Here is a 72,089-nt window from a genome sequence, read left to right on the forward strand (position 1 = left end):
TATATGTATATCCTCTATTGAGATATGGCAGCAGTTGCTAACATATGCATGGAATCCAATTTTGTTAAATCATTTATCCACATTTATATAAAATCATGAGAATACAATGAGGTGGGAGTAGTTATAAAAGCAAGGGAAAGACAATATATACATTTTATATATATATATATATATATTTCCAGTATCGGACATATCTAGGACCCTTGAATATATACTTAAATGATTTATTTATTTATTTATTTGAAGGGCAGAGTTACAGAGAAAGTGAGAGGGTGAGAGACAGGTCAAGAGAGAGAGGTGGGCAGTAGAGAGAGAGAGAGAAAGAAAAAGAGATCGTCCATCTGCTTGCTCACTCCCTAAATGTCCACAAAGACTGGGCTGGGTGTGGCTGAAACCTGGAGCCAGGATCTCCATGCTTCTCTCTCATTTTGGCAGAGGCCCAAGCACTTGGACGGTCATCCATTCCCTTCCCAGACACACTAGCAGTCACTGAATTGGAAACAGAGCAGCCAGGAGTGGACCCAGACCCCCTATATTGGATGCCAAGTGGCAGCTTAACTCACTGTGCCACAACTACAGCCCCTTAAAGGAAGGAAATTATGAATCAATTATTCACTGCTTTTATGAAGCATTGTGATGAGCTCATGTGCTTTCTCAGGCTCAGCAATCACTAACGAGGGACAGCTACATAAAAGCTCTCTCTCTTCTCAAATAAATAAATAAAATCTTTTTAAAAATGGTTTTAATTACTTGAGAGACAGAAAGATACACAGACAGTAGCTCCCATCCACTGGCTGGATCTCCAAATTTCCACAAAAGCTGGGCCAGTGCCAGGGTCTGAAGCTGAGCGCTAGAAAGTCAATCTAGGTCTCCCATGTGGGTGGCAGGAATCCAAATGCTTGCACACCCTAAGAAGTAGCTCATTAGCAGGAAGCTGAAACTGAGAGGAAGCTGGGAATTGAACCCAAGTGCTCTGATAAGGGATTCAGGAGTCCTAACTGCTAAGTTAAATTCCTGCTCCCAGAAGCCCTTTTGTTAAAGTATTGAGTCTTATAAACTCCATTACATGTTCATGTCCATAGAGGAGGTAATAGGAAAGAAGCAAAGATGGTAAAACCACCAGAAGCTGTGTCCTAATAAGGAAAATTATGAGAGAAAGAAATGACTTAGCCTAGAAAATGATAATTGATTTTCTAATCATAACACCTGAAAGGTTTTGTCTATTTGCAAAACCCAATTGCATGCTCAGATGAGTCTAACTGAAGAAACAACGTTAAGTATGAATTAGAACAAGCAAACATATTAAATACCTTGAAACTTTAATGTTTTACCAAAGAAAATTGAGAAGGGCTGTTTTCCAGAAGAGGGGAAGGTGTTAAAAAACAGTCGGCCAATTATTGAACAGTATAAGAGAACTTCAAAAAATTCATGGAGGGGTTGGCATCACAGAGCAGCAAGTAAAGCCACCACCTGCCCCATTAGCATCCCATATATGCAAAACTGCTTGTGCCCCTGCCACCCATGTGGGAGAGCCAGACAGAGTTCTGACCTTGGCTGGCCTAGCATCAGCCATTGCGGCCATCTGGGGAAGTGAACCAGCAGATGGAAAATCTCTCTCTCTCCCTCTCTCTCTCTTTGCCTTTCAAATAAATAAAATAAAAACAAATTTATGGAAAAAGAAAATGCAACATAAGCACTTATTTGGCTGCCAAAAAACTTTAAAAATCTATTCTGATTTTCTCATAATATGCGTTTTCATGTATGATGGAAAAAAGTTCCTTTTGCTCTCAAATTCATACCTTTATGAATTTGGAATTTCATTTCCACGAACTTTTTGAAGTCCATTGTCCAGGCTGTTCTGCTCCTACCTGCATACACCTGCACTCCTGGGAGTGATCAGGTAAGCAAGCTTTTTAGTTGGTTATTATTTTTCTATTAATCTGCCAGTTTGGAAGATTATGAGAAATTGCATATGGATAAGAATTCCAAACGATAAGACTAAGAAATGGATGCTGCGAATGTTTTAGAGGGACGGAGTATGAATACCTGCAGATCTTAATTTTTCAAGCCTGCAAAACAGCCTCAGGAACCAAGTTTGAGCTCACTCAGTTTTATTTTCTTCCTTCCTTTTTTATTTTTATTTTTTACTACCTGTTCTCCATTTACACAAAAATGTTTTCAATCACTGCAGATTACCAAATCAAGCAAGATTTATACTTACAACTTCAGAGGTGAACATGACTGTTTCACAGAGTGGGTCAAACCAAGCATTTTTTAGAGTCGTCCAGGCTACTTAATTCGAAAAGTAGTTGACAATGGCATGTTTTTGTGTAAGTTAATGATGTGAGAAATATGCACTGCCTTCTGAGCTATTTCCACATTCAGAGTGGTTCTCTACTAACAGAATTTCTCATACATTTCTTTAGCCCTTCCAGAACACATTAATTTAGTTCTACCAATAATTCAAGTTCAATTACATGCTGGTCAGTTGCCTGGGTTCTTCAAATAAGACTTTCTTAAAGTGTTTCTTCACCACTAGGGATAGTCCAGCAAATGGAGGAAAACCATGCCAGTAGAGGAATAAATTTGTTCTTTACTTAGTCCCTGTACAAAAGGAAAGGAAAATGTCCTCTGGGTAATGTTCTCCAAATTATGACGTGCCAGGGACCTCAATGTTCAAGTTTATTTTGTCCTTTTCTTTCCTTTATTCCCTCCTCAACTGCTTGCTGGGTCAATAATTCCAAAATCCTGGCAGAGCAGCCAATTCCTGGGAGCCTGTTGCCATGAGTACATTTGTGTTTTGCGAGCTGCTCTTTGTGATAGGTAAGGAAAGGAGGAAGGATTTAAAAAGCAGTGGAAAAGGGAGAAGAGGTTGCCACTAATGTCTGTTTCTCTCAGTGTCTTCCTATGCAGAGTTTATCATAAAGCAGATCAGTGACTGTCCACATGTTTACAGAAGGGGTAGATTGCTAAGTCCGCTGCTTCGGGCACTCACGGAACTGGGTTCTCATCTCCATGTGGCTGTGCAATGCTATCTTGGGTTCTGACCTCAGCAGGGCTACGCAATGCCATTTTCTCAGATTGTGGTGCATCTGGCTTCCTCGTCTATAAATTAGAGGCTACTGCCTAATCTCTTAAGATCTCTTCCTATTTTACAAATCTTTGTTGACTGCAGTGTCTCAAAGCCAGAATCCCATGATCCCCCAGTTCTCTGGTTTGATGCCTTCTAGTGAATGCTTATTCCACGTATCTCCTTAATGATTTGAAAACCTAGATCTACTCTAGTGGCCCTGGTTTTTGCCTGACAACTCTGAATGAATGTTGGCAGATAACACAAGGATTTGGAGAGGAACACGGAGAAAAGCTGCCTCTGCCTGCCGTGGCTTTTTTCACAGACAAGAAGATTTGAGAAATGTAGCGGATAAGGAGTCAAAGTGGAGTGGAAATAAGAATATCTACTGATCATCAATACAATTGTGACACTAAAGCCTCTTCATATGAAAATTATCAAAGAACAGGATGCCTATATCTTTGCATAAGATCAGCTAGTGGAGCAAACCTCTGTGTGTGTGTGTGTATGTGTGTGTTTTCCAACACAAATGCTTAACATAGGCACTGGATCATTAGTAGAGGAAACAAATTATTTTCTTGAGGACCTTTTATTTTTTATTTCAGAAATTTCATTAACCTTTATGTCCTGGTCACTAAATCATCATCCAGGCAGGCAGATACGCAGGTGTAAGAGGAGGTGCCCCACAATTCGATCAGGCATTGTGTGCATGATTCATTTATAGTTTCATCTCATGTTGACAACCATTTAACAATGTCAGTTGAGTAAAAATGAATGCTCAGAAAGATCAGTTAAGCTGTTAGAGATCACACAGGGACTTAAGTACTGGATTCTGGATGGGAACATGGGTCTTCTTTATTCTTACATGGTTTTCCCTATGCTGTGCAGTCTCCATCAGCAGAACAGGGGCATTACATTAATATCTGCTAATTCTACATCCTGAAGTCTCTGCAATTTGATTTTACTCTATTGCAAGCTAAGTTAGCCCGTTACTATATCATGGATATTTGCAGGGACATAAAACTCCTGGACTGGATCAGAGACAAAGGAATTTGATACCCAGAGCCTAGGAAGAAAAATGAGCCTCAGTAGACCTGCTATGGTTTCTCTATTAATTTTGTTTTACTGAAGTAGTAAATTGCCACAAACATGGCAACTTAAAACAGTGTTCATGTATTGTCTAGCAGTCCCACAGATCATAAGTCGAACAGGTGTTTGCTTAAAATCTTTTTTTTTTTTTTTTTTTGACAGGCAGAGTTAGACAGTGAGAGAGAGAGAGAAACAGAGAGAAAGGTCTTCCTTCCGTTGGTTCACCCCAAATGGCCGCTATGGCCGGCGCACTGCACCAATTCGAAGCCAGGAGCCAGGAGCTTCCTCCCGGTCTCCCATGTGGGTGCAGGGACCCAAGCACTTGGGCCATCCTCCACTGCCCTCCCAGGCCACAGCAGAGAGCTGGACTGGAAGAGGAGCAACCGGGACAGAATCCGGTGCTGCAGGTGGAGGATTAGCCTAGTGAGCTGTGGCGCCAGCCTGCTTAAAATCTTAAAATATCAAAACAAGGGTATTGGGGCCGGCGCTGTGGTGTAGTGGGTAAAGCCACCACCTGCAGTGCCGGCATCCCATATGGGTGCCGGTTCGAGTCCCGGCTGTTCCACTTCTGATCCAGCTCTCTGCTATAGCCTGAGAAAGAGGTAGAAGATGGCCCAAGTCCTTGGGTACCTGCACCCATGTGGGAAACCCAGAAGAAACTCCTGGATCCTGGCTTTGGATCAGCACAGGTCCAGCCATTGAGGCCAATTGGAGAGCGAACCAGTGGATGGAAGACCTTTCTCTCTCTCTCTCTCTCTCTCTCTCTGATTTTCAAATAAATAAATAAATCTTTGGGGGAAAAAAAGGGTATCAGTGAGCCTGGACTTTTTCCAGAAGTTATGGAGAAGAATCCAATTCCAAGTACATTTAGAATTCTATTGGAGGAATTACATTAAAATCCACGTAGCTGTAGAACTGAGGTCCTTGTTTCTTTGCTGGTCGTTACTGGATTCTTGAGATGACTTGTATTCATTGTCTTGTCTATGCAAAGCCAGAAGTGGCCCATGTGATACCACTCTTCTGGATCCCTCTGACTTCCTCTTCTGCCTCTGTTTGTAAGGGTTGACACAAATATATTTGGCTTACATTGAATTTAGTAGACTCTACTTTTTACAGTCAGCCCGAGTAATCCTAATTGCCTCCGCAAATGCCACTTGTCACCCAAGGCAATATATTCACAGGCATGGTATGTCATCATAGTCATTGTCCCAGCAATCTGGGATGAAATCTTCTCAAAGTCACAATTCCACCTGCCACAGGTGTCCTTTCCTACAGAGCCCATGGGAGAAAAAAACATGGTCCAGACACATGCTCACATGTGGAGATTTTGCATCTCAACTGAGAAATTCTCTTCTTGGGGAATCCATCACTTTTATAGCAAGCAGTAAGCAACCCTGCTCTTTGCTTAGTAGAAGGACATTACTTCATCTTCCAAGGTCACAAAGAATATAAGCACAGCCTTGAGGGATTTCTAGTGTAATGAACATGTGAGAGGAAGGAAACCTATGGAGGGCTGCCTCTCCCAATGGACTCCTCAGAAGACAATTCCACCTTCAATCCCTGAATGCACGGGTCATTCTCAATCAAGTAGAGAGGTCACTTTTCAATCAGGCTTTGATTTATAGTGGAAAGTGCGTTTCCTGAATTTCAGTGAGCTTCAAATTCTATGCAATATTGAGTCAGTCATAGTCTCCACCATTTAGATAAGAAACAGCAGCAGACAAGGGTCAAGTTAAACCTGTGGTAAAGTTTAGACTGGCAGAGAAAAATATACATAATGAAGATAGTAGGATATATTACTGCAGGGCCAGGGAGTTACAGCTTCCCTCTATTGATCTGACTGGAAGAGAGCTAATTAATTCCTCTACTCTTTCACAGTCTGTTGCATAAAAATAAGCCCTAACACAGTTTTATTAGAATTCATTGAGGGGGCCGGTGTTGTGGCATAGCAGGTTAAGCTGCTGCCTTGTGACTCCAGAAGCCCATATGGGCACTGGTTCAAGTCCTGCCTGCTACACTTCCAATCTAGCTCTCTGATAATGAGCCTGGGAAAGCAGTGGAAGATGGCCCAAGTGCCTGGACTCCTGCCACCCAGGAAACCCAGATGGAGCTCCTAAATTTGGTCTTGCCCAGGCCCTGCTGTTGTGGCCATTTGGGAAGTGAACCAGTGGCATATCTCTCTCTCTGTAACTCTGCCTTTCAAACAAGTAAATAAATCTTTTTTTTTTTTTAAGAATTCATTGAAACAATTCCTGTAAAGCAAATAGCTGTGCATTTGCTGTATAAAAGTGTGCCAGAAATGTTTCTTCACCATTTCCTGTTCTGCCCAACTCAAATTGCAAGGATATTTCAAAAAGGTTTTGGAGAAATTGAATTAAAATGTATGTTTATTTAATGCAAAATATTTTTGAAATCCATGCACAACTTTTTCATAATGTGCATTCTCTGAACTTTTTTAAGACCCCTGAAATGCACAGATTCAATTTTTGTACCAAAATAAACATCTTCTAATTAAATTTTCCATAAACTTTTTTGGAGTACCATCATATACCCAAATAGGAGGTATCTTGGCAAAGATCTGACCTTGGATGTGAAAGAAAACAACGGCCTTCTACTTCACTCTCCCAAATACACACAAAATAGCGGTAAGGACTACTTCCAACAAGCTTCATCCCAAAGTCAGCTTCAAAATTAGCATTGGGGCCGGCACTGTGGCACAGTAGATTAATTCTCTGCCTGTGGTGCCAGCATCCCACATGAGTGCTGATTTGAGTCCCGGCTGGTCCTCTTCCGATCCAGCTCTCTGCTAAGGCCTGGGAAAGTAGTGGAAGATGGTTCACGTGCTTGGGCCCCTGCACCTGCATGGGAGTCCTGGAAGAAGCTCCTGGCTTCAGGTTGACCCATTTCTGACTGTTGTGGCCATCTGGGGAGTGAACCATCGAATGGAAGACCTCTCTCTCTCTCTCTCTCTCTCTCTGCCTCTTTTTAACTCTGCCTTTCAAATAAATAAATCTTAAGAGAGAGAGAGAGAGACTTTGAGTATCACATGCTCAGAGTTAATTCACCGGAATGTGTATATTGAGAATTCAGAAAAAAAAAAAAAAAAGCCTGAGACTTTGGAAAATGGGAGGTTTTTTCTGAGATGAGTATTCACCTGCAGGAGTCCCTGGGAGATTCCGCCAGCTTCCCTGTTCTGGGATGGTCTCCCCGACCACTCGGGCAGGGCATGAGGCCCTGAGGACCACCTACCCAGTGTGTTCCCTTCTCTGCTATCACAAGGCCTTCAGGACCATTTAGTGGTGTTAGGGCTTGGCCCCAAGATCATTATTGTGGTTAAATGTTTTTTAAAGTTCGCTTTCATGCTTCCCGGTGCCGGCTTCGCTCAGCAGTGGAAAATACATTTATAAAAATATGCTGTTGCGTGTGTATAACCTGTGTTTTGGGCTGGCCCCCAGACCACTTGGAAACCTACCTGGGTCCCCGTTATCCAAATGCCACATCGTGAAAGCCCGCGGGATGCTTCATTAGGTTACTACCCGCACTGCTTTGAGAATCCCAAATCAGTATCAGAAGTTGCTTTTTGATTGCCACTACTGTGTCTTTCACTTCTCCTTTTACTTGGAGTAACGTGTACCTTTTGTCCATGAATTGCCATGGTTGATAGTTGAAGTATGTGGCATTAAAAAAAAAAAAAAACAGTAAAAATCTCTTTCACTTTAGGCAGAGGTGAATTAAAAATGGACTGCAGCATTCTGAGAAAGCTGCCGTCTGTTTTGCTAACCCGGACACTGGAGCTGCAAAGTACAGGCCACACCCTGGAGCCTACCTCAGGTTTATAGATGGCCCAGTGTGTGGTCAGGACCTGGACACTCAGTGCAAAGTTCATTCTGGGGATGGGCTCAGTGACTCCTGTGGCTTTTTTTAATGAAGGTGAAACTCTCCTCCAGCTAATGTCCCCAGCCATCACTCTCGGGTGCCCGTGCATCCAGGGCAGGGGCCTTGGCACTCCACCACTGCTTCCAATGCTTGGGGATCCTGCTTTTTAAATAAATATGCATGCTGCAATTTCTCTGTGATGGGAAGAGCAGAGACAGGGCTTAGGAACTTCGCCCACAAATTTCATGGTTACAGAGAGCGAACTACCTGACCAGCAGACGGAGAGGGCCAAAGGCACAGCAAACCACACAGCCCAAGCTCCATCGCCAAGACTGTGGCCGAGTTGAAGTGGATTTGGCCCTAAATATATTAATTCCAGACAGCCGGTGGTCTGAGGCAGAAAAGGCAAAAGTAAGCAAACTAATTGGTAAAAGGATAAGCATTTTTTCCCTTTCCCATCCCTTTTTGGTGAGAATCTCTCCCTTCCGTTTGCCTCTCACTTTCTCATGTAGCAGTGGAAAAAAGGGAAGAGGAGCAGGTGAGCGCGCTCATCTGAGGTTCTGCTGCTGGGGCCTGATGCAGGTTTTCTCTGGTGAAATCAAACCCCAGGTGTCGCCAGCCAATGGGAGAACCCTTGTTGCCCTTTTTATAAAGTGAGTCTCAATAGCAGGTCTCTGAGCTCTCATAAATGGACTCGCAACTGCCAGAGGTAAATCTGAGGCACTGGCTGTATCTCAACTTGGCTCTTGCCCTCCGTAATTGTTGAGCTTGACTAAGGTTTGCGTTTTAATCGCTTTACCCAAAGGAAAAACAAACACAGGAAGAGAAACTTCAAATCAAAGTTCAGGTGTCCAGGGTGTCTCCGTATAGTTGCCTTTAATTTAAAAAAATAAATAAATAAAGTTTTATTTTGTTAAGAATGGATTTTCTCTTTTAGAGAATTGCTTCTAAGAAAAAAGGGCTCCCTCTAGCGGGCAACTGAAATAATACACATCCTGTTAACCGAAAAAATGTTTCTTAAATTTGGGTGTTTACGTTCGTGTATTAATAAAACTGTATTCTCAGTATGAGCGATAAAAGTTCAGTAGGGTTATAAAAATTTCAATTGATTGGACTGATTTTTTTTGCCTTTCATAGTGTTTTCAAAACTTACTTCTTTCTAAAAAATTATTGATTTTTTTTTTTTTTTTTTGAGAGGCAGCAAGATAAATCTCCCATCCTCTAGTTCACTCCAGAAATACAACATTTGGGGCTGGACTAAGCTGAAGACGGCAGTGGCAAACTAAATCCTGGTCCTCCACATGAGTGTCAGAGCCTCGAGTACTTGGAGCCAGCATCATCTGTTGCTTCCCAGAGAGTGCATTAGCAGAAGCTATAATTGGGAGCAGAACTGAGACCTGAACCCAAGGCCACTTCAATATGGGATGCAGGAACTCCAGGGGACACCTTAACTGCTGTGCCAAATGAAGATAGTTCTGAAAATGACATAGTGAGGGGGGTGGACGGGAATTATTATTTTCTTTTCTTCCGTTTTTTAAAATATTTATTTGAAAGGAAGAGAGAAAGTGCTCCTTCAGCCTGGCTTACTCCCCAAATGGCTGCAATGGCCGGGATTGGGCCATGCTGAATCCAGGAGCCTGAAACTCCATCTGGGTTTCCCACCTGGTCTTTGTGCCCTCATCTGCTGCCTCCCAGGCTCATAGGCAGGGAGCAGGATCAGAAGCAGAGCAGCCAGGAATCTAACCAGTGCTCTGATACCAACTGTATGTGATGCTGGCTTTGCAGGTGGTGGCTTAACCCAGTACACCACAACACCAGCCCCGGAATTATCTTTCAAAGCAGGAAACTGGAGATGTCTTAGATAATTTAAAGTGAAGTACCTCTTTATAAATATTGGGAGGACAGCCAAGATCCAGGAATAGTTGCACTTTGATCTCAAATCATGTCAAAACGAAGCAGAAATCCTGCCGTAGAATGTGAAGTATTTTGTGTGAGTTTATATGAAAAGGCAAAGTTAGAAAATATTTATACATCATGTTTCTATTTTGGTCAGCCTTGTTTTGCTGTGTTTTCATGAGACATACTTCATTTCCTTATAAAGTTTGTGTGTTTATACAATTTGTATGTCCATCTCCATGTGTGCAAAAAAACTTAAGCGTTTAAACAACCCAGGTATAACGAATTTCAAAATATGCTTCAACTCTGACTAACCAGCGGGTTTTCAAAACTCCCTGACTCGGGATAGGTCCTCTGGGAAGGGCTCCTGCCCACACCTACTGCCATATTCTTCACAGCCCGTAATGCACGTGTCTCCTTGTTGCAGAATGAACAAGCTAATGTGCTGCTGGCACATCCCAGTCATGCTCTGTGACAACAAGGCAGCAAAAAAAGCTGGCATTGGCCAGTAAGCAGGAGAAATGACTCAAATCTCCCTCCTTGATCAGGAGCTTGGGGCAAAGCTTTGTGGATTAGGGGGGAGGGAGCTGGTATGCAGAAACAGTGGTGAGGCGAGTACTGATTGGAGGGGCTTGGAGTCATTCAGGCTGTCCCAGTGCTGCTGTGTTTAGCAACTTTCCTCAGAATACAGAGACTTAAAGGGCACCAGTCCCATCCCCTCTGCAGGGCCTCCACCAGGTGGTCTTCTAAGAAATGGGCAAGGAAAGCAAGACTAAACCAAAAAACTTGACGGGCATGGTATATGGGATAAATGAAAATTGTGATAGAATGTGATAAGCCATTAGAGTGAAGAGAAGAAACTATCTTGAAACATTTGTTGCAACAATTACAGCATCTGATAGCAACTAGAACCCTGATAGTAAACACAGGTGTGTATATTTCTGAAGCTTCCTGTTGTCACACAGCACTCAGCGAATCAGGGTTCTCAGATGTGTTGGAAGCACCTTGAACTTGGCACGTATTCAACTAGAGCTCTCTAGTGCTTCACTGTCCTGTGTGCACATCCGTTGCATGTGCGAGCAATGATGGCAGTCTCGGAAGCAGTGGGTTTGAGATGATCCACATCTCCTGCATCACCTCGCTGAGCAGAAGTGGATATTTACAACCCCACCACCAACAACCAATGGGACTGCATGTTCTCATACAACTAGTTGTGTGTAGTTTCGTTGGAAAGGGTTTCAAGCCATTCTTCACAGCTTTATCTGGTAACGAATATGTATTGCAACCATGTAGCAAACAGTTCAGAGGTTATTTACACTCTCATTAACTATTTAAAAAAATATATTTATTTATTTATTTAAAAGTCAGAGTTACAGACAGGGAGAGAGAGAGAGAGAGAGAGAGAGAGAGAGAGAGAGATCTTCCATCTGCTGGTTTATTCCCCAGATCGCTGCAATGGCCAGGGCTGAGCCAGGCAGAAGCCAGGAGTCAGGAGCTTCCTCCAGGTCTCCCATGTGAGTTCAGGGGCCCAAGCACTTGGGATATCTTTAGCTGTTTTGCCCAGCCATTAGCAGAGAGCTGGATTGGAAGTGAAACAGCCAGGACATGAACTGGTGCCCATATAGGATGCCAGCACTGCAGGTGGTAGCTTCCACCACCACCCCACAACACTGGACCCCTCATTAGCTTTTTAGGTGAAAAGCAAAAATACCACTGCTTCCCTGCTATTGTATCCCGTATTTGAGGAATGTCCAAAAGCCTGTGGACAGTGGGTTTGTTTCATTGCAAATCATTTTGAAGTCCACGCATAACTGTGTTGGATGTCAACCTCATACACTGACCAGCGTGTGTTGTATATTATTATCTGTAGATTCTAGTTCTGTTTCCACTGCCAGATATAAAAAATAGGAAACCAGTTAACTAAAATGTCAAAGGATTTTTAAATTTATTTTTGTCTTTTTTCCTAAGAAAAAATATTTCTCCTTAAAAAAAATGTTGAGTTAGGCATTTTGCCTCACAGTTAAGACCCTGTGTCTCATCTCACAGTACCTGGGTTCTGTTCCCACCAGTGATTCCTGATCCCAACTTCCTGCCAGTGCTCACCCTGGCAGGCGAAGGGGTGGCTCAAGTAATTGATTTCCTGCCACCCATGTGGGAGACCTGGATTTGAGCACCCAATGCTGGCCCCAGTTCATCTGCTTCTAAAATAATATTAAATTTTTTTAAATGCCATAGCAGTGCCATGGTGGAGGGTGAGTTTGAGTTCTCGTCCATGAAAATATATTTCCAGTTGGTTTACTACCTTGAGTCTCCACCCTGCGCTTACCTCTTTGCTGGGATTGCCTTCATCAGCAGTTCCTATGCTGGTGAACAATTTTAAATTTAGCTGCAAGGGAAGTGGCTTCTGCCATTTTAGTTTCTAGCTGCAACTTGAAACATTTTATAATAATTTTCTTTTTCATTTTTGTAGTAGAACTTGTAGTCTTGCCCTGACATGATTACTTTCTATTGGATATATTTGTCATGGAGATATGTATACAGTGTTTATTCAACTAATAGATACTAAGTACCTGCTGGGTATTGGCAGTGTCTTTCCTGGTGGAGTTTCCATTCTACAGTTTGAGAGGATGAACACTACAGAATTAATTACTGTGTTTCAGTGGTGAGAGAGTCCAGTAGTAAAAGGTCCATAGAACGCTTGGAAAGACAGGAAACAGAGACTTGGTCAATCAGGGGTCTTAGGGAAGGGCTTCCAGAGAAAGCGACCTTTGTGTGCAAAGTTCTTGCCAATTGTTAAATTGGATTTATTTATTAGAAAGAGAGAACAAGAGAGAGAGAGAGAGAGAGAGAGCGAGCTCCTGTCTGCTGGTTCATTCCCCAAATAGCTGTAATACTCAGAGCTGAGCCACGTGGAAGCCAGGAGCACAGAACTCAGTCTGGGTCTCCTACATGGGTGGCAGGGACACAAGTACTTGAGCCACCATCTACCGTCTCCCAATGGGTCTTCATCACTGCTGCAAATGTCACCCCTCCGGGCCAATTTCTGACCAATCACTCAAATATTTGTTACACATGACTTGTCCTACCCTGGTGAATGTTGGTAGGGATGTTATTTTTTTTTATTTTTTGGTCACCAACAGTAGATGCATGAAAGAACATAAATTTTTCTGTTTCATTGTGAAAAAGACAACCTATTCGTGCTTATTTTTAGCCATCTGACAAACAGGATAATTCTCACACTTCTCAATACACAGACCCTGGGGGCTGAAACTGACTCAGAACTCGAGGGTCCTGCTTCTTGTCTACAGGCAGAATAATTGTTCATAAACCACTACCATGTTCAAGTTTTCAAGCTGCCATTTTCTACCAGAGTTTTGGAGAAGAAAAACTAGGATTCTTAATCTTTTGGAGTAACCCCGTGGGGATTCCAAGAAACAGCACATTCCTGACTCAAAAAGATTTACAATAGCAAACCAAACCCAAGCTCACAGGGCTCACTTTGAAAGGGAACAGCATGTTTACATCAAGAAATGCCAGAATTCTTTCAGACTCCTCTAGTTATTCTCAAATTGGCGAGGACATCACTTTTCATTTGCTAATTTTGTATTGTCCACTTTTCCAAATAAACATCTTATATTCTAATTTGGTATTGAAGGCACTTTAAAATCATATTATATTTGATTCCCTTCTTCTCATTCAGCCAATTCTCACATAATAACTTCATGCAGATAGTACAGCAAAATTCAAATGGATGGAGGTTTTGACTTTGGATTTAGTATTAAACAAGCAAATGTAGTTTGAACTTACAGGCTAAAGAAACCTGAATATCAGCTGTGTATTTGGGAGTTGGAAAAAAGTTAAATAAATGTTAAAATACTGCTCTGTAGCAACGGAAACTAGTTTTAGATCATTGGAAAATCACTTCTTTCCCCATTTCCAATTGAATTTATTTTATCCCTTGGTGATCAATAGCAGTTGTAATAAAAGGAACATTTTATTCCTATGATTTAGAGATTATTTTAACCTATGTCTCTTGGTCATTTTAAAATGCAACCTTAATCAAATTTTACCATGGCTTGACTATAAAACGTCATCAAATTAAGCAGCATTATGCATTTTTCATAGATGTTTTCAGGAATGTTTACAAATTCTACTCAAAGCTAGCTTTCTGGTCACGGTGTTATCATCACTGTCACCACCATTATTCAGCAACAGGCTTTGCCCTGGTGGGAAATTGGCCAAGCGTGGTATTTCTCATCTCAATCACAGGTACCCTAAAGTTAAAAAAAAAAGCCATTCAGTTTCCTTTCACGTGTGGAGGAGGGAGCCCAGGAATACTATAATTGTCTACATGTGGGTGTGTGGGGTTGGTCCTGGGTAAAACCTCTATAGAGCAAGTCAAGAAGATGGCAGGTCCATATGTTTCTTTTCCTATTTAGGACAGGAAGTGTCTGAATGAAGATGAGAAACGTATATATGGTGCCGGACCCACAGAGACCTGTGTGAGTGTGTCCCTGGAGACAGAAATCCAGAACAGAAGACACATGTATGAGCAGTGCAACTCCTGGCACATTTAACAGGATTGAGCTTAGCAATTATTTTAAAACTTTAAGCTTTTTTCTGGCATGGTCATTGGCACAGTGGCCAGGATACTGTGAGGGATGCCCACATCCCATATCAGAGCGCCTGGGTTCAAGCCGTGCCTTGGCTTAATCCAACTTCCTGCTAATGTACATGCTGAAAGGGGCCGGGGTTTGGCTTAATTATTTGCATCCCTGCTGCCCAAGTGAGAGAGTTGCTGGCTCCTGGCATGGGCCTAGTGGAGCTCTAGCCCCTGCAGACCTTTAGGGAGTGAACCGGTGGATGGGATTGCTCTCTCTCTCTCTCTCTCTGTCTCTCTCTCTCTCTCTCTCTCTCTCTGACTCTACCCCTCCCACTCTGTCTCATTGTCTATTTCTGTGGTGTAAATACTCCTCCCAAGGACAATTTCAAGCTGCTAACCTGACCTCACTGAACCCAAGCTACAGAGAGAAGCATAAAAGCACCCCATTATGGTAAGGTATGCCCCTCATACAGAGACACATAAATAACCACAAGGGCATAGATAATGGTAACAGGTAGTAAAAGAATTCGGAAACAGAGATTGGCAGGTAGACCCTTCTGGTCAGTGTTATTCAGGCAGCTGTAAGTTTGTAATTTGATTTTTAAGAATAGCTATGTTTAATAATTAATGTGTAAGTTCCTGAAAATTGGTAATGAGCTCTTGCGAGCCAGTGTGTGCCAGTTCCAGCATGCTACTGGGTTTCAGATTTTTTTTCAAGAAATAAATCATCACCTTGCACGTAGAACATTCGATCATTTCAGTGTATGAAAATTAAACCTCAAAAATAAATGTTAATAAAAATGGAACTTCTTGATAACAAATTGCTTAAAATGGTTATGGATCAGCAGTCTTGAAGTTGATTATTGTGTATTGTAGGTTGAAAAATATGTAAATATATCGAAGATAATTGGAGGAAGTCTTCTCACTGTGGAGGAAGGAAACTTTAAATATCAAAATGATGACACCAGAATGTACCCTGTCTTGTTGGATTGGAGTTGAAGGTATATAGTTAGATACACACACATACACATATGAGAAAGTATGTATATAGGTGTACATTTTATATGCATAAATACATGTGCAGAAATACATGTAGATAAATATGCATATGTCTATGATATATATATATGTGTGTGTGTATACGTATGCGTATGTGTGCTTGTATTTCTCCATCCAGATGCAGCCTGGACTCAGGGCTGCACCAGTGAATTGGAGGATATCGATTTTTTTATGCATGTTTCTAAATACCATTCATTTCTAAAAGGAATGAGGGTTTCTTGGGGAACTATCTGATGCCAGGGCAGGGAAAGAGAAAGTGCAAGATGAGCCTGGGGATATTTTTGCACCATAAGTTAAAAACAAGTTCAGAGAATGAAGTGGTCATATTAGAAAGACACAGACATTAAATGATAGTGATGGATTATAAGTAGCTGTATAATACTAGAATCCAGTAATGCATTCTGGCAAAAATAAATGAATAAGGCAAAGTTTTCCTTACTCTAAGATATAGAAAGAAAAATAGGCTTAGGAATTTAAAAATGAATTTTAAAACTAGTCAGTTAGGGACTGGCGCTGTGGCACAGAGGGCTAACTCCCAGGCCTGAAGTGCCGGCATCCCATATGGACGCTGGTTCGAGACCCGGCTGCACCACTTCCGATCCAGCTCTCTGCTATGGCCTGGGAAAGCAGTAGAGGATGACCGAAGTCCTTGGGCCCTGCACTCATGTGGGAGACCCAGAGGAGGCTCCTGGCACTTGGCTTTGGATCAGTGCAGCTCCGGTCATTGCAGCCAGTTGGAGAGTGAACCAATGGATGGAAGACTCTCTCTCTCTCTCTCTCTCTCTCTCTCTCTCTCTGCTTCTCCTCTCTCTGTGTAACTCTGGCTTTCAAATAAATAAATAAATCTTAAAAAAACCTAGTGAGCTAAAATTTGAGGGCAATATTTATGTATTCTCAAGTTTTATTATGGGAACATCTTATCAGTTAATAGTTAAAAGTGGTAACATTATAATGGAGAAATGTGATAGGCAATGCTTTAACCAAATAACTAATGTAAACTTCACCAAATCAGAAAGAAAGTAATTTCATGAGCATACTAATTTGATGAACCTAGACGCAATAATAGCTAATCAATGATATTTCTGCTCCACTTCTGGTCTGGTTCCCTGCTAATGTGCCTGGGAAAGCAATGGATGATGGCTCAAATGTTTGGTCCACTGCCACCTGTGTGGGAGACCCAGATAGGATCCCAGACTCATGGCTTGGCCTGGCCCAGCCCTGGCTGCTGAGGCACTCTGAGGAGTGATCCAACCCAAAGAAGTTCTCTATCTCTTTCTGTCTCTTCCCCTTTCTTTCTTATTCTGCCTTTTACAAATCTTTTGAAAAAAGAATTCCTGGGGCCAGCACTGTGGGACAGCTGGTTAAAGCCCTGGCCCACAGCTCCAGCATCCTATATGGGTAGCTGCTGTGTCCAAGCTACTCCACTTCTGATCTAGCTCCCTGCTAAAGCACCTGGGAAGGTAGCAGAGAATGGCCCAAGACCTTGGGAGACCTGGAAGAAAATCTAGGCTCCTGGCTTTCCATTGGCCCAGCTCCAACTGCCACAGCCATTTGGGAAGTGAACCAGCGGATGAAAGACCTTTCTCTATGTCTCCCTCTCTCTGTAACCCTGTCTTCCAAATAAAATAAAATCTTAAAAATTTGCTGAATAAATGTATCAAGTCTAGTTATAGAATTATAACACTCCAAAGTCAGTGTTAGATTTTTATGTCAAATAAAAGTTTAAAATTAAGGCAATGTAAAATTGCATTAACAAATATTGTCTAATGTTTACTAATACATCTTGGGAAATATGTGTAAGATTTCCATACTGTAAGCTGAAAAATATCAAGAGAACCAAAGGATACAAGCATAAGTGGAAAGAAGGAGCCTAATTATGAACTGAAATACTCAGTGTTGAAAGGATGTTCACAGATTTATCTGAAATTTGCCCATAAATTCATAGATAGCCCGAAGAATTTCTGTAAGATTTTTTTTTTGGAGGTGAGAAAATGATAGTAAAAAATGTATATAGGAATTTAAAAGAAAAACTAGGCCATCTAAAACAACCTCACACCACAAATAATTGAAAAACTTTACATTAACATCATTTATAAATTGATATTAATTAAGCACTATGGAATTGGAAAAGAATATACAAAGAGAGGATTAGTCCAGAAGCCACATACTGAATCACCTATGTACACTTAAATTTTGGAAAATAGACAATTAATTGTAATATAGTCACATACTGGAAGACTATAAAACAATGAGAGTGAATAATCTACAAGGACGAGGAAACTATGCTGAAATTTACAAATGTAATGAAGGACAATTTACCTGCAAAAGATACTGCCATATAATTCCATCTGTATGAAATTTAAAAATTATAAAAGAGAATTCATCTTTCCTGTTAGTACTGTAGAGAGTGGATTCTCTTGAGTGATGTGTTGGGGCTAGAACAGAGCACAGAAGGGCTTTGGGTGGCTTGACAATGTTTGTAAACTAAGGTGCTGGTTGTATGGGTATATATAGTTTATTTCAATGTGTACAGACAAGCATGTGTGATAAGCACACTTACCTGTAAGTCTGTGACAGTTCAACACATTTTACATTAAAGCAAACATTGAAAAAATTTGACAGAATGAATAAGGTTCTCATTCTTCCCCAGACTAAGTTTAGAAGAAGATATAATTGGTGGAGGAAAGAGACAGGAAACATATAATCTTGTAGAATTTTTTAAAAAACCTAGTTCATGGTTAAATAGCACGATGTTTAGTAGTATTTGAATTCCTTAGACTAAAATGAAAAAGTGTCTAACACAGCACAGATGGTTTCGAGGGAAGCCTCTGACATCCTCTGTCGCGACGTACTGCGTGGATCTTGGTGAAGTCCTTGGGAGGCTCAGAGCTGGACTCGCTGCTGGAACACTTAACTCCCATGACCTTCCCGGAGGGCTTGCCAAGAACTCCGCAGAGCCGGTGGTTTCCTGAAAGAAACTGTCACATGGGATTAGAAATTCAGGCCGAAATTTTACTTTGATCTATAGGTTCCAGTGTAACTTAATTAAATTAAAGAATCTATTTCAATGGAAAAAAAATTCTTTTTTCCAGAAGAAAAAAACTAAGAGTAAAAATATGTGGAAGTCTGCCTAATTATGCCTTTTTGACTCCAAAGAGGTTACGTTATAGAAAATTCTAGATGTTAGTTGTCCATTTAACCTCCTATTTATGACTGATGTAACCTTTCAGTATATCAAGCTATTACCATCAAACATTTCTAGGGTTTTCTTTACTGAACATTTTTATAATATCACACTCAATTTTCAAGTTAAAATTATTAGTATTAGCAAAATATTAATAAACTGAGCTATTTTAAAAGCCCTCCCATATCAAGAGATGATAGTTCTTTAGACTTAATCTAAAGCACAATCCTTTTAAGGCCAAATCCATGTCAACAGGAGAATTCAAGCTCACATCTATTGAACTGTGATGTCAACTGTGCAGGAAACAGCAATCGTGTCAAGCCAGCAGGTATTTATTTGCTGTTTGGTGTATGCCAGGCACTCATTGAAGCCCTTCACAGAGTTCATCTGCTCATTATGCAAAGAGCCCAGTGCTAACTGAAGCTTATGCCATTGGTAGAAATGGACATGGAAAGAGCAAGTCAGCTTAAATCCAGAGCCCTTGTTTCTAGCAGCAAATCATAATTGGGTATTGCAAATATAAATGATATACTCAATATAGATGTAAATTGTGACATACTATAAATGCAAATATATACTATATATTAATACTATATTACTGTAAATATATGTAGAATATTTAACGTATAGAGTCCATGCCTGTATATGCATAGACATAGGTAATATATATTTATGTTCTCAATATTGCAGTGTTTACTTTGTTTCCAGTCTTGTGGAATTTTTAAAGAAATCGATCATATGTTAGGCTATGGCTAACACATCAAGACACACAGATTTCTAAAGTCCTCTCTGATCAGACATTGAATAAACTAAAAACAAAACTGAGTAACAAGTAAAAGCTTCTCAGTTACTTGAAAATGTTAGAAAAAGTTACTGTCCTTCATAATTTTTGGAACAAATAAGAGTGGATTAGGGCACTTTCATGAATTCCCAGCATCTAGAACACACCATAGAGGAACTACCAGAAGATTCTTCTTCAAATAAGAAAAAAAAAGTAAAAATACACAAACATTTAATTCAAGAAGGTAGAATGGCAAGAGCAGAGCAAACGAGAAATGCCTGGGAAGAAGATGAATGAAGATGAAGGTGGAGACAATTTAACTATGGACAGAAAAGAGCTGCAGTAATTGTTTAGAATCACTGAGCCAGGAGTGGGAAAGGAGAGAAAACACATAAACAAGGTTCAAAGAGTTTCTGAAACTAGCATGCAATGTGGACACAAATAATTGGCTCAGTAACTACAGTGAAATGTCTTATTTTGGAAAATATGAGTTACAAATATTCAAAAATATTACAAGTTAGACCATCTAACATCAACTCTAATTTTAATAATATTCTGGAATTATAAATAATGCAAGCAGAAGGGCAATGAATACGTCTTGCAAAAGAGTGCACAAAATTTTATTTTATATATCACATTACAATGTGATATATACAATTGTCTACCTGGATAATTTAAGCAAATAAGTTGGAAATCTATCAGAAATAGTGTGGGGAGCAACTCGGACTAGACTAAGTTACTGGAATTAAGACTTATTCTATGCATCTGCTCTCCCACAATATGGCGCTGGGAGAGAAGAAAACAGCTTCTACACAGCTGCCTCCAGTTCAGCCAATAAACTGTAGGACTTGCTCCTGATTGGAGGAGAGCAGCGTACTCGGCGTGTGGGCAGCCGAGTTGGGATTGGCAGAGGAGGACTATAAAGGAGGAGACGGCATGCACCAGGAACATCTAAGAGGAACATCTAAGGGGAACACCTGTGCAGCCCCCAGAGAGCCGGCCGGCGGTGTGCCGCTCCCCTGCGGAAGTGGGGAATGTGGCCAGGGGGAACTGCCCTTCCACGGAGGTGGAAGGGAAAGTAGCCAACCCGGGAAGAACCAGCAGCAAACCCGGGGAGGGCCGAGCAGACAAAAGAACAGCGCAGGGTCCTGTGTTGCTCCTCCACGAAGAGGGGGAGCGACAAAATAGTAAGGGAATTTTATGGAAGTTCAGTTAAAATGCTGAATATTCAAACATCAACAGCCAAAACCAGGGTGAAAATGCAAAATAACAATAAAATAAAAATATGAAATAACTAGGAATGATTTTAACAAGAAATCTATGAACTAATATGAGTAGATCTCAAATCTTTTATGAGGAAACTCTGTGAAGACTATAACAAATGTGAACAAAACTCTCTAACAAATTTTATATAGATATCAGCCTCCTCTTACAATGAATCCGTGCATTTAACTCAATGCCAATAAAAATACCAATAGCTTTTATTTTTTGTTTGAGGGTGAGAATTTGAAAAGCTGGTAGGAGATCATGTAAGAGGTTGAATTAAATAGATGTCAAGGAATAGGCCTGATGCCCATCAAGCATGGTGAGGGGTCCCACAGGAAGCTGAGGGGTGTGTGAGGTCACTGTCAGCATGGAGTAGAATGACCTTGGCCTGCAGGGATGCACAGTGTTTCTCCGTGGTTAAGACTAGGACATGATGTGAATATGGAGAGAGACAGAACCCTGACGCCGTTTCTCCCCCTAGCAGCTCTGTACTGTGCTGGAGACAGACATGTTAACAACTGATTCAACCGTTTTGAGATGAACAGTATAATTAAGAACCATGGAAATGTCTGCAAAAGGTTTAAAGAGACTAATCGGGAGTCCCTGTAGAAGAGGAAGACGAGCCCGTATTTGGCAGGTTGTGGTGCCAGCTGAGAATGCGTGTTCAGGATCAGTTCTCTGTAGCTGAAGATCCTCACTGCAGACTGTGAGCATGAGGATGGCGGTGCAGATGAAGCCCCATTTATGCGGGACTTTTCCTGCCACTCGGAGGAGGTGTGCTGTCAATATCTCCATGTGTGTGGATACGGGAGTTTCTATGTCTACGTAATACACAAACTAAAATGCAAGGTGCACACTTGTTTTCTGTATGCCACCAGCGTATCGTATCTTTCACCACCAACCTTTGCAATAATGCTACTGTTCACACACACACACACACACACACACGTATAGATTCTAAATAATAATCTTCATTTCGTCTAGAATAGAAATGCTTTAGTTAGGGCCAGATTCATATTCCATCAAGAGATTTTGAGCCTGCGTTAAAAAAATTAGTATTTATTGTTTGGATTCAAAGAAAAAAATGTTTCTACCTCTTAGAGTTAGTACATGAAATGAAGCAAATTGCACTTATGTAGTCTTTAATAAAGTGAGGAATTAATCTTTAATACATTTTGTGTTTGTTCTTTTTTAAAACCAGCAATATAAAATGCCACGATGTTCTCATATGTATTCTCAGATGTGGACATAATAATTACTGAATTTTTCTTTGAAAGATTACTAGCTAACACAGGAGCTACATAAAACTTGCCCTTCAGGTTTCTCTAAATGGGCATAAAGAGAAGAAAAAAGAAACAAAACCATATAGCTTTCCTGAGAACAGCCATGCCTTTGGCCTCCACGAGAGATGCATCATACTGAACACACAAATACTGTTCTAACAGGCAGATTTGGTTTGTGTCTCCTTATGTATCCAACATTAACTTTGAGGAATTTATGCATAATGAAGAATTCTCAGAATAAATGAGAGATTTCTTTCACTCGATCGTTAATTACAGAACCCAACCTTGAGTCTTCGGGGCGGTTGCTGAGTTGGTCAGAATGAGAAGTACAAAGTGTAGACCCTGCTGTGTGGGTAAACCGATGACTCACTTTTAATATTAGGTTGAGCCAGGAACCCACGCTCTGCCAAGCGAACTCCACAGGGAGCCCCACTTCAACCCACTCACATTTCCTACTAACAGCTCTCTTTTTTTTCAACAGTGCTGCAACAAACTCGCTGCACTCTGGCGTTTGGATCTGAAAAGGAAGGTAGCATACAAAATAACGAATTACGGTAATTTTTAACACAAGGCTTTATGGCAGCAAGATACACAGACACCTCTGCTGAGACAAGGACGTGAGACGGCGTGCTAAGGGAAACTCAAAAACATTATTCTGTTCCTTTTGCCTTCGCTGTCGTTGAGAAATGATTCCACCTGCAGTCACAGCAAGGCAATTTCGCTATTATTCATAGTATGAAGATGATGGCAGAGGGGAGGGACATTTATAAATTTATGCCTGTAAAAATAGAAGTTTGAAAGAACTTTAATTTATAAACCTGGGGCCAGAGAAGTTTCGAGTGATGTAGGCCATGCACTTCTGTGTTTTGACGTTGGGATTTAAGCTATCACACTGGTTCGGATTTTTATGACCCCTGTAGACATGTTTATTTGAAATCTCCCTGGCTTTCCTTGGTGAACTTTAGACATGCAAAAGTGCCCTGAGGGCACGGGCTCACCTCTGGCAGATTGGTTTCCCATTTTTCTCCGTTTGGAACGCCAGCTCCGTCACTATTGCCACGCAGATCAAACGAGCCATGTTTATTGTCCTGGCCACATGGTGGAAAATAGATCTCTGTGTAAGCCCTGCATTAGGTTTCCTGCCTGAGAAGACAAAATACTTTCTGTTCAGACACAAAGATTGTTCTTCAAGAGGCTTGTGTTTGCATACGGAGCTGCACAGCCACGCTGATGGCAAATCCAGCAGCATTTTTTAAATGGTAACAAATCACTGCTTTGGTTTTTGTTTCTTTAATGTTCACTTTTCCTTCCCTGTCTGCAATAGCATTGGGCTCTTTGTAAAAGTCATTCCATCTTCAGCGTACCTTGTTCTTCCTCTCATGAAAGAGACAGCGAGGTGCACACGGAACATGTAAGGAACATGTGATGTTTTAACTGAGCTTGGAGAGGAAAGCCACAATTACCAGTCTCAACCCCCAAGTTGTGCCTTTGGTGCCTCCATGATGCTGCAGGTGTATGTTCAGGGAATTAAACAAACAGTCCTCTAATTGACCAGATCCCAAGTGGGTGACACCAAGGGAGTACATTCTTATTCAACAACAGAGTTTCCATGACTAAGGTGGAAGAAGACAGATCAGGTGGGCTATGCAATAAATCTATTAGGTTGGAATACCATACAGAGCAGTGGCTTTTTCTAAATAGAACCCCCATCTGTGACCTGAACTCATGAGATGTTCTCCATTCGGGTGTGTACAACAATCTGATTCTGACTAGCGTGCAACTTTGAGATGGTTTAAGAATATATTTATAATAAGTTTTAAGACTCAGAAGAGAATACCTGTAGAATGAGAGAAATGATTTGCAAATCATACAACTGATCACAGGTTAATACCCAAAATATTTAAGGAACTCAAAACAATAGCAAGGAAAAAAAGTCATTGCAATAAAAATATGCAAAAGACCTAAATATAAATGTTTCTAAGAAGGACATGGAGATGATTAACAAGTATTTGAACAGATGCTCAATTTCACTAACAGGGAAATGCAAAACAAAACCAACATGAGATGTCACCTTACAGTTGTTGTAATGGGTCCTATAAAAAAGAAGAGATTAAAAAGTGCTGGGGAAGATGTGGAGGAAAGGAATATTGTATACTGTTGCCAAGATTGTAAATTAGTATAGCTATTATGAAAAACAGCATCCAGGTTCCTCAAAAAGTTAACAATAGAATAATTCTAACTCCACTGCTGGGTATACATCCAAACTCTATGAAATATTCCATGTTATACATAAATGTATACTCCCTTGTTCAGTATAGCGTTATTCATGGTAGGCAAAATATGAAATTTAACTAATTGTCAACCAACAAATAAATGAAGAGAGGGTGATATTTAAGCACACCAAAGTATTATTCAGGCTTACAAAGGAAGAAATTCTGCCATTTGCAATAACATAGATCAATCTGGAGGACATTAAATGAAGTGGAATAACCAAGAACATTAAATGAAATGGAATAACCAAGACACAGAAAAACAAATACTCCATGTTTCTACTCAAAGTCAGAATAAAGAAAAAAACTCCTAACAGCAGAGAACAGAATGGTTGTTACCAGGAAAAATAGGGAGATGTTGGTTCAAAAGTAGGTAATTTTAGCTCAGAAGGCTGAATAAATCCTGGAGCTCTAATGGTGACTGCAGTCAGTAACACTACTGTGTACTTAAAATATGCTGAGAACAGACCTTGAATGTTCTCACACACAAAGGATACCTGTGTGGTGATGAGTATGTTACATAGTTGGCGATGATCCTTTCACAATGGGTGTGTACAACAAAACAATGTTGTATGCTGTTAATATGTTCAGTTATTTGTCCATCATGCCTCAATAAAGCTGCGGGAAGTAGGACTCAAGATAAATTAGCAATCCTCCCCCTCCACCTCCTCCCCTGCTCAGCATCTCTCTGTCAAAACCCCCTGGATACGCTGGTCAGTTACCTTACTGTCCCTCACCTGCTCTCCCCTCCCTCTTCTCGCTTCCTGTCCTGTCCCCTGCACTTTTCTTCATTCCTCTCTCTCTTTCTCTTCTTTCTTTTTCTCTCCCTTTCTCTTCTTTCTCTCCCTTTTCTTTTCTTTTCTCCTCATCCTCCTCTTCTTTTTATGGATTTTCCTTTTTCTATCTACAAACTACTTTCATATTACTAAATTTTGAAAAAAAAAAAACTTTTAAAATCTCATAATCATAATCCTCACCTTTATAAATGCAATTCGTGGTTTTTGACTTCTCTTTGGGGAATTAGTCATCTAATTCCATTTTCATTAAAAGATAATATGGTGCTTAACTTCTCTCCTGGCAGGTTGAAAATGCTACTTTAATTCTCTTGTTTAATATTCTTTTTCATAGATTGATCTGACCTACATATGCTGTTGAATAGTAGCTAGTAAAATCATCTTTGTCACATGTCTATTTTTCTAGGTCACCAGGAAAGAGTACTTGTGTTGGATTTCTTTCTTTTTTCTTTTTTGACAGGCAGAGTGTATAGAGAGAGAGAGAGAGAGAGAGAGACAGAAAGGTCTTCCTTTTTGCCATTGGTTCACCCTCCAATGGCCGCCGCGGCCAGCGCGCTGCGGCAGGCGCATCGTGCTGATCCGAAGCCAGGAGCCAGGTGCTTCTCCTGGTCTCCCATGCGGGTGTAGGGCCCAAGCACTTGGGCCATCCTCCACTGCACTCCTGGGCCACAGCAGAGAGCTGGACAGGAAGAGGAGTGACCGGGACAGAATCCGGCACCCCGACCAGGACTAGAACCTGGGGTGTCAGCACCGTAGGCAGAGGATTAGCCTATTGAGCCGTGGCGCCAGCCGCTTGTGTTGGATTTCAAAATTGTGTTGAATAATATTAATTTCTCAAAATGAGTTACAAAAATTGTTACATTCACAACTGCTTTTAAATAAGCCACCAGAAAAGTGGCAACAAATTGCTATTAAGGTAGAGATTGGCAGATGGGTCAGTCAGGATCAAAGGTGCTGGATGAAGCAAGATTTCTTCTCCTGTGATTAGAAATTCCCATTCTTCTCACAAACATCGATAATCTACATGGTGACCATCTGTCTCCTGTCTAACACTTGTCATAACAGTTTTTGAAAAAATACCAATCTAGCAATCCAAAATAACAAAAGAACATTTAGGAAGAACTCTGGATAGATGGTGGTAGATATAACATCAGCAAGCGATTAAATATCCTTGAGTCCTCTCAAAAACTAGAGCAACCGGGACAGGAAGAGCTAAGTCAAAGACACAATCCAGTGTCAGTTCACTGTTCTTGTGTTGTCAGCCGTGTATTAAAGGAAACTGAATGAAGGCAATGGCACTTCCCGCAGCCCTGTGAAACTGTGCACCTGCTGGTATCTCTGAACAGCTAGGAAACCTACGTAGAGCAGCAGCTAAAAGTAGGAGATTTCTAGGATCTGATTAATGGAGGAACTCGGATGTGATCCAGGCTCACAGTGCTCAAGTGACTTGGCCCCTGTAAACTCCCCATACTAACTCATTAAGGTGAAGTGTCTCACTGCAGCAAAACAGAGGCAGCAGGAACAAGGGAAAGACAAAGTTCAGAAAAGACGGGTATTAAATAAATATTAGTTTATGATAAATCTGAAAAGTAATGAAATAAATAACTCCAGATATATGAATCTAGAAGTTACTCTGACGTTTTCTTCCTGTCAAAAATGCTAAGAAAGTCTTTTAAACTCATAATCAAGAATCAAATAAAAAGTGTGGCTGAATTCAAGCTTTTATAAGTAATAGGAGAATTAAGAGAAGAATCCGGGGGCGGAGCCAAGATGGCGGAATAGTGAGGGCGCGCACCGATAGTCCGGGAAAATTTAGTTTAATAAAAGGGGAGTTACGGTAGCCTCAGAAAAAAGAACCAGGAAAATATTGCAGACGAAACTCTTCTGGATCCAGTGGGCGTGAATCGGAGGACCTACTGGGAGAACAAGGTCGCCCACCGCGCGCGAAAGCCGAGCCGCAGGACTGAGCCGCGGGACTGAGCCGCGGAAGCCGAGCCACGGGACTGAGCTGCGCAAGCTGCAGGGTCTGTGCACAAGTGCTTGAAGGGGAGTGCAACAGCGGGGAGACTTGGGATGTCCAGGGCTCCGAGTCCACACATCGGCGCTGGAAGGGGAGCAGACCTGCGTGGAGAGCGTGGGAGCCCACAGTTCAGGACACCAGCAGCAGACTCAACACACCAGCGCTGGAACGCGAGGTGAGCCGAACCTCAATAACCCGAGACACCGGCAGGCAAGCGGAGAGAGGAGACTAGAGGGAACGACCCCCGGGGGGGGGACTTCACCAAGCTAACTGGAAGAGAGAGGGGAAAAAAAAGGTGACTGGTACGGACACGGGTTTCTCTCTCTCCGCTCACCTCTCAAGGGCGAGCAAGACAAAGAGCAGGCGCCATCTTGGACATATGTCATAAGCAGAGCGACCTCAGGTCTGCACCGGCCCTGAGCCTAGCAGAAAAACCTGACTCTGGGCGGGGCGAATTAACAGGAGATTAGGACCTAGTAAATTTGTGGTGCTACTGAACTGAGACTGTGAAAAAAGAGACGGTGGGGGAGAGAACTCACGGAATTCACGTGAGCACTCTCCAGAGACGCTACAATTCCGTAACTTTGGCAACCCAGTGGGAGACTGAAGGAGAATTTGAGCCCACTCTGAGGGCCAAACAGATTCCCTGTGTGGTCCTTGGGAAAGAGCTTCCGATCTCTGGCTCCTGTGGGTATATCATTTGCCTGCTAACTACCTCCAACTTCGTTCAGCTGTGCAGAATAACTTCCCTTTTGAATCAAAAAGAGAGAGAGAGAGAGAGAGAGAGGTTTACCACGCCTAACCTGGGAGTGTCACCTTTGGCACACCAAACAGAGCTCTCAGGCCACACCCATCTCAAGCCCTAAGGCTCCATCAAAAACAGATAGTCCACTTAATCTAGAGTCATAGGATAACAAGAAAAAGCACCACAGTGAAGAAACCAAATATCTCCAATATGCCAAATAACAAACGCAAAAACCAAGGTAACAAAAACAAGGAAGTCACCATGAAGCCCTCAAATGAAAAAGACACCCCAATTCAAGATTATGAGGATGATGACATAGAAGAAATGCAAGAAGCAGATCTCAAAAAATGATAAGAACATTAAGAAGTTCTCAAAAACAAATTCTTGAACTACAGAAATCCTTAATGGACAAGATAGAAAATCTCTCTCGTGAAAATGAAATATTAAGGAGGAATCAAAATGAAACGAAACAACTAGTACAACAGGAAACTGGGATAGTGACTGAAGTGAAGAATTCAATAGATCAAATGAAAAACACAATAGAGAGCCTTACAAACAGAATGGGAGAAGCAGAAGAGAGAATATCGGACTTAGAAGACAGAGAACAGGAAAGGATACAGTCAGACCAAAGAAAAGACGAGGAAATTAGAAATCTAAAACATATTGTCGGGAATCTTCAGGATACTATTAAAAAACCCAACATTCGGGTTCTAGGAGTTCCTGAAGGCATGGAGAGGGAGAAAGGATTAGAAGGCCTTTTTAGTGAGATATTAGCAGAAAATTTCCCAGGTTTGGAGAAGGACAGAGAAATCCTAGTACAGGAAGCTCACAGAACCCCTAATAAACACGACCAAAAGAGATCCTCACCACGACACGTTGTAATTAAACTCTCCACAGTGAAACATAAAGAAAAGATCCTAAAATGTGCAAGAGAGAAACGTCAGATTACTCTCAGAGGATCTCCAATCAGACTCACAGCTGACTTCTCATCAGAAACTCTACAAGCTAGGAGGGAATGGCAAGATATAGCCCAGGTACTAAGAGAGAACAACTGCCAGCCCAGAATATTATATCCTGCAAAGCTATCATTTGTGAATGAAGGTGAAATAAAGACTTTTCATAACAAACAGAAATTGAAAGAATTTGTTGCCACTCGTCCAGCCCTGCAAAAGATGCTTAAAGATGTGTTACACAAGGAAACAAAGAAACACGGTCATCAATATGAAAGAAGGTAAAGGAAGGAAACCTCACAGCAAAAGATCACAGGGAATTCAAAGCATATATTAGAACTTATCTTTGGCAAATGGCAGGGCAAAGTTACCACTTATCATTAGTCACATTGAACGTGAATGGCCTGAACTGTCCAGTTAAAAGACACCATTTGGCTGATTGGGTTAAGGAACAAAACCCATCTATTTGCTGCTTACAAGAAACACATCTTTCCAACAAAGATCCATACAGACTGAAAGTGAAAGGCTGGAAAAAGATATACCATGCCAACAGAAATGAAAAAAGAGCAGGCGTAGCCATCTTAATATCAGACACCATAAACTTTACCACAAAAACCATTAAGAGAGACAAAGAGGGACACTACATAATGATTAAGGGATCAATTCAACAGGAAGATATAACAATTATCAATGTATATGCACCTAACTACAGGGCACCGGTTTATCTAAAAGATTTGTTAACGGACTTAAAGGGAGACTTAGACCCCAATACAATAGTACTGGGGGACTTCAATACTCCACTCTCAGAAATAGACAGATCATCCGGTCAGAAGATCAACAAGGATACAGTAGATTTAAACGACACTATAGCCCAAATGGATCTAACAGATATATACAGAACTTTTCATCCTACAGCTAAAGATTTTACATTCTTCTCAGCAGTACATGGAAGCTTCTCTAGGATTGACCACATACTAGGCCATAAAGCAAGTCTCAGCAAATTCAAAAGAATTAGAATCATACCATGCAGCTTCTCAGACCATAAAGGAATGAAGTTGGAAATGAACAACTCAGGAATCCCTAGAGCATATGCAAACACATGGAGATTGAACAACATGCTCCTGAATGAACAATGGGTCAAAGAAGAAATCAAAAGAGAAACCAAAAACTTTCTGGAAGTAAATGAGGATAACAGCACAACATACCAAAACTTATGGGACGCAGCAAAAGCAGTGTTAAGAGGAAAGTTTATATCAATAGGTGCCTACATCAAGAAATTGGAAAGGCACCAAATAGATGAGCTTTCTATTCACCTCAAGGATCTAGAAAACCTACAGCAAACCAGACCCAAATCTAGTAGGAGAAGAGAAATAATTAAAATCAGAGAAGAAATCAACAGGATTGAATCAAGAAAAACATTCCAAAAAATCAGCCAAACGAGGAGCTGGTTTTTTGAAAAAATAAACAAAATTGACACCCCATTGGCCCAACTAACTAAAAAAAGAAGAGAAAAGACCCAAATCAATAAAATCAGAGATGAAAAAGGAAATGTAACAACAGACACCACAGAAATAAAAAGAATCATCAGAAATTACTACAAGGACTTGTATGCCAGCAAACAGGGAAACCTATCAGAAATGGATAGATTCCTGGACACATGCAACCTGCCTAAATTGAACCAGGAAGACATGGAAAACCTAAACAGACCCATAACTGAGACAGAAATTGAAACAGTAATAAAGGCCCTCCCAACAAAGAAAAGCCCAGGACCAGATGGATTCACTGCTGAATTCTACCAGACATTTATAGAAGAACTAACTCCAATTCTTCTCAAACTATTCAGAACAATCGAAGAAGAGGGAATCCTCCCAAATTCTTTCTATGAAGCCAGCATCACCTTAATTCCTAAGCCAGAAAAAGATGCAGCACTGAAAGAGAATTACAGACCAATATCCCTGATGAACATAGATGCAAAAATCCTCAATAAAATTCTCACCAATAGAATGCAACAACACATCAGAAAGATCATCCACCCAGACCAAGTGGGATTTATCCCTGGTATGCAGGGATGGTTTAATGTGCGCAAGACAATCAATGTGATACACCACATTAACAGACTGCAGAAGAAAAACCATATGATTATCTCAATAGATGCCGAGAAAGCATTTGATAAAATACAACACCCGTTCATGATGAAAACTCTAAGCAAACTGGGTTTGGAAGGAACATTCCTCAATACAATCAAAGCAATCTATGAAAAACCCACAGCCAACATCCTATTGAATGGGGAAAAGTTGGAAGCATTTCCACTGAGATCTGGGACCAGACAGGGATGTCCACTCTCACCACTGCTATTCAATATAGTTCTGGAGGTTCTAGCCAGAGCTATTAGGCAAGAAAAAGAAATTAAAGGGATACAAATTGGGAAGGAAGAACTCAAACTATCCCTCTTTGCAGATGATATGATTCTTTATTTAGGGGACCCAAAGAACTCTACTAAGAGACTATTGGAACTCATAGAAGAGTTTGGCAAAGTAGCAGGGTATAAAATCAATGCACAAAAATCAACAGCCTTTGTATACACAGACAATGCCATGGCTGAGGAAGAACTTCTAAGATCAATCCCATTCACAATAGCTACAAAAACAATCAAATACCTTGGAATAAACTTAACCAAGGACGTTAAAGATCTCTACGATGAAAATTACAAAACCTTAAAGAAAGAAATAGAAGAGGATACCAAGAAATGGAAAAATCTTCCATGCTCATGGATTGGAAGAATCAATATCACCAAAATGTCCATTCTCCCAAAAGCAATTTATAAATTCAATGCAATACCAATCAAGATACCGAAGACCTTCTTCTCAGATCTGGAAAAAATGGTGCTGAAATTTATATGGAGGCACAAGAGACCTCGAATAGCTAAAGCAATCTTGTACAACAAAAACAAAGCTGGAGGCATCACAATACCAGGTTTCAGGACATACTACAGGGAAGTTGTAATCAAAACAGCATGGTACTGGTACAGAAACAGATGGATAGACCAATGGAACAGAATTGAAATACCAGAAATCAACCCAAACATCTACAGCCAACTTATATTTGATCAAGGATCTAAAACTAATTCCTGGAGCAAGGACAGTCTATTCAATAAATGGTGCTGGGAAAATTGGATTTCCACGTGCAGAATCATGAAGCAAGACCCCTACCTTACACCTTACACAAAAATCCACTCAACATGGATTAAAGACCTAAATCTACGACCTGACACCATCAAGTTACTAGAGAACATTGGAGAAACCCTTCAAGATATTGGCACAGGCAAAGAGTTTCTGGAAAAGACCCGGGAGGCTCAGGCAGTCAAAGCCAAAATTAACTATTGGGATTGCATCAAATTGAGAAGTTTCTGTACGGCAAAAGAAACAGTCAGGAGAGTGAAGAGACAACCATCAGAATGGGAAAAAATATTTGCAAACTATGCAACAGATAAAGGGTTAATAACCAGAATCTACAAAGAGATCAAGAAACTCCACAAAAACAAAACCAACAACCCACTTAAGAGATGGGCCAAGGACCTCAATAGACATTTTTCAAAAGAGGAAATCCAAATGGCCAACAGGCACATGAAAAAATGTTCAAGGTCATTAGTAATCAGGGAAATGCAAATCAAAACCACAATGAGGTTTCACCTCACCCCGGTTAGAATGGCTCACATTCAGAAATCTACCAACAACAGATGCTGGCGAGGATGTGGGGAAAAAGGGACACTAACCCACTGTTGGTGGGAATGCAAACTGGTCAAGCCACTATGGAAGTCAGTCTGGAGATCCCTCAGAAACCTGAAGATAACCCTACCGTTCGACCCAGCCATCCCACTCCTTGGAATTTACCCAAAGGAATTTAAATTGGCAAACAAAAAAGCGGTCTGCACCCTAATGTTTATTGCAGCTCAATTCACAATAGCTAAGACCTGGAACCAACCTAAATGCCCATCAACGGTAGACTGGATAAAGAAATTATGGGATATGTACTCTTTAGAATACTATACTGCAGTAAGAAACAACGAAATCCAGTCATTTGCAACAAAATGGAGGAATCTGGAACACATCATGCTGAGTGAAATAAGCCAGTCCCAAAGGGACAAATACCATATGTTCTCCCTGATCGGTGACAACTGACTGAACACCAAAAAGGAAACCTGTTGAAGTGGAATGGACACTATGGGAAACGGTGACTTGATCAGCATAGCCCTGACTGTTAATGAACAACTTAATACATTATCCCTCTTAGTAAAAAAAAAAAAAAAAAAAAAAAAAAAAAAAAGAGAAGAATCCAATTTATAAAAGACTGAAATTCATATAGACATGCCATGGGATAATTAAAGTTGTGACTTTTCTTGCAAAATGAGATAAATGATATAAATTATTACCAAACAACATAAAGCAAAAATATGGTGAGTAGAGAAAAGGATATTTTAAACAAGGAAATGACTGGGCTCAGAAAAGAAATGGATAGAAAAATAAATTTAAAAATGAAAACATAACAGTAAACACAACAGATAATTCCTTAAGGAAAACAAATGATGGAATAGAGAAAAAAATAAAATTGTAAAGAAAAAATAAAAATATAGTTGAAAAGGACACAGTGAAGAAGATCTAAAATGATTATATGTATAAAAGGAATTCCTTTAGAAGAAAAATGAAGGAAGAAAATGGTAAAGATTCAAATTCAAGAAGCTTTACCTTTAAATTTGGAAGTGCATTTGGCATGATGAACTATGTGTCCAGGAATATTAAACTTCAGTCAAAAGTAAGAATTATTCTAATAAAAAGTTCTACTTTAAATAAATGAAACAAAAAATCCTTTGATTATCTAAACAAAAAGACACAAGTACTGATAAAAAATAATGCAGTGATCACATTTTTGTCCATTAGGTTTTATATCAAGAGAAAATGCTTCATAACAGCAAAGAAAATCATGAACTACAGAACATTTTCATCCAGCCAAATCTTTCAATTATCAAGGCTACATGCAAATTTTGTAAACATGAAAGAATCGAGAAGAGATTGCTCCCGTGAATATTTCCTGGGAAATATAAATACTAAACTTTATACAATAAAATACTTAGGGAGCTATCACAATAAAGATGGTGGTAAGAATTAAATGGACATCATCGTACAAATCAAACCTCCGTGAAGGTTACAGAGAAAATAATAGAATAAAGCATGTAATAGAAGTTTGCTGTAATAAAATGGCTTTACTGGAACTATCAAAAACAAGGGGCCCAGCACCATGGCTCACTTGGCTAATCCTCTGCCTGTGGTGCTGGCACCCTGGGTTCTAGTCCTGGTTGGGGCGCTGGTACTAGTCCCGGTTGCTCCTCTTCCAGTCCAGCTCTCTGCTGTGGCCCAGGAGGGCAGTGGAGGATGGCCCAAGTGCTTGGGTCCCTGCACCCGCATGGGAGACCGGGAGGAAGCATCTGGCTCCTGGCTTCGGATTGGCGCAGCGCCAGCTGTAGCAGCTATTTGGGGGATGAACCAATGGAAGGAAGACCTTTCTCTCTGCCTCTCTCTCTCACTGTCTATAACTCTCTCTCTGGCTCTCTCTCTCTCACTGTCTAATTCTGTCTGGAAAAAAAAAAAAACTTAAGGTAAGGATAAGGAACACATGATAGTTAAATAAGCTTTCGGATCTTGTATCGGTATCACAGGTAGTATAACCAAATTATTTAATGTGAGACATTGGAGGGAAAGAGTAGAAGTTACTAATGCCAATTTTGGTTATAGAGTGCAGAAAGTGAATGATAGTCTAAAAAGGGTGTTTTCTAATGATAGTAGAAGAAGATGAAGTGGAGGGGAAGGAGATAGGAAAACACAAGAGGAGAGAGAGGAGGAGACAGAAGATGACAGCAACGACTGAGAAGAAGAGAAACCAGAGCAAGTATGAAAGACCACAATGGGACAGGTTAACATACGAGACATATGCAAGCAAATATAACATAGAACTGATAGAATTAGGTCAAAAGTATCAGTCAACCAACATCGTAGGTGGGACTGACGTGTCTCTTAAAGAACAAAGAGTATTAGATCATCCAAAATCAGCACTTAACACCGCACTTTATGAGAGTCACAGAAAACAAAAAGATTAGAAAAACTTAAAATGAAGAACAATGCTCCACTAACAGTTGTAGATGAAATGAATGCAGGTTTTAGGAAATCAATGTTTGTGAAGAATTTAGTCCAAAAACACTCAAAAGTTACAAACAGGGACATTTTTTAATACCCAGATAACAACTCAAAATCAGTTCTTGGGGCCAGCTTCTGTGGTGTAGTGGGTAAAGCCGCAGCCTACAGTGCCCGCATCCCATGTGGGCACTGGTTCATGTCCTGGGTGCTCCACTTCTGATCCAGCTTTCTGCTATGGCCTGGGAAAGCAATGGAAGATGGCCCAAGTTCTTGGGCCTCTGCCCCCATGTGGGAGACATGGAAGAAGCTCCTGGCTCCTGGCTTCGGATCAGCACAGCTCCAGCCATTGTGGTCAACTGGAGAGTGAACTCTCCAACTCTCCAACTCTGCCTCTCCTTCTCTCTCTGTGTAACTCTGAGTTTCAAATAAGTGAATAAATCCTTAAAAAAAAAAAGAAAAGAAAAATCCAGTTCTAAATATTTATGTTCTAACAGCCTAGCAAATTTCATAAAAGCAAAAACAAACCAGAGATTGTTGGAAAAACAGAAAAATACACTAATAAAGGAATATTTTAACATATTCACTTCTTTTTGTCTTTATTTAGTTTTATTGAATGTATACAACTTTTATATATTTCATACATAGATTTAGGAACATAGTGGGACTTCCCCCGTACCTTTCCTCCCTCCCACATTCCGACCCTTCCCCCTCCTCACTGTCTGATTCCCACTCTTAATTTTTACAATGATCTATTTTCAGTAAACTTAATGATCATGTAATTAACCCTATTCTAAAAAAGGAGTTCAGCGAATAGTATGAAGAGAAACTTTTTAAAGGTAAAATGACTGAACAACAAGATATTGGTGAACTAAACAGGAAAATCAATGAGAAAATTGTTACAGATATATATAAATACAGGATATAATTAGTAAAGAATATGTTTTCTCATAGGAACTGCAACCAATATTTTTTAAAAAAGAAATAACACAATAACACAAATGGTGGTCTGTGAGTATAAAACAGTAAATCAACAATATTAAAAAAGATTCTTGACCTAAAGAAAATAACACACTGCTAAATTTTCAATGAAAATTTCTAAGTTGAAACATTCGGGAAGTGAAGGTGTAGAAAACATGGCCTGTTGATTTGGGCGATGCAGCTAAAATAATGAGTGATCATTTTATTAAGTGAAAAAATATGTATCAAGTAATAATAAAAAACACAAATCTTCAGCTCAAAAATCTAGAAAAAAAGCAATGACTAGCCAAAGGAAGGTTGAAGACAGGGTTTAAACAAAGGTAAAATTCAGAAGTGAACAAGTTAGAATGTTAATAAGATATTGAAGTAGTTAACCAAGGACTAAAGAATGAGACCACTGTACATGTATAAAAATGGGTCAGAAGTTCAGGATAAGAGTAGAAAAAATTTAGAATTCTGAAGAAGAATAAAATAAGAAGTCAATGATTCAGACAAGGTATTTACAGTTAAATAATCAAAATGTGAAATCTCAGATTTTGGGTGCTGAGGACCCAGAGAGAGAGAGAGAGAGCCAGAAAGTTTGAACCTTATTAGTGTGAGCAAGACGTTTTTGGCAAGGCACTGAGTTTCCCAGGATATGATTGGTTCAAACCAATTTTCCACAACCTATGGAAAGCCTAATATCCCCACTCAGAAAAAAAAAAAAAGTGTATAGACTTCCCATACTATGTTTCCCTGTCTCCAAGCTTTTGATTTGTATTGAGTTAGTTTGGATCATGGATTATTTCTCTTTGCCATATAGCAATTTAGGCACAACACACATGTTCTTCAATTCTTAAAAAAATGTATTTAACAGGCCATTGTGTGTATTGCAGGCACTACAGTATCTGTAGGGGCTAACGAGGGTTTTGAACACCAAAAATAAAATCAAGTTACAACTGAAGGAAGGAAACTAGAAGAACAACAAAGCTGAAAACCAGTGGCCCAACTAAGAAAGAAAAAATATATAGAAAAGTAACAATCACAAGCAGTATAATTATCCAAAGAGTTCATTTGAGCAAACCTCAAGAGACTACTTTGTATAATTCTATGGAAATACTAGATAAAATTGATGTGTTTGTTTCAGATGTGCTGAAATTAAACCCAATAGAGATAGTCTAAAGCTGATCAACTACAGTGGAATGGAGAATGTACTAGAAGCATCTGTCCACATGAAGGCATCATACCCATGTGGTTCTCACAGGGCTATGATACAAAACGTTAAGAAATCAAATAATTCAAATGCTACTCACACAATTGCAGAGCACAAGAAAAGCAGTATTACTTTATCATTCATTTCATGAACCAATAATATTAAGCCCTCCTAATAAAGGAAAAATATACTAATTTCATTTACACATATAAATACAAAAAAATCCAACATGTTAACATTCAATCTGTTTGCACATCAAAAAATTAGTACATTGTTACCAGATAAGATTTATTTTACAAATTCAATGATGATTTAAGATCATTAATATAATTAATCACATGATTGCCTCCATGTATCAAGAAAGCACATTTGATGAAATTCTGCACTCAATCATTTAAAAAACAATCCATAAAATAAGAATTGAGGAATTACTGTTTTATAAAATTACTTACTTAGTTTTTGATGTATAAATAAATCTCAACTCTAAAGCTCATATATTACTCCACATGGAGTCAACAGCTGTTTCCTCAGTAAAATTAGGAATAAGACAGATATCTGCTCCCTGTAGATTTAACGTAGAGTTGGAGGTTTTTGCCAATAAAATTAGACAAGAGTAAGCAATTAAAAGTAGAATAAAAGAGATAATTCTATATACAGATAAATCTCCGTATGTATCAGTAGCAAGGCTACAACTAGCAATCTAGACCAAATTGAGCAATTATTATTATTTTTTTTTATTTGACAGTGAGAGACAGAGAGAAAGGTCTTCTTTCCATAGGTTCACTCCCCAAATGGCCGCTATGGCTGGCACTGCGCCTATCCAAAGTCAGGAGCCAGGTGCTTCTTCGTGGTCTCCCACACGGGTGCAGGGGTCCAAGGACTTGGGTCATCTTCCACTGCTTTCCCAGGCTACAGCCGAGAGCTGAATCGGAAGAGGAGCAGCTGGAACTAGAACCCAGTGTCCACATGGGATGCCGGCGCCGCAGGCGGAGGATTAACCAAGTGAGCCATGGGGCTGCCCCCCACCCCCGAGCAATTACTTTTAAAAATTCTTCCATTGTTGAGAAGATTTTGACCGTGTGGCCATCCAGCACCTTTGTTACTTTTGTTGGTTGAGATTTTCCATATCAGGCTTTCCAATACAAACCTGTAGAACTGAAGAACTGACAAAGCTATTCTATACACATGAGGAATTACTTTTGGGGCCAGCATTGTGGCACAGTATGCTAAACCTCTGCCTGTGGTGCCGACATCCCATATGGGCACGGGTTTGTGTCCCAGCTCCTCCTCTTCTGATCCAGTTCTCTGCTATTGCCTTGGGAAGTGGTGGAAGACAGCCCAAGTGCTTGGGCCCCTAGGCCCATGTGGGAGACCCAGAAGCTCCTGGCTCCTGGCTTCAGATCAGATCAGCTCCAGCCATTTGGCCATTTGGGGAGTGAACCAGAGAATGGAAGAGCTTTCTCTCTGCCTTGCCCTCTCTCTCTCTGTAACTGTACCTCTCATATAAATAAATAAAATATTTTAAAAAATGAATTACTTTTGCTGATAAGGTTTTTATAGTGAAAAAGTTTATTTTATTTACATGAAAGATGGAGTGACAGAGTGAGAGAAAGAGCAAGCGAAAGAAATTTTCTATCTGCTGATTCACTCCCCAAATGGCTACAACTGCAGGGGCAAAACAGACTGAAGTCAAGAGCCAAGAACTCCATCTTGCTCTCCCACATGGGTGGCAGGGGTCCAAGTACTTGGGCCATCTTCTTCTGCCTTCCCAGATACATTCGCAGGGAGCTAGATCTGAAGCCAGCAGCCTGGACTAGAACTGGTGCTCTGATACCGAATACTGGAATTGCAGGTGATGGTTTAACCTGCCGTGCAACAACGCTGGCCTCTGGCAGGGTACTTTGGCTACCCTAATCTATTTTCTGTTGCTGTGCCAAGATGCCTGCCACCAGCTAATTTATAAAGAGTAAAGTTCATACTATTTAGCACACAGTTCTAGAGGCTGGTAAGGCCAAGAGCATGGGGTCTGCACATGCGGAGATGTGGTGAGGGCCTTCTTGCTACTTCACACCGTGACAGAGGACATGACATGCAGAGAATTCAAGCATGCTAGTTTGAGACTCTCTTTCTCTCCTTATACAGCCCCTCCTGATCTCATCTATTCTTCATTATCCTTTAAAGATCCTGTGGGGAGCAACTCGGACTAGACTAAGTTACTGGAATTAAGACTTATTCTATGCATCTGCTTTCCCACAATATGGCGCTGAGAAGGGAAACAGCTTCTACACAGCTGCCTCCTGTTCAACCAATAAACTGTAGGACCTGCTCCTGATTGGAGGAGAGCAGCGTACTCGGCGTGTGGGTAGCAGAGTTGGGATTGGTGGAAGAGGACTATAAAGGAGGAGAGAGACAACATGCACCAGGAACATCTAAGGGGAACACCTGAGGAACACCTGTGCAGCCCCCAAGAGAGCCGGCCGGCGGTGTGCCGCTCCCCCGCGGAAGTGGGGAATGTGGCAGGGGGAGCCGCCCTTCCACGGAGGTGGAAGGGTCGGTAGCCAACCCGGGAAGAACCAGCAGCAAACCCGGGGAGGGCCGAGCAGACGAAAGAACAGCGCAGGGTCCTGTGTCGTTCCTCCACGAAGACGGGGAGCGACATAATGGTGCCGTGACTCGGATATGAAGCCTAGGCAGGGTTTAGTGTCGTTCCTCCATGAAGAGGGGGAGCGACAGATCCCACCTCCATATGCATTAATATATGAACTTGGAGATTAAATCTCCAACAGATAAACTTCTGAGGTAAACATTCAAATCACAGGAAAATTAAGTTAAAATGTAAGATTTACACATAATTGATCACAGGAAAATATTCAAAAACACATTAGAAATAGAGTAACTCTTTGCCTTCAAGGCTTTGCTATTGAATAATTTAATATATAAACTTATCTAAAGAAAGAAGAAGATGTTTATTACAGGGCAGTACAGTATAGTCATATGGAAAAATGTGAAGTCCCCAAGCAAAGTGTCTAGAGAATGGAGGAGCCTTTGTGAACAGGTGTGGTGCATTCTACACCCGTGGCAGTCAACAGATATGTTTGAGAATGTAGGCAACTTTAGACAATGAACTAGAGTATTGTATACCATTTTTTAAACATTTTTATTTATTTGAAAGGCAGAGTTACAGAGAGTAGAGGCAAAAAGAGAGAGAGAAGTCTTCCATCTGCTGGTTCAATCCCCAGATGGCCACAATAGCCAGAGCTGTGCAAATCTGAAACCAGGAGCCAGGAGCTTCTTCTGGGTCTCCCATGTGGGTTTAGGGGCCCAAGGACTTGGGCCATCTTCCATTGCTTTCCCAAAGCCATAACAGAAACCTGGATCAGAAGTGGAGCAGCCAGGATTCGAACCAGCACCCATATGGGATGCTGGCACTACAGGCATCAGCTTTACCTGCTATGCCACAATGCTAGCCCCTTGTACACCATTTTAAGATGAATACAACAGTTATCAGATTCCACTACTGTTCTACTTTTCTAAGGCTCTTTTTATCTAGTTGCATATCTATTGAAATGTCTATTTGATGTTAGATACTCTTCTGATTTCTACACAGAGATGATGTACTGATTAAACATTTTTTAGTATTGTGACTCCCAGGAATGCTGTATTTCTATTGCCAGTTTAAAAACTTATTTCCAGGCATGGTTTACCTTATCATTTAGCTGGATAACAAAGTAATCTACATAGATGTTTTACACTTAATTATACTTGTCCCTGTGATGGTTTTTTCTCCTCTAAACTAATGACAGTTGTACTTGTTACAACTCTCTCTTGAGTTGCTAAACTCGAGCAAATCTTCGAGACTAAAATCCCCAATATTGGAGATGTGCAAAGAAAATCAATATTTTCAGTTTTGTTAAATTCACCGTTCAACCAATGAAAATTTGTTGATTGCCTATTATACGTAAGGTACTTTCAAAAATTCAGGAGAAAATTGAATTAAAAGATAAATTTATTTTGGTGCAAAACTATTTGAAATCCATGCGCTATTTTTTCACCATATGTATTTGTAACCCCTTTTGATGGGTTCCTACCTTCAGATTCTAGTTCAGACTCCACCAGGGATTTATGTCCATGTGTGCGGTATCTTCATGACAATTCTGCTCTTTCTCTCTCCAGATGCTCAAATCTACTTAAAATATCTTCTGTGCAAGTGAGTAACATCTATACCTTGATAATGCATGGAACAAATCTGACATTTCTAGCTCTTCTTCGGAAATAGAGGGCACTTACAGCATTCTGTTTCTCACAGACTTTGCATTTCTCCCGTTCTCAAGAAACAACTTTTTCTTAGAAATTCAAATTCCCTTCCCATACATCCTGCATCATCATCTTTGTAATCAGAGCCGCCAGCTCTCGGTGGGATTAAAACACTCAGCTGTGAAAGCATTGTTAATTTATTATTTTCCATCTATTTTAGTGATAACTTGACTTCTTTATACTGTACTGTTCTCCCAAATCTCATTTCAGACATTCCTCTGAAGAGAGAAGGCACAACTTTTCATGGAAGAAAATGAGTTTTTATATTTTCATACACAGAGAAAGCTTGTAAAAACCAGGAGTGGTAGAGGCAGGCATAGAGGGCTGTGACATGTGATGTGTCAGTCTCCTAAAGGCTTGGACAAGTAATTCTATTAAAAGTGTCTTCAGTTCAGGCCTCCACATGAGCATAAAATCGTTTCACATAGACAGCCACTTGCTAATTTTATTACATGATATTTTAGAACTGAGACACACTGATTAAACATATTTTAAATAAAGTCTAAAGTTAGGTAATTGACTTCATATTTATCCATGTATTTATGATGTAGGCCCAGAAAAGTGGCAATATGGTTTTCCTTTCATGTTTGGTGTCAGCTTCTTTTTCTTCCATCTGTTTCTTATGTGTTTGAGTTTTCCAGGATTCTGTTCCTAGAGATGTTATATATTTTCAAAGTTTTAAAAGCCACCCGTATTCCCACAGCTCCCAACTCTCTAGCTTAAGTCACATGGATCTTTTTAAGTTATTAGATTGCTCCACTCCGCATTATTGAATTCTTACTGGACATTTCCACAAGCACTTCAAACTCAACTTGAATAATGCTGAATTCAGCATCTTCTTCTTGAATATACTCCTATGTTGGTATTTCCTCTCCTAGTTGGTAATTTTAGTATCCATCCAATTTACTAGCTTGGAGTACTTTTAACTTCTTCATCATAGCAAATTCCAAGTCCTATGCATTCCTCCTTCCAAATATTTCTTGTCTTCCATATCCTCTGTATCCTTACTGTCATCATCTTATTCAAGTCCTTATTCTCTCTCACTTCAATTCTTCAATACCTCCTAACTCACTGCTGCTTGAGTGGCAATGAACTCATGATAATTATCTAAATGCAGAAAATGAGGGCAAGTGTTTAGGAGCCATCATCACATTTTGACATGGGGACTTCTGCATGTGATGATGGATTTCTCTCCTTGAGCAGGTTGTGAACCATGCAGGGTGCTACTGGATTCTGATGGCAAGTGTGTCTGACATAAGATGAATATTTGTTATATGTAGTATGACCATATTTCGGTCTAGAGCCACATAAAAATTAAAAACAACAAAGAAACTCAAAATGACTAAACAGGAAAACTTGTCAACAGATGGAATTTGAGAACTGACCTCAAGGTTTTCCATGACCTCCAATTCTGCTCAAGACCTGTTGATACCTCCCTATCAGACAGAATAAAACCCCAGCTTTCTGCCATGTCATGCAAGATCCTCCATATCTTTCCCTTTCACAGCCCATCTGTTCCTCACTCTCTGTCTTACGCTGTAAACGACCAAAATGCCAAGTTCCTTATGTGCATGGCAGGCCAACTGTCATTCACACCTTCACATGTGACTCCTCCAACACGAAACCTCCCCTGAGCACCCAAGCTGCTTTCCTCCTGTCTCCCTTCTCCTCCTATGAGTCTCAGTATTCATGCCTGATATCACATGGGCCCTACTGGAACATCATTCTATGTGTCTCTGTCATGCAAAAGTGAGATCCTTCCGACAGGAGCTGTGTCCTCTTTCTCATTATCAAGCTTCTGTGTGTTGGAGTAGAAACTCTACACAAGTTGTTGAGTGAGTGATGGCTGTAGGAGAGACTAGAGACAAGATTCCTGTGTTTGAGCTCTCTGTGTATAGTAAGGATAAATGTTTCCTTGGGTAGACGTGCAATTTTACTTTTTTACTCAGTACACTCAAGTGCTGAGACTGGACTCGGTGATTTCTAGTATGTCAAAATAAGTGAAGCTCTACATTTTGATGATTCTGTATACACTTTTAAACTATAAAAAATTTCATTTTGCATTCTTTCTGCAGCCCTCGCCTAATCCTCTGAGCCTGCAGAAGCATTTAGCAAGTGGAGAGATCTTTAATTATTGTTAGAAAGCCTTTCAATCATATTAACTCTCCTTTTCAGTATCATTGTTTTCCCCTAAAGAGTACATCTTTACACAGACACTCCATTCAGGGTAGTAATGAATTATTAATGGAATTCCTGTCCAAATGAACATTGCAGATATTTGGATAAGCTTGAAAAATATTGAAAATTTTATAATCCATTTTGTTTTAAAAGCCACACAGGTAGTAAACCTACATAAGGCTTTTAATAGAAATTCTAGGAGTTTGAGAAGTAGTGAAATATATGCATATAAAACCAAAGGCTTCCACCTAGATGTACAAAAATCGTGTAAGTGATAGGCCAATTAAAATTACAAATCTGTTGGGAGCTGTGCAGCAGACTCGTCCTTTTCTCCTCATCTCCCTCTGCCACACACACACACTTAGAGACTCCTCACCTTCCTTCACTGCTGGTGACCACCCAGACACAGCCATGGTTACCTAAGGGTAATTCAGTAACATGACACACTCAAGTACTCTGGGTCATACACAGTGTGAGCTCATTATTGCTAACCCACATACATTAAATTTTTAAAGCAGCACTTGGATTCGATCCAAGAATTATCTCATCAACACTTAACACCCCAGCCACAGTACGAAGGGGCAGGGAGGTGAAGTATCATACTGAAATCCAAACCAGAGGAGAGACTGAACTGAGAACCCAAGACAGAAAGGGTTTCTGCCTCAGTCGGTGGCCACAGTTTGCCTCTCCATCCACACATTTGGTGAGTCCTTCTGAGTGTGGGGAGCCAAGCCAACAGACAAGTGCCCCCAGCTCCACAAAGTGCTCCCAGTCTACAGTGGTTAGCGAAAACAGACTTCGGGAGGGTGAGAATGAAAGGAGAAGGAGATGAAAGGAAGTCCTGGGAGAGAACACATACAGCTGCTTGAGAGCTGAGGGAAAGCGAGGAAGAATGTGGAGCAGGCCTGGCTGCCAACCCTAGGCAGCTGCGTTGTTGGAGGAGGAGACCTTTTCAGCCTCTAGAGACTTAGAACTGCCAAAGCAGGTTCTCCTCTGGAGACACTGAGCTACAGGAAGGGAACCAACAGGAAAGAAACAATGGTGTTTTATTTGTTTGTTTGTTTGTTTTTGCATGCTCCAAGCACTTAGGATTTGCTCTGTCTTTAAAGAAATGCTCTTCTTCAAAGACTGTCAAGTCCATTTTTAGTTAAAACATGCTATGCCCCAGGAGAAAAAGCAATCATTTCTATATGAGAAAGGGTTTCAAAGGTGACTTGAGTAGTTATGACTGGTATTCTTTTAATTCCTTTATGATGTTCAAGTATGTATGCTAACACACCATTGGTGGGCATGTAAACTGGTACAACTATTATGGAAGACAGTGTGGAGATTCCTCAGAAATCTGAAAACTGACCTATTATATGACCCAGCCATCCCACTCCTTGGAATATGCCCAAATGATATCAGTATATGAGTTACCTGTACCCTGTGTTTATAGAAGCTCAATTCATGATAGCTGAGATAAGGAACCAATCCAGATGTCCGTTAACTGATGACCAGATAAAGAAAATGCGGTATATGTCCACAATGGAATATAACTCACCATCAAAAAGAATGAAATCCTGTCTTTTGCAACAAAAAAAATGTATGCTACTGGAGACCACTATGCTTAGTGAAATAAGCCAGATCCCCAAATACAAATGTTACATATTTTCTCTGATTTGTGGTAGCTAATATACAGAATACAAAACTTTATTGTATATGAGTGAAAGTGACATATTAGTATTTGATTATTGCTTATAGCCCTTGTCCGTCTTCCTGCTGAATAGTGGTCTATTTTTTTACTTATCGAATACCTTATTTAGTGGAGCATTAAGCCTGTGATCCTAAACTAATTAAAATAAGTTCTCCCAAAAAGTAAAACAGATAAAAGAAAGGGAGGAGGAGAGTGGGAATTATGGAAGTATCATTATGTTCTTAGAATTGTATCTATGAACCACATGAAATGTGTTCTCTTTATATCAATCAAAATAAATTAATTAATGAAAGAAAGAATGCATTTACATTTCTATGACTTTTAGGAGTATCTATTAACTGTTGGTGACTGGAAACCAATTACAAAGGATGAACAAGATGGCTTATTCCTGAAGTCTTTAATAGCCCGCTGAGGAATATGAACAACAACAAAAAAAGAAACAAAACAAACCCCCAAAGCAAATGAACAAAACATCCAGTCACAACAAACTGTTACAAAACTGTGTGTTACAATGGGGAATAGTATGTGTTCTGAAAAACATAGCAGGGGATTCTGACCCAGTCCAACAACTACAAAAAAATTAAAACAAGCGGTATTTCTCCTAATAAGTAAAAACTAAATACAAGACAACCACTGAAAACGTGAGATAAAATGATTTACATTTATTGTAATCTTGTAAGTTTTAAAGGTAACTGGCCAGAGCCAAAAAGAATGGAGAAAGAATAGTTGGGAGAGAAAACGAAGAAAGAGTTAGTTGAGCACAGCTCAGGAATGGATGGCAAGGTAGGGAGAAGTGTAAATGAAGTAGCTTGTCAGGTAGGGAAGACCATGGAAGGGCAGTGATTGTATAATTAACTTGTTGACTGGGGGCACTTTTAAAAATGATTGAGGCAGGAGGCAGCGCTGTGGCTCACCGGGTTAAAGCCCCAGCCTGCAGCGCTGGCATCCCATATGGGTGCCGGTTTGAGTCCTGGCTGCTCCTCTTCTGATCAAGCTCTCAGCTATGACCTGGGAAAGCAGTAGAAGATGGCCCAAGTCCTTGGGACCCTGAACCTACATGGGAGACCCGGAAGAAGCTCCTGGCTCCTGGCTTTGGATTGGCACAGCTCCGACTGTTGTGGCCATCTGGGGAGTGAACCAGTGGATAGAAGACTTTCTCTCTCTCTCTCTCTCTCTCTCTCTCTGCCTCTCCTCTCTCTGTAACACTGACTTTTGAATAGATAAATAAATCTTTAAAAAATAAATAAAAGTATGACATAGCGACATTTGAGTTTTTTTTTTTTTTTTTTTTTTTTTAAAAAGAATTCACCATGAATGCAGGATTGTATGGCGGGAAATAAAGATGGGCATAGGTAGACCAGCTAGAAAGGTTTTGCATTAGCAGGAAAGACTGATAATCATGACCTGGGCTGGCATAGTCTGACAGCTTGGAACTAAATGGATCCACTTAGAGTTTGCAGAAATAGAGTCAAGAGACTGGAACAGATGGGGTGGAGGAACTGTGTTGGAGAAGAAACCTCCTGGATCATTCCTAAGTCACGAATGGAGCCATGGATCGAAGGATGATGACTTTTATGGAGATCAGGAACACTGGGAGGGAAATCCTCATCTGAGGAGGTGAGTATAGGAGGTGTTCAGTTTATGTCCCAATGAGTTCAATGGACCTGAGAAATTTTCAAGAAGCCAGGTTGAGTACACAGATCTGTGTGTAAAGAGGCATAAAATCAGGGGCCTTGGAGTCAAAAGGAATGATATTTTTTCCCTTCTTTGAATAGCATTGTACTTTATCTTCAGTTTTTACAGCTCACTTTTATCTTCATTTTTATATTTTTAAATTTTAATTAGTTTTTAACAGATTCAATATAGTTCTTAGATACAATTCTAACAATATAATGATACTGGTTTTAAGATTTATTTATGTATTTGAAAGAGGGAGAGACAGAGAGAGAAAAATCTTTCACCTATTGAATCATTCCTCAAATGGCTACAACAGCTGGGGCTAGGCCAGGCCAAAGCCAACAGCTCAGATATCCATCCGAATCTCGCACATGGGTACAGGCACCCAAGGACTTCGGCCATCTTCAGCTGTTTCCCAGGTTTCATTAACAAAGAGCTGGATCGAAATTGGAGCAGGCAGGACTCAACACTGGCGCCCATGTGAGATGCCAGCATGGCAGGCAAGAGCTTAACCTGCTACGTCACAACACCAGCCCCAGGAAGGATATTTTTAAGAAAAGAATGGAGACCGGCGCCGCGGCTCACTGGGTCCTAGGCCCGGTCGGGGTGCCGGATTCTGTCCCGGTTGCCCCTCTTCCAGGCCAGCTCTCTGCTGTGGCCCGGGAAGGCAGTGGAGGATGGGCCAAGTCCTAGGGCCCTGCACCCATGGGAGACCAGGAGAAGCACCTGGCTCCTGCCATTGGATAAGCGCGGTGCGCCGGCCTCAGCGCGCCAGCGGTGGTGGCCATTGGAGGGTGAACCAATGGCAAAGGAAGACCTTTCTCTCTGTTTCTCTCTCTCTCACTATTCACTCTGCCTGTTAAAAAAAAAAAAAAAAAAAAAAAGGAGAGAGAGAGAGAATGGAGAGGAGATGGGTCTGGCACCGTGTCTCACTTGGTTAATCCTCTGCCTGCAGCACTGGCATCCCATATGGGCGCCGGGTTCTAGTCCTGGTTCTCCTCTTCCAGTACAGCTCTCTGCTGTGGCCAGGAAGGGAAGTGGAGGATAGCCCAGGTGCTTGGGCCCCTGCACCAGCATGGGAGACCAGGAGGAAGCACCTGGCTCCTGGCTTTGGATTGGTGCAGCGCGCCGGCTGTAGCAGCCATTTGGGGAGTGAACCAACAGAAGGAAGACTTTTCTCTCTGTCTCTCTCTCACACTATCTAACTATATCTGTTAAATAAAAAGAGAGAGAGAGAGAGAGAGAGAGAGAGAGAATGTAGAGGAGATAAAAAAGCCTTGAACCAAGCCTTCATGTTCTCCTATGCTATGAATTGAGTGCTTGCCTCTCTCAAATCCTTAAGTTGAAATCTTAACCCCCAACGTGGTTTTAAGAGGTGGGGCCATTGAGAACTAATTGGGTTACAAGGTGGAGATCTCACATCTGAAAGTAGCACTATTATGAGAGACCCAGAGAGCTAACCCTGCCATCACGTGAGGACATAGGAAGAGGTTGCCATCTAAGAGACATCCAATCTTCCTTGATCTTACACTTTCCTCTCTCCAGGATTGTGAGTAATAAGTTTCTGTGTGGTTCATTAGCCACCCAGTCTATAGTGTTGTGTGTTGGCAGCCCAAAAACATGAGCCATAGCTCTAACAGGTGGGTATTAAAAAGCAAGGTTGGCAAGGGAGGCTGAGAAAGAGCTCCCAGATAGGAGAATACACATTTGAATGAGATGTCAAATAAAATAAGGAATACAGGAATGGAATGAATTCAGGCACAAATATGTCACTCAGGTTGCTGTTTATTTTTCCCTTATTTTTCTTTTTTTTTTGCTATGTAGACTGCTTTATCACTTGCATTTTATCAGAAATTTATTTTAATTTTCCTCATAATAATATGAAGAAATGTATATATATATATATCCCAATATACTTATTCAATTAAAATAAAGCAATAATGTAAAAATTATTTTATAAGTAATGGTTATTGTGGGGAGCAACCCGGACTGGACTGAGTTACTGGAATTAAGACTTATTCTATGCATCTGCTCTCCCACAATATGGCGCTGAGAAGGGAAACAGCTTCTACACAGCTGCCTCCAGTTCAACCAATAAACTGTAGGACCTACTCCTGATTGGAGGAGAGCAGCGTACTCGGCGTGTGGGTAGCAGAGTTGGGATTGGTGGAAGAGGACTATAAAGGAGGAGAGAGACAACATGCACCAGGAACATCTAAGAGGAACATCTATCTGAAGGAACACCTGTGCAGCCCCCGAGAGAGCCGGCTGGTGGTGTGCCGCTCCCCCGCGGAAGTGGGGAATGTGGCAGGGGGAACCGCCCTTCCACGGAGGTGGAAGGGTCGGTAGCCAACCCGGGAAGAACCAGCAGCAAACCCCGGGAGGGCCGAGCAGACAAAAGAACAACGCAGGGTCCTGTGTCGTTCCTCCACGAAGACGGGGAGCGACAGTTATAACTGGTTTTGAGCTTACATTTTTCTTTCATTTTGCTTTTCTTCATTTATTTAACTTCATTGTAAGTCCTATTTAAGTCCTATTTAAATTCCTAAGTTATTTACTATCAACATTTCTATCTCCTTCTTTGTACTCAAGTTTGATTACATGATGGCAGCTACTTGGGCAATGGATCAGACTGCTTTCAAAATTAAACACATCAGGGAAGACGGTTGGTGCAGCAATTAAAATGCTGCTTAGGAAAATTGCATACGGTGTTGGAGTGCCTGGGTTCTAGTCCCAGCTCTGCACTAGATCATATTGATGTGTACCCTGAGAGGTAGCAGGTGGTGGCTACCTGCTAGTAGTGAGTCCCTGCTGTTCACATGGGAGCTTTGCATTGAGTCCCTGGCACTCGGCATTTGGGGAGTAAAATTGAATGGGAGGTCTCCCTGTTCACCTATCTATTGTCTATCTTTCTGTATCTCTGATTGACTAAGTAATAAATAAATGAATTTTTTTAAAATTTCATTTCCTGTCTCCTTCTTGAAGCTTTGAGATCTGGATATAAATATTGGCCCCAGCTTACATTTACAATGTAAGCTTAAGTAACTGGATAAATTCTAGGTGGTATTTAAGAAACCGACAGTTGTTGTTAAGAAATTGTTTCTTTTCTCCCTTTTGCCTTATTTCTGATCTTTAGCTTGTTTCTTTTTTTTTTTTTTGTTTGTTTGTTTTTGTACAGACAAGCTATACAGAAAAGCAGAGGCAGAGAGAGAGAGAGAGAGAGAGGGAGAGAGAGAGAGAGAATCTTCCATCCACTGTGCATGCCCCAAATGGCTGCAATGGCTGGAGCTGGGCTGATCTGAAGCCAGGAGCCAGGAGCTTCTTCCAGGTTTCCCACATGGGTGCAGGGGCCCAAGTATTTGGACCATCTTCTGCTGCTTTCCCAGGTGCGTTAGCAGAGAGCTGGATGGGAAGTGGGGCAGCCAAGACTCAAACCAGCACCCATATGGGATGCTGGCACTGCAAGTGGGGGCTTTACCCACTACATCACATTGCCAGCCCCATAGCTTGTTTTAATATTTATTGTCAGTCTATTTCCACTGTGACTTTGTAGCTCTTGGGTTTTGCTCTTGATTGAGTCATCTGACCACATGGGAAACTTTGGAAGGCAAAAGTACAGTATTGTTACATTTTTCAAAACCTTGTAGTTCTAAGGGTATGCTCATAATACAATAAAGTCAATGGCTCCTAATTCTCTTCCCTGTCAAATCTTTGAAGATGTTTTTCATTGTAATATGCAACATTTATCATCATGAAGGAGATATAGGAGAATGATTAGATTTTTCTTCTTTGAAGATTATCTCTTTTCTTCCTCTGCATGCTAGAAAAATTCTTTTTTTAAATTAAATAAAGATTTATTTATTTGAAAGGCAGAGGCAGGGCCGGCGCAGCGGCTCACTAGGCTAATCCTCCGCCTAGCGGCGCCGGCACACCGGGTTCTAGTCCCGGTCGGGGCGGCGGATTCTGTCCTGGTTGCCCCTCTTCCAGGCCAGCCCTCTGCTGTGGCCAGGGAGTGCAGTGGAGGATGGCCCAGGTGCTTGGGCCCTGCACCCCATGGGAGACCAGGAAAAGCACCTGGCTCCTGGCTTCGGATCAGCGCGGTGCGCCAGCCGCGGCGGCCATTGGAGGGTGAACCAACGACAAAGGAAGACCTTTCTCTCTGTCTCTCTCTCTCTCACTGTCCACTCTGCCTGTCAAAAAAAAAAAAAAAAGGCAGAGGCAGAAAGAGAGAGGGAGAAAGAGGGAGAGAGAGAGAAGGAGGTCTTCCATCCAGCCATCCAGATGGCTGCAATGGCCAGGGCTGTGCCGATCCGAAGCCAGGAGCCAGGAGCTTCTTCCAGGTCTCCCATGTGGGTGCAGGGGCCCAAGGACTTGGGCCTTCTTCTACTGCTTTCCCAGGCCATAGCAGAGAGCTGGATCAGAAGTGGAACAGCCGGGACTTGTACCAGAGCTCACATCAGAGGCTGGTGTTGCAGGCAGTAGCTTTACCTGCTATGCCACAGTGCCAGTCCTCTTAGAAAAATTCTTGAATTTTAACATTGAACCCATTTATGGGATGTTTTTGAAGTTATTGAACTGAGTATATTTTTTTCTCTGAGCAGGTTTTTGCAATCTCCACAGTTCTCTAATAGCTCTTTTTGTGATCAATGGATTGTTGCTTCTATTATTTGCATTGTTTTATGGAATCATATTTTTAACCAAGATTTTCATAATATGCTTCCTATTATTTTATCTTGCATCATTTTCACTTTTTTAAAAAAGACTTGTTTACTTATTTGAGAGGTAGAGTTACAAACAGAGAGAGGAAGAGACAGGGAGAATGGTCTTCCATCCACAAAGGCCAGAGCTGTGCCAATCCAGAGCCAGGAGCCAGGAGCTTCTTCTGGGTCTCTCATGCGGGTGCAGGGGCCCAAGTACTTCGGCCATCTTCTGCTGCTTTCCCAGGACATAGCAGGGAGCTGGATCAGAAGTGGAGCAGCTGGGACTTGAACCAGCGTCCACATGGGATCCTGATGTCATAGGCGGAGGTTCAGCTTTCTATGCCTCAGCACCAGCTCCTCTTATGTCTTTTTCTATTTCTGTCTGGAATTTGTCCTCATTTTGTTGGTCTTTTCAGAGTTCATTTCCTTCATTGACACTTATTCTGGACGTTATAAGATTATTAGTATTTTCTAAGCGCATTTAGTTTTATATTCTATTTTTTTTTCTTCATTGGTTTTTGTAGCAAGAACTAGAATTAGGTTGTTTAGTTCTGGCCTCACAGTAACTCATTTTTTCCTGGGAAGTGGGAGACAAGGCATCTATGGAGAGTGGAGGTCGGCAGGCGTTATTGGAGTGATAATGGCATGATTATAAAAGGTGAAAAGGGAAATAGCCAAGGAGAGAGAGAGAAGAGCTGAGCTAAAAGACTGTGGCTAAGACTGGGAACCATACATTTGCGGTTTCTGCCTTCTGGGAACATAACATTCAGTTGCGGAAAAGCAGAAAAATACAATCTGTTGTGAGTACACAATGCAGATAGGGAGATGTGTGACTCAGACATTTCTTTTTTTCTTTTGCATGATAATCAGACATCTCCCCAAACACAAAGACAGTTTCCTCTTTCAACAAAATTCCAAAGAGAGTAACAAGCAAGAACCCATCCCATGCCATCTCCATGTACTTTCTGATAAGTTTCCTTGCAAACTTACCACTCACCTTCAGGTCTAAAATATCTCTCTTTGCTGAATTCCTTATATATTTTTAAAGAGCAGACACTGAATTAATTTTTTTGGTAGAGAGTGTGTCCTGCCATCTTTAGCCTACTCATTTTGAAATTTAGGGAAACAGGCACAAGTAGAGAAAAAGAAAATGACTTCCTTCCTACATATGCAGTGGTTTCCAGATAACACTGCATATATGAGCAGGCTTCAAAGGGCTATGAAAAGTAGAATGAAAAGATAATGTGAATTTCCTAAGACCCTTTGAAGCCCCCTTGTATTTGATGCTATGACCACTACTTCATCGGAGCTTTTGGTTTTTGTCTGGAAAGTTTTTCAAAGACAATTACAGTAACTATACATATGGATCTTAAATTGCAGATATGTTCTGTACATCAAAATACTAAAGATATACAATATACACCCTAAAATTTCCACATCTACTAAAATACACATTTTAGAAATAAATCCTTGTGGTAATCATCTAGAATAACATATTTTTTTTAACTTTTATTTAATGAATATAAATTTCCAAAGTACAGCTTATGGATTACAATGGCTTCCCCCCCATAACGTCCCTCCCACCTGCAACCCTCCCCTTTCCCACTCCCTCTCCCCTTCCATTCACATCAAGATTCATTTTCGATTCTCTTTATATACAGAAGATCAGTTTAGCATACATTAAGTAAAGATTTCAACAATTTGCTCCCACACAGAAACATAAAGTGAAAAATACTGTTTGAGTACTAGTTATAGCATTAAATCTCAATGTACAGCACACTAAGGACAGAGATCCTACATGAGGAGTAAGTGCACAGTGACTCCTGTTGTTGACTTAACAAATTGACACTCTTGTTTATGGCATCAGTAATCACCCTAGGCTCTTGTCATGAGCTGCCAAGGCTATGGAAGCCCCCTGAGTTCACCGACTCTGATCATATTTAGACAAGGCCATGGTCAAAGTGGAAGTTCTCTCCTCCCTTCAGAGAAAGGTACCTCCTTCTTTGATGACCCATTCTTTCCACTGGGATCTCACTCGCAGAGATCTTTCATCTAGGTATCCCCCCCCCCGCCCAGAGTGTCTTGGCTTTCCATACCTGAAATACTCTCATGGGCTTTTCAGCCAGATCCACATGCCTTAAGGGCTGATTCTGAGGCCAGAGTGCTGTTTAGGACATCTGCCAAGAATAACATAATTTGAATCTCTTTTTGTCATACTTAAATGTGATAAATACACATGAAAAGAAGATTTATTTAAGATCTTCCTTCATTGTACATTGTCACAGACAATATTATAGAAATGACCGGTGTGCTGCATTCTAGAGTTCAAAATCCTGAAGAATAGAGATGTCAGAAGGATTAAGATGTGGGTTTTCTGTGTATGCCCAACACATCAATTACCCACCAGACACATAGAAATCACAATTTTTCTAGTGAAAATAGGTATCATAATCTTTTAAAAAAATATAGACATATCATTATATTTTTTAAAAAGAGGTGCCATGCTATTCAGTTTCTGGCAAAGGCTTTCTTCCTAGCTAACAGTCTCCCCAGGAGGCATATTTTTTGCAGACTCTCCTCTTTGCATGTGCAGAGAGGTCCCTCATCCCTGTTGTCTCTACCAAGGGCACTAATGCCAAAGGATCAGGGCCCCAGCCTGAGACCTCTTTTCATCTTAATGACCTCCTTCAAAGCCTGTATCTCCTGATACAGCCCCAGAGGTTAGGGGGCTTCAACATGTGGATGTGGGGGGCAAGCAAAGATTCAGTTCACCACATCTTCCAGGTGATGAGATTATTCAAGAACATAATAGTGTCACTTAAAAGGAGATATCACTTTGGATCTAATCAGATAGAATAGAAGTATGTTAAAAAATGCACAAATGAAAGTAGCGTTAGCCCCTTCCTGTTTGCTCAGGTCTTCTGAGAAGCTACTTGAAACTCAGCTTTACCCTATCTTCTTTGCATGACCTGCCTGGTGAGGCAGGGAGAGCTTAGGATCACACAGCACAAGGGGGCTCACTCCGCTCCTTTGCAGTGTTTTCTGGGCAGCCTAGAGAGCTGCTTCACAAAATCTGCAGTTCCTTCCCCCAAAATGCCAGTTATTCTTGTGGTACGAATAGGGGGGAATTATTTGAAAAGCTCTCATTTGTTAATCAGTTTCCAAACTAATTAGATTCCTTTTCCTTTATTGAGATTTGATGTGCTTAAAACACTGAACTTTGCTATTGCCTATATATTTTCTCCTTAAATGCTAATGTGAATAATTGCTCTTACCACATAAATAAGTGCATATTTCTGTTTCCAGAAAGTTCCCTAAAATAATTTTAGGAATTTCAAGTATGGAATTTGACAATTTCTATAATCTAATATTCACTGATATTATTGTTGTTATTATTATTATTCAGTGACTTTCCTAATTCTCTCCTTGTCACTAACAGAAAAGCACTCTTTCTATTAACCTTCCCAGTCACATTTCTGAGAGAGTTTGCTATTCATGCTGCTTTTTGAGGTGAGTCGTTAATTAACTGGACTCGTATTTTTTGTCTAATTTAAGACAAAGCATATTTCTGGAATGGAGTATTGCAAAAGGATTGTGTTACAAGCAAAGTATCTAATAACCTTTTCAATGCCTATGCAACAGCTCACTATTAAAACATTTGTCCAGGGTATTAAAATGACATACAGAGTGATGTTTATTGCACTAGAATAGAGTCCTGCCTGTTGTTTGTCCAGAGACTCTTTGTTTTGTCTCAATGCATGCTTGACTTTGCTCTCTGCTCTGATTTCCAGTCCTGGCATCCAGGCCAGGCCCTCTAGATATACCCTCCATGATCCACCCACTTCTTGTCTTCTATACATCAAACAATGTAGGAATCATTGGAGTATATTATTTTTAAAAACAGGTCTGGTACTTTCTTGGCTCTTTTGTAACTGTTATTATTGGAATTTTTACAATTTTATGGAATTCAATGGGACCCTACAATTTCCTTGAGTGTAGGATTTCTTCTTTCCTGTGTTTTTATGCCACAAAGCTGAATTTCAAAGAGAAACACGAGAAACACTCTTCTCTCTGCAAGGAATAAAAGGGCCTCAGCAAATTCCTAATCTAATTAACATCTTTAACAACTTAGACAATAAATTGACTGCAACTGCTCTTGAAGCTCCGTGCCACCTTGTTAAGCTCCTTTCCAAGACTGCTATAAATCAAAGGAGAAATGCTAGGCTCCTTGCATATGTTTGTTGCTTGTTCCAATGTGGAAGGCTGATTGCTTTACCAACTGCTCATTTAGACTGGATTTTTTTTTTTAGACTTGTTTAGCATTTCAGGTTTGGAAAAGAGGCCCCTCTGAATGCATGGGATTATATTTTGGCTCCAGTTCCTTAGGCCACAGTCTAATAACCTGGTTACTTAGTTTATTATAAATTATGTGTAGTTTTCAAAGAGAATAATGAGCAAATTAAATTTTATGAAGAAGGGTATACATTACCCTTCAATACTTGACCAGAAATGTTGTCATGCTATTGAAAGTCTAAAATTTCTTTCTTATCATGAATGCTTTTGAGAGATGAGAGTACTTCAAAACATTTGCTGAAAAAATAGAGTTTAAAAAAATGGTTCATTTTCATGCAAAGTATTTTGAAATCCACACATAGAGTTTTTATACTGTATATTTTTCATGAACTTTTTGAAAACCCCTTGTATGCACGTATTTCAATTTTTTGCACCAAAATAAACTTATCTTTGACTTCCATTTCCCACAGTTTTGAAGTGTCCTCCTGTTTTTACAGAAATTCATTCACGCTACAGTTGTGATGATTGCCTTCCTTCAAAAGCACTGGGTCATCACGTTTGCTCAGATTAAGCCAATACTTTATTTCTTGATTTCAGACTGAGCCTTATATGAAGACACAGCTGAAATCCATAGGAAGGTAGGTACTGTGGGTTAGTCGTTTAAATGTAAAGTCAATCCATCTAAGCATACTTCATCTTTAATGACGCTTTTTCTGCCCATTGTTTGGTTCATTGAGGCCATCTACACAGCTCACAACATATGCATTGCCATGACCATGGGACGGTAACTAAGAGTTCAAATTAAGGTATTTCAAAGTAAGGAATCCCCCAAAGATAGATCTTCACCTGGTATAAAAGAGGACTAATTAGTTTAAAATCAAATTCAAGAGGAATTTTAATCATTGCCATAAAATATTCAACCATCTAGTAACTTAGCTAAAATAAAACAAAAGCATACATTGTTTTCTTTGTGTCCATAAAATAAGAAAGAAACAGGCTTGGATATATTCATATTCACAAAAGAGGAAATAAAGTATATAGAAATTCTTAATTCTTAATGCTTTGGCTTTGGCATTAGCAATTATTATTAGTAATAAACCACCCAATAAACTTTGTTTTTCATATACTGCTTATGATATTAACAAGGAACTTTTTTTTACAGATTTATTTTATGTATTTGAAAGGCAGTTACAGAGATGGGGGAGAGAGAGAGAGATCTTCCATCCACTGGTTCACGCCCCAGATGGTCACATTTGAAGCCAGGAGCCCTGCAGGAGCTTCACTGGGATCTCCCAGAGGTTGCAGGGCCCCATGCACTTGGGCCATCTTCCACTACTTTTCTAGGCACATTAACAGGCAGCTGGAGGGGAAGTAGAGCAGCGAGAACTTGAATCAGTGCCTGTATGGGATGTCAGTGTGGCAGGCAGCCACTTAACCAGCCACATCACAACGTCACAACTTCAGCCCAGGAGCACGATTTTTTGAGAATGAATTTCACAACATATTACACAACCAATACCATAACCCGGAAATCTGATACCTAGCACAAGAAAATAACAGAAATGTTAGAAGAGCATGGTTATTCAATTGCTGAAAAATGAAAACAAGAGCATCTGATGATAATCAAGTACATTATGATACATCAGCCATATTCATAGTATTCAACCATTAAAGTCACGGTTGTAAATATTATATCCCAACATGAGGAAAGGCTTATGAACTAATGTTAGAGGACAATAAGAAGCAGGCTGAAACTTTTGTGTACACTGTAATTATAGATTTTTAAAATATACATATGAAAAGCATAGGAAATATTACTCCAAAATAATAGATTAATGTTTCATGATTTTTCCTTTCTGCTTACCAAACTTTCTTGTGATGTGGTTATATTACTGTTACTTCTTATAATATTTATTAAAAAATAAGCATGGCCATTTCTTAAACCCACTACTTGTGGATAATAAACAAACCTCAATGAAAATAGCTATTTAGGAAAATGACTTCTGTCCTGCTTTTGAACTTTTGTGATGATGATGGTAAGAGAGAGAGAGAGAGAGAGAGAGAGAGAGAGAATTAATATTGAGAAAAAAATGAGTCCAAGCCAACCTGTCAATTTAGGAAAAGTTGAATCAGAGGATTTCACGGTGTGACTGAAGTATATCTGAGTCTTCATATTTGAGATATAGCCTAGAAAATATTTTGTAAAAATTCATTTTCATAAAAGATCTTATAGGATAGGAACAGTCTGATGTTTGATGTGGAGGGTAAGTCAGCCAAGAGGCTGGCTGTGAGATAACATAGCTTAGATTTTCTTTTTTGTGTGTGTGTTTGTTTTTTTCATAGTAATTTCACAGATCTTCTAAATTACCATTTACTTTTTGGGATTTAGACCTGAGAGATGGAACCTTCTATGTCTGTGTCATCCAGATGAGTGGATTGTTTGCTGATAAGTTCCAGAACAGTATTAGTTGTAAATTTCAGGTGATCAGATTTTTTTGTAGTTTCAGGAATAAACCTGGGATTTTCTATCTGTATCCCAGCTGCATTGCATCACTGCTTTGGAGAGATAATTCAGCCACTCCTGCGGGGATAAAAATTAAGATTGACTTTTGTATGGAATCAACATTTTGTTGAATATTTGTTCCATACATTTATGTATAGCTAGGTAAGGGAAAAAATTGTACAAATGACTGAATTGCATTTTTATTCTCTTTATGGGCTCACTAATAATTCAATTTCTTATATTTTCTCCATGTATATTGAAGAGGCTTGAAATACTATTTTTCATTGCAGGTTCAAGAGTAAGCTGGATGGTCTGTCCAATGTGAAGACGAGGTTCTTGCAAGTGCCAGGTATTTCATTTATTCAGCAAAGTGAAGAGATCAATTGAAATGCTCTCTTTCCAATGGACCCATTCTCCCTTCCCCACACACTGGAGGGCACGTGCTTCCATGAACATGTGCATGTTTCCTGGAGTGGTCTAGCCTTCTAAATCAGAGTAATAAGATGAACCAGAGGCCGGCGCCGCGGCTCACTAGGCTAATCCTCTGCCTTGTGGCACCAGCACACTGGGTTCTAGTCCCGGTTGGGGCACCGGATTCTGTCCCGGTTGCCCCTCTTCCAGGCCAGCTCTCTGCTGTGGCCAGGGAGTGCAGTGGAGGATGGCCCAAGTCCTTGGGCCCTGCACCCCATGGGAGACCAGGAGAAGTACCTGGCTTCTGCCATTGGATCAGCACAGTGCACCGGCCGCAGTGCACCAGCCGCGGCGCCCATTGGAGGGTGAACCAACGGCAAACGAAGACCTTTCTCTCTGTCTCTCTCTCTCACTGTCCACTCTGCCTGTCAAAAAAAAAAAAAAAAAAAAAAAAAAGAACCAGAAAGGTTCTCTAGTCTTCTAGTCTCCCAGATTGGACAAATACGAAGTCTAAGAAACTCAAGGGTTTTGGAGGTGATGTATCAAGAACTCATAAGAATTGGAGAAGCAGAGATGTGAACCCCACCCTAGGTTGTCTTTGCCAGCATCTAGCAATGAATGCTGAGGACTTCTTGAACTGGGAGTCTCTACAGAGCCTGCACCTAAATAAGAAGTTATAACAAGAATGGATTAAACCTGAAGTTGTGTTGCTGTTGTTAGTTTTTAAAGAAAAAGTTCCTGAGTAGTTGTGTTTGATCTATTATCAAGGCTACCTCTGATCAGTCCTTTTCTAGAGATGTTGCCAATGTTCGTCTACAATTTTTACAAAAAACTACTCCTATGGCCATCTGGATATGATTCAGTATACTATGGTGTTGATAATTTCTTTTTCCTCATCACTATCTTTACTGATACATGTATCATTTGAGTCATGAATGTGTTCATAAATTCATATCTTTAATATATCTCCTAGTTCCAGGATCCCTGAGGATACCAAAACCTATGGTTGCTCAACTCCCTTATGTAAAATGTCATAGTATTTGCATATGCCCTATGCATATCCTCCCATACACTTTAAATCATCTCTGGATTACATAAAATATTTACTACAAAGCAAATACTGTGTAAATAGTTGTTATACCATAGGGTTTAGGACATACTGACAAAAAATTTTCTACCTGTGGAAATGAAATTACAGACATGGTACAGATGAAATTTTTTTGCAAACATTTTCCATCCATAGTTTGTTGAACCTATGAATCCAGAATCCTTGGATTCAGAGAGCCAACTGTACTTTCAAAAGGCTAATCAGACTGAAATATGCTCTCCACGCTGTTCTCATGGTGTGGCGTGCATAGAGTCTGTTATGTTTTCTCTCTTAGCCTTTTAATTTGGTATTCTGGTTTTAATAATCCTCCCTTTCTTATTTATACTGAGTTTCCCCTGTCTGGTGCTTTCCATGATTGAAAAAGACAGTCATCTAGTTACACTAGTCTCTCTTGCTACTCATTAGGCTACTTTACAAATAAAATCCTTATCTGGGGTTTTGATTGCTTTCCTATGAGAAAAGGTGTTTGGGATGTAGAGCTTTGTTCCTCCTTCCTTCATTAGTGTGTTTTGTCATAAATTCATAGAAGAAAAAAAAAGAAGTGCTTGGAAAACAATTCTGTGCAATTGACAAATCTATTTACCTATCATTTTTTCTATCAGTATCCTTAGAAAAAAAAAAAATACTGTGCTTGGTGCATGATAGGTCCTAAGTAGATCTATATTGGATTGGGATAAAAAAAAAAAAAAACCTACCAGCATATCATTGATAAGTAAAACCATGCAGTAAATTTCATGAAAAATAAATCAAGATATTCAGATCTCCCATCTCAAATTATGCTCAAACATGTGACCTAAAGAGAGTATGTGACAGCAATGAATTTGGTTGTAAAATATACAATTCATTGGTTGTCAGTGAGCAAATTGCTGAGGCACTAAATAATTTTATAAATATACACGGCAACAGTTGTGTTTATCTCTAGTTTCCATGATCTGGTCAGCCAAACAAAAGATCTGCCTGGACTCTTTTGCTTCTTACCATGTAAATTTGAAGTCTTGAGGCTTCTAGTTACTGCTAATGAGAGTTCCTAGAGTTATAAGGTTCATGAGTGAATTGTTCAATAATCTAATTTAGTAGGAACTCAAAAGCCATGTTTTAAAGAATGGCTTGACCAGACACAAAAACAACCACATATTGTACTATTATTCCATTTATATGAAATGTCTAACAAACGCAAATACAGAGAGACAGAAAGTAGATTAGTGGTTGCCTGGGGCGTGGGATGGGAACAGGAATTAACTGTAAACAGACACAAAAGATCTTACTGGGGCCATGGAAATGTTCTAAATAGAGATCATGGGTGATAATTACATAACTTGGAAAATTTATGAAAAATTTTGAAATATATATGTGTATACATACACACTTATACTAGGGTACTTCAAAAAGTTGAAGTAAAATGAAGTTAAAATAAATATTTTGGTAAAAAAAAGGTTTTGAAATCCATGGTTTTTTTCATGATACACATTTTATGTTAATTTCTGAAGATCCCCATAAGCATGGAGTAAAAAAAAAACTTTTGCACCAAAATAAACTAATATTTTATTATTTTCCATGACCTTTTTGAGGTACCATCACACATGTATATAAATGGCTTGATTAAAGTGTTGTTTGAGTCAGTGTTCAATGAGAGTCATTAGTCTAAATTTCTTAACCAATGTCATTGTGCTCCTCTCCCCATCATGTATGATAGTAACAAATTCTGAGCATTCACTGTGCTTGCCATACTTGGAAGGAGTGTGCAAGCCTTACCCTCCAATTCTAACCACTTTCCTACAGAATTCAGAAAATGACAGTGACTTAAATGTTCTGTGGAGAGAAGTATAAAATTTATGCAGACACATCAATCATGTCAATCTTTATTACAGCACTCTCTTCCCAGAACCTATCATGGTGTTATGCATTTGATATACACTCCATAAATATCTGTTGAATAAATACATGGAGATCTGCATGAATGTATGGCTCCCAAATAGCATTGCTGGTTCTATGGAAGAATTTCCCATAAATGTAGGAATCTGGAGTAAGTAATTCATAGCCAACTTTTCATTCTAGTACTTTATGGTTAAGATTAATGCACAACTCAAATATTTTCAACCAAACATCATTTTATCTGTACACTAAATGTTATGAAATACTGTGTTCTTTCTCTCTCTCAACAATTGAATATTCCCCCAGGAGGCTGAGGGGATAAAAATAGGCCCAATGTTACATCAAGTTACTAGCATACAATGAAAAAGCGTTTTAGAATCGTAGGAAGAAGGGGTTACGGCATGTTCTGGTTTATTCATAAAACCACATTGGAAAGACCCACTTGCAACACAATTTTTGGCAATGGACCTTGTTCAGGAACAAAATCAATAAAAGTCAGAGTGCATTAAGGAACTGATGGATCAAACAAAGGCATTCTGGCATAAAAAAGAAATTAATTCTTTATAACCTGAGTTTGACTTATGACAGTCGATGCTGATGAACGACCATGATATATTTCACTCCGTCATAGAGAGCTAACTTCACAGTCCTTTTCTTTCCCCCCAGGTGTTCCTGCATAGGTGTTAGGGGTAATTAGCTGCTATTTTTCTCAGTAATTCAGAATCTGCAATGAATCAAAAACCTTTGAGTGAGTGATTGTAGAAAAGGCAACACTCAGTTTATTATGTAGCACGTTCTTATTCCGGTTGTTTAATGTTCAGAATAGTTTCCCAGAGTTCATTTTGCATACCCGTTAGGCTTTTTTTTTTTCCTCCCTGTGTACCAACTTTTAATCTGTTGATGTGCACATACGTACATGTATCCCTACACCCACATGTGTCTATATGAATGCACCAAAAATTTGCATATCATTATTTACTGCAATTATAGTTATAAATGCAATTGATTAAAATGTCAGGATGTTGTTCAAAATAAAACATGCTATTTTTGGTCATAGAATTCACTTTCATTGTTCTTTTTTTTAAAAAGTAAATCCTAAGAAACTTTTGATTCAAATTCATACATGCCCATAGCAATGTAGTTATTCAAAAATGCATCTTTTCCTCTTATGAAAAGTGCCATAGAATAAATCTAGATATCATCATCATAAGGAATCTCTCAGAAGTCTCCAAATTTATACCCGCATCTTGCATGAGAGTCCTGAAACCTGCAACCCTCAAAATGAACCAATTTGAAAATTGCCCTTTTTGCAAGTAGCTCTACAACTGGAATCTCAATGTTCAGCTTTTTTCAATCTGTCTGGACAGATTGCCAGGAAACACTAGTAGCTACTTTCTGCACCTCCGATTCTGTGGCAGAGGTAGAGACTTCCTAACACCAGGATCCAGCTTCCTCTTTGCCATCCAAAGCCTGCCCCACAGCCCAAAATTGTATGGTTCTTGGCATGAGGACTGGGAGGATGTACCATGTCTTTTTCACTCTGGCAATTGCTATCAGCAGTATTTCCACTGGTTGCTGTGTTTTCATTGCAGAAGCTGGTGACAAGGAGGCTGTGCCAGTGCCAGCAAGACCAAGACCCCATGAGCCTGCCCAGGGCTTTCTTGTGGCAGAGAGAACCTAGCACTGTAGAAACGCCTACCTCCTACCTACATTTGCTGGCTTGAAGTACACCTAGGAAAGCACACCTTGTTGAACACATAGTCGTTTTAGGACATCAAGGAATCATTTGTAGCTCCCCAAAATCTTGTTTGAAAAACCTGTCCTCCCTACCATGCTGGGAGCTCTGTCAGGCTAAAGGCAATGTATTCTCTTTTTGTTTGCCTTTAGTGCCTTGTGAATGATTGGGACTTGATTTTGTTCAGATTCTTTAAAAAAAAATCTGTAAACTATGTTTGTGTGAATAATTACTTGATAGTTATTATCCAACCACAAACTCTTTGTCTTATTGCAATATGGCAATAGCTTGTTTTTGTAGCATTCAAATGAGTGTTGATAGTACGAAAACCTATTAAAATAATTTGTTCATTGATGCAGTGTAACAGAACTTCTTTCAGAGATGGCTACAGATAATTAAAAATTGTTATTTCTTCAATATTCTCCTTAGAATGAAGTTTTAGGTCTCTAAGTCTTGAGTGATATAAGCAGTGGAGACTTTAGTAAGATACATCTTACTCTGTGCTTCGACCCAGCATGCCCTACCTGCAGCTGGGATGAACCAGTGCTCTGTGGAGGACCGCACTAACATGGGTTAGTGGTCCTCACTTCCTTCTCTGAGTGCCTCCGACCGACATGGTAAAACTGACTGCAATGTGGACCACGAGTCTACGGAGCTCCCTAAAACAGATTTCTCTCTGTCTTGATTTCTGCCCAGGGTGAACATCGACCCTGAAAATTGAGGATGTTGTTTTGAGGATTCATTTGACGTTTGGGAAGTACTGACAGGGTCCCCTGCACCGAATAAAACACAGGAGGCGGCGTGTTTCATTTTCCCACTGGGCTTAGAGTTGAGGTAATTATGGCTCTGGGTTTTGTGCATGTTTGGAATTTAAAACTGTTGCTTTGTCAGTGTGTTGATTTTATGGTCCGTCTCAAGAGTAAGTAGATTTCAAAAACATTGCCAGTTAAGAGAAGAGTTGGCTGACTGCTAGATAGAAGTATCTGGATAATAGTAGTATCCGTCCCACAAGATGGTTCTGAAAGGAGGGTTATAATTGACTTAAGCCATTTTTTGCTGCCTGTTCTTTTAAACATGTGGCTGGAAAGGTTCTTCTGGTCTCTTCACTCAAATGCTCAAACATATTCTGTAACAGTCACGCAGCCTGGTCCAACACAAAGAGAGTATTGTGCTTCATCACTAGCCTAGGTTTTCCTACAAGATCAAATGTGAAAGCTATTTCCATTTGAATTGGAAATATGCAATAAACATTTTCTTGATAGAACCTTTAAGATTTCTCTGTGCGTGGTAAGGAAGGCAAAAAGTAAAATGGTTTATATCTCCTTCAGGAAGTGAAAAATGGAATGAGAGATATTTTCTTCTGAAAATGTCACAGGCCAATATCAAAGAGACCATGAAACTGTTTAGTCGCATAAGGGACAATACTTAGAGATGGGAAATGGGATTTAGGAACATACTTAAATCTTACAGACTGAGAGTTTGCAATGCTTTCCATAAAGGCTTGCCTGAAGTTTAGCTTAGAATGATTTATAAAGGAAAGATTTGTAAATCAACTCATCGGGTAAAGACATTTACAGAAGGTGTTTATGTGACTTTAGAGGATGCCCTGAGTCCAGCTTCTCTTAAATGTGTGAGAAGTGCCATTTTTCATAACACTTAATATGCAGAAGCCAATGATTCTTATTTTATTAGACAGGATTTTGTTGTATCCCTCAAGTTTGTAAGTCAGCGAAAGCAACAGAAACCAGTTCCTCTCTCAAGTTGCTGTATAACTAAGATTTTACATCAGAAGTTTGGATTTTGCATCTACCATCCATTCTCTTGCCTCATTTACAGGTTCTAGCAACGGGCCCATGCACAAAGCACAGAAAGATGAGGGCCATCTCCCAGGTTTAGTCATTTGTTTTAATGCAGAGAGCCCAGCCCCTAATGATATTCCAGTGAGGAGAGGATTGATGCACAGAAACCATAAGATGTGGAGCTGCATCCTTCTGTTGTCTCTCACATGGACTTAGGACTTCCTATGGGGATCTACACCCTGGGAAAGAGTCCTGGAAGGCCCACCATGACCACTGGAGGTAGGGATCGAAGAGGCATAAAGCATGGCATGGCTGTGAAGATGCTGAAGGGCCCTGTGTCCTGGAAGCCTACCCAGGCAATGGAGGGTCCCTTGCCCTGTGTCACTGGCAGGAGCATCACAGCCCCTCTGGAATGGTTTACGTGGGTTCTGAGCTGGTGTTTGCAAAGAGGGAGATCCTTAATATCTGAAAAGGAAGAGAACATGGTGAACCAGGGAGAGACCACTACCTATCAAGGCCTGGAACTATGCCTTTGATCTCAGCTTGTTCATTTTGAACAAGACCAGAAGCACAGTCATTTTCCCTTGGGACATTTGTTAGAGCCCAGATAGAATAGAGGACCATAGGAAGCTGCACTCTCGGTTGGAACAAGGGCATCCCAAAGCAGTCATTATTTCTGCTGATGTGCAAACAGGAAGCTATGGGCAAGGACTGGTCCAAAATCCTTATGCTGCTCAGGATACAGTGTAACAGACTGAGGTTTTTTTTTTTTTTAAAGCATGTATTTATTTATTTGAAAGGCAGAGTTAAAGAGAGGTAGAGGCAGAGAGAAAGACAGAGAGGTTTTCCATCCACTCGCTCCCCAAATGGCCGCCACAGCCAGAGCTGGGCTGATCCGAAGCCAGAAGCCAGGAGCTTCTTCCAGGTCTCCCATGTAGGTGCAGGGGCCCAAGGACTTGGGTCATCTTATACTGCTTTCTTAGGCAATAGCAGAGCGCTGGTTTGAAAGCGGAACAGCCTGGACTCTGGACTTGAATTGGTACCCATATGGGATGCCGGCACTGTAGGCAGGAGCTCTACCCACTATCGCCACAGTGCCAGCCCCAGACTGGGTTTTTTGAAGCTGCCAGCATTGCAGCCTTGGAGCATATACATCTGAGAAGACATGGTGCTCCCGGCTATAGCTGAGGACCTGGTGAAGGCCACTCAGTAGCACAAGTGAGATTTCATGCTTTGACTCAGATTGGCCTCATGAACATTCTGCTGGAAGTGTTGTAAGCCAATCAGCACCTGTAGACAGCAGCCCCTACGCTCTTTCGTGTCCCAGAGCACAAAACCCTTGGCAATCTCTTTTGACTGTCAGACTCTGTTCTTCAGCTTCGGATGGCCTTCACTTTTAGACATTCCTGTTGTTCAAGGAAATTCTGGTTCCTCCAAGGGGGAATCAAGTGGTAAAACTGCCAGGGACAGAGCCATGTGGAGGCCCCTGGGAAGTCTTCAAGCCAGCCTATCTAGCTGTTTCTCAAGGGACTGCTTTTCATGGACAGGGTCAAGGTTGATAGCTATGACAAGGATGGGAGATGGGAAAGTCTCAACCAGGAGAGCAGGTTACAGCCTCCTGCTGAAATCTAATGTTGCTATTGGCTATGGGGAGAGGCTGCCCAGCCCCGGAGGCTGACCTGCTCAGGTTGCAGACATCATCTATCTATAACTGAGAATAAAGCAGGAATACAGACTTAGGTGGTGCCCAGGAAGACCTTCTCTCGTGTGTCGAGAACATGAGATCCCCTCCGAGGGGGTGTCTTGTCTTTCTGAGGCCCCGAGATCCCCCTTAACAGTAGCCAAGAGCACCCAGGAATAATGACCAAGGCTCCACCATCCTTGGAAGCTGCCTAGCCTGAGACAGGAGAGGAGGACCAAGGTGGGCACGGTGTGTTTACAGAACTCTGTGGAATGGCTCAGAGGCTGGTGCATACAGAAGGCTCTCTCTCTGCTCCATGTGCTTTTATTCTTATACTTTATGAACTGTTCTAGCAATGTGGGTCTGAATTTTTCACTTCAGATACTATTTTAAAATAAGGGATCTCTTAACAGGAGCGTTCCTCTTATATATTTGCCTGTGGAGTGATTTAAAATGAGCTCATCACTATTCTGAACATCAAAAAGTAAGATTTTCAACCATAAGAAAAAAACTGGAGAAATATGGGAGTGGGCATTTTGTACAATGGTTAAGTCACTGCATGGGATGACTGTAACCCCTGTAGGAGTGCCTAGTGTGAGTCCTGGTTCTTCTGCTTCTGATCTAGCATCCTGCTAATGCAGATGCAAGGAGGTAATAGGTAATGGCTCAAGTATTATGTGGGGAACTAGTTCTGAGCTCCTGCCTTTTGGCCTGGCCCAACCTAGGCTGTTGCAGACATTTGAGGAGTGAATCAACAGATGGAAGATCCTTCTCTCTCTCTCTCTCTCTCTCTCTCTCTCTCTCTCTCTTTCAAAAAAAATGAAAATAAATAGTTTTTAAAAGAACTGGAAACATGTGAGTGTGTGTGTTTGCATATATAGATATGGAAGTTTTCTGTTTCATACCAATACCAATGACTTGCTTCAAATTCAAACCACACAAACACATTCTCAGAATCAGGAAATTAATTATGGAATCCAAAATTGAACGGTTAGGACACACAGAGTTGAAAGTCGGGGACCCTGGAAAAAGCACACGAGGATTTTAATCCCAGATCTAAATTTGAAATAGTGGGATGTTGTTCAAGCTGGTGAGCCCTACTGAGCTTGACATTTACTCTCCAGAATGAGGAGGATAATGATATCTACCCACAGGGCTGAAAAAGCATGTGACCTCTTCACTTTGAATCCACATCGTATTCTAAGACCCTTGGGCTCCCATTGTGCCTCTAGTCTTCCTTTGTCATCTCTCAAGTCTCTCAAGTAAGAGGAAAGAGAATAAAACAGCATGCCCACTTAAGTGCTGACAATGTGTGTCCTGTTTTATTGGGTCTTTGGGAATTGGAAGCGGTTCTCCACTCTGGGGAGAGCCACTTAGGTGGATAATAAGGGCCCAATGTCTAGTCTCCATGGCACCCTCAATTGCCTGTGTTTTCCATCTCACTTCTGGAACATTATACCATTGTCCGTTGCTTAACCAAGAGGGTTTTGCCAAACCCAGATCATTTGGAAAATGCAAGCGAAGCCTCAGACAAATAATAAGACAGGAGTTTCCAACTGGTTGTGAAAGGAGGAACTGCTTTTCACTTCCCATTTCTCAGAAGGCTGGGATAACGCATTGGTGGGCAGTGGTTGGTGGGAGAGGAGGTAATGTGGGGAAAATGTTATAGGAAACCCCTGAAATGGTGGGAAGGTGAGGTGGGGACCTTTAAAAGGAGAGATTTGGAAGAGGAACTCTCCCGTCACACTGGAAATCTTGGGAAGTCCCTTAGGAACTGAGGTAGGAAATGACTGGGAAGAGGTGATGTTACTTAGCTTGGAAAATTGCCAATAGAATCTTGGGCAGACGCTCTTTATTGAAGGGAGGCTAAAACATTCTGAAGTCAGAAGACAGAGCAACTCATTTTTTAAATTTTCCATCAAAACCAATTATATGCATCAATAAGAACTGAGGGGATTTAGTGGAGGACAGAGGGATAGCATATGAATTCACCAAAGTGAAGTTTACTCTCTCGCCTTTAACTCTTTGTTTAGCTCAATAGAATTCAAATCTGGGGCAGACACTATGATGTCATGGGTTAGGCTGTCACTTGAGATGCCAGCATCCCAGAGAGGAGCATTCATTTGAGTTTCCACTGTTCTGCTTCTCACCCAGCTCCCTGCTAGTGTGCCTGGGAAGCAGCAGATGATGACCCAAGTACGTGAGATTCTTCCATGCACAAAGAAGACCTGGATGAAGCTCCTGGTTCCTGGCTTCTGCCTGGTCCAGGCTAGGCTTTTTTTTTTTTTTTTTTTTTTTTTTTTTTTTTTTTTTTTTTTGACAGGCAGAGTGGACAGTGAGAGAGAGAGACAGAGAGAAAGGTCTTCCTTTGCCGTTGGTTCACCCTCCAATGGCCGCCGCGGCCGGCGCGCTGCGGCCGGCGCACCGCGCTGATCCGATGGCAGGAGCCAGGAGCCAGGTGCTTTTCCTGGTCTCCCATGGGGTGCAGGGCCCAAGCACCTGGGCCATCCTCCACTGCACTCCCTGGCCACAGCAGAGGGCTGGCCTGGAAGAGGGGCAACCGGGACAGAATCCGGCGCCCCGACCGGGACTAGAACCCGGTGTGCCGGCGCCGCTAGGCGGAGGATTAGCCTAGTGAGCCGCGGCGCCGGCCCAGGCTAGGCTTTTGTGGCCATTTGAGGAGTGACCAGCGGATGGAAGAGCACATACTCTCTCGCGCGCGCTCTCTCTCTCTCTCTCACACACACACTCTCTCTCTCTGTATCTTTAGTATATATACATATATATACTAAATCCTTTATCCTGAAGTATTTTTTTTTTTTGACAGGCAGCGTGGATAGTGAGAGAGACAGAGAGAAAGGTCTTCCTTTTGCCGTTGGTTCACCCTCCAATGGCTGCCGCCGGCGCACCGCGCTGATCTGATGGCAGGAGCCAGGTGCTTCTCCTGGTCTCCCAAGGGGTGCAGGACCCAAGCACTTGGGCCATCCTCCACTGCACTCCCTGGCCACAGCAGAGAGCTGGCCTGGAAGAGGGGCAACTGGGACAGAATCCAGTGCCCCCAGCGGGACTAGAACCCGGTGTGCCGGCGCCGCAAGGCGGAGGATTAGCCTAGTGAGCCACGGCACCAGCCTATCTTAAAGTATTCTAAATACTTTATACAGTCACATTTCGATAGGTTTAGTTTTATTTTAAACGTAGCAAAAATATCTCACAACTTAGTGATTTCTGATGAGGCTTTTTTCCAAAGCTCCTTTTCTGGTGTCCGTGATGCTAGATTTGTTCGTTCTGGTGTTACGGCTATTTCTAGCATAGGCTTTTAAACAGAAACACATCTCTTTCTAAATAGCATATTTACAACCTAAGGCGGTGGATCAATAGTGATAAAAATAACCTAAGTCCCAAATGGTGGCCCTGAGGACTATTTATTTTATATCTTATTTTATTTACAGCTTTATGGAAACTTAACTCAATTGTCACTGCAAAGTTGTAAGATTTCACTGCAAATCCAATTCTCGTTTTCTTCTAAAAATCAAAGACCTCTGAAGACTGAGTTTTTGCAAGCATGGCTCAGTGGCAGCAATCAGCTAGGATTTAGTAGCCCCTTTGAGCCTTTTGGGTTCCTGGCATTCATGGTAGGTCTCCTGTTCCACTTGCTTGGCTTATTCACATTGCCTATCCCCTGCGGCATTTGAGTGCTAGACTTATCTTTAGGAAGTTTACCAATAGACCCTTTTTCTCCTTAGCTTTATTGGTGCATAATAGACACACAGAACTTATATATGTTGAAAGTATATAATTTTATGATTGATATGTCTATATATTGTGAAATAGTTGCTACAATGAAGGTAGTTAACATATCCATCACCTCACATAATCATCTTCCAAAAAGTTTTTGATGGGAAAAACATGTAAGATCTACCCTTATAGCAAATTTAAAATTTCAAGTACTTGTTTGCCAGGGTTTGTGGGGTGAATAGATGAGGGGAGGTTTGTCAAATAGTAGGAAGCTTTATTTACGCATGACAAAAAAGTTCTGGAGAGCTAACGTGCAGCTTGATGGCTGTGGTTACCAGTAAACCACTTTTTAAAGGTTGAATTGTCTAATCAATTCAAATGAATGAGTGGTTTGAATAGTATGAATTTTGCTTTTTAAAATTCTCTCTCCATCTAAGTAATTAACTGATGCTGGCCATCAACTTGCATCCAACTATTCAATGAATTGGAGCATAGATGAAATAGCCTAATGATTATCTGGAGATTAATATTAAACTAGGTGCTTTTGGTTTAAAGGAAATAGTTTCAGGGCACATCTATGTACTTTTTTCTTTTTAGCTGAAATTTTAAATTTGCAGCTGAAGTCTCCCAATTAAAGATGTTGTCCTGGTATTTCTAAGTATCAATCATTTAGAAACAGTTATGAACTATCGAAGTATAGAAAATTTTGGAAAATGTATATATCATAACACAGATGAAGATAAAAATTAGTGAGGAACAACAAATTTGAATAGTTTAATAAAAAATAGAAAACCCATATCAAACAAATCAATCACAAGTCACAAACATCAAATGTACTTTACAAAAGGTTGTATGCTTATTTCCTTTTACAAATAAACATTTTTTTTTCTGAGTTCTCACTTTAAAAGAAAATTACCTGAGTTGGGGGTGGGAGTGTCAGCATTGTGGCACAGTAGGTTAAGCTGCTCCTTGTGATGCCCACATCCCACATAGGAGTGCTGGTTCAAGTTCAGACAGCTTTGCTTCCAATCCAGCTTCTGCCTAATGCACTTGGGAATACAGCAGATAATGTCCCAAGGGCTTCGGTCCCTGCCACTTATGTGGCAGACAAAGATGGATTTCCTTGCTCTTGGCTCCTTGCTTTGG

This window comes from Oryctolagus cuniculus, chromosome 16 (genome assembly GCF_964237555.1).
Source record: "Oryctolagus cuniculus chromosome 16, mOryCun1.1, whole genome shotgun sequence".
Lineage (NCBI taxonomy): Eukaryota > Metazoa > Chordata > Mammalia > Lagomorpha > Leporidae > Oryctolagus > Oryctolagus cuniculus.